At 35.6% G+C, this 72,089-nt stretch overlaps 3 protein-coding genes across 9 annotated transcripts in view; 1 reads left to right on the top strand and 2 right to left on the bottom strand.

The window, feature by feature from the left end:
* Positions 1–8,438: 8,438 nt before the first annotated feature.
* Positions 8,439–30,087, bottom strand: LOC120332281 (protein spire homolog 1-like). 3 transcript variants are annotated; one of them, XM_039399489.2, is made up of 15 exons: positions 29,735–30,087; positions 24,693–24,905; positions 22,003–22,128; positions 19,557–19,652; positions 19,321–19,470; positions 18,116–18,208; positions 17,427–17,631; positions 14,825–14,928; positions 14,598–14,748; positions 13,288–13,392; positions 12,839–13,203; positions 12,611–12,748; positions 11,797–11,895; positions 11,387–11,508; positions 8,439–9,576 (listed from the first exon to the last, which is right to left on the bottom strand). In XM_039399489.2, the coding sequence occupies exons 1-15, from the start codon at positions 29,939–29,941 to the stop codon at positions 9,141–9,143; spliced, it is 2,610 nt and encodes an 869-aa protein (XP_039255423.2). In that variant the 5' UTR covers positions 29,942–30,087; the 3' UTR covers positions 8,439–9,140. The 3 variants fall into 3 exon arrangements, with proteins under 3 accessions (XP_039255423.2, XP_039255426.2, XP_039255424.2); XM_039399492.2 differs by lacking the exon at positions 29,735–30,087 and adding an exon at positions 24,976–25,122; XM_039399490.2 differs by lacking the exons at positions 24,693–24,905; positions 29,735–30,087 and adding an exon at positions 22,795–23,228.
* An 8,729-nt stretch (positions 30,088–38,816) lies between these two features.
* LOC120332503 (uncharacterized) lies at positions 38,817–56,626 on the top strand. 3 transcript variants are annotated; one of them, XM_078119479.1, is made up of 6 exons: positions 38,817–39,026; positions 48,808–48,896; positions 49,394–50,660; positions 54,572–54,660; positions 55,159–55,384; positions 55,602–56,626. In XM_078119479.1, the coding sequence occupies exons 4-6, from the start codon at positions 54,577–54,579 to the stop codon at positions 56,216–56,218; spliced, it is 927 nt and encodes a 308-aa protein (XP_077975605.1). In that variant the 5' UTR covers positions 38,817–39,026; positions 48,808–48,896; positions 49,394–50,660; positions 54,572–54,576; the 3' UTR covers positions 56,219–56,626. The 3 variants fall into 3 exon arrangements, with proteins under 3 accessions (XP_077975605.1, XP_039255694.2, XP_039255693.2); XM_039399760.2 differs by lacking the exon at positions 38,817–39,026 and adding an exon at positions 44,383–44,895; XM_039399759.2 differs by lacking the exons at positions 38,817–39,026; positions 48,808–48,896; positions 49,394–50,660 and having other exon boundaries at positions 53,976–54,660.
* Positions 56,627–66,694: 10,068 nt separating this feature from the next.
* LOC120333247 (sodium/hydrogen exchanger 9B2-like) overlaps positions 66,695–72,089 on the bottom strand; it is an 11,951-nt gene continuing 6,556 nt past the window's right edge. For all 3 annotated transcript variants that reach the window (XM_039400616.2, XM_039400615.2, XM_039400614.2), the window contains exons 9-19: positions 71,065–71,137; positions 70,842–70,947; positions 70,558–70,661; positions 70,298–70,453; positions 69,945–70,053; positions 69,412–69,548; positions 69,168–69,291; positions 68,562–68,665; positions 68,346–68,489; positions 68,034–68,103; positions 66,695–67,205 (exon numbers count right to left, since the gene is read on the bottom strand). In XM_039400616.2, coding sequence (XP_039256550.2) covers positions 67,153–67,205; positions 68,034–68,103; positions 68,346–68,489; positions 68,562–68,665; positions 69,168–69,291; positions 69,412–69,548; positions 69,945–70,053; positions 70,298–70,453; positions 70,558–70,661; positions 70,842–70,947; positions 71,065–71,137 — 1,180 coding nt within the window. In that variant the 3' untranslated portion in view covers positions 66,695–67,152. The remainder of the gene's footprint in view (positions 67,206–68,033; positions 68,104–68,345; positions 68,490–68,561; positions 68,666–69,167; positions 69,292–69,411; positions 69,549–69,944; positions 70,054–70,297; positions 70,454–70,557; positions 70,662–70,841; positions 70,948–71,064; positions 71,138–72,089) is intronic.

Consider the following 72,089-nt stretch of genomic DNA (forward strand, 5'->3'; position numbering starts at 1 on the left):
TGCATTTTTTATTTGTTGAAAAATAAACTACTGACTGACTGATTTTACGGCCTTTTTGTTTCTGTTGCTGAATTCCTGCAGACTTGCGATCCTAGTCGCGAGAAATATATCATAATGGAAAAAATGACATAGCTTATTCGACAGGAATATTCCATAAATTTAATGAACTGAATTTTTCTTTTCATGAGGATGAAATCAACCCGATAAAAATGGAATCGACAATGTCTTGGTTTAATATAGTAGGCTCGTGAGGTATCAGCGAGATTTAACTTGACGAGGATTTTCCTATTTTCAAACTTGCAACAACTTGATACTGGTGGTCGAGACATATGCAATGTTTATGCATACGCGTAGATCAAGAATATTCTAGAATAACACATTGACATGGAAATTCGTTTCTACGAAGTATTTCATCGGGAGTTGAGGGTCGTTTGCTAGTCAAAAATTCGCCAAGGGAGATGGCTGAAAAAAGTTTGAGAAACACTGGTATAAATGTATATATTATAAAAAAAGAAATTTATTCTCCCGTAAAAATAACAGAGGTTTTGGAAAGGAAATCTAAATCTATCTAATGACTTTAATTGGCTGTCATACTTTTCAAATAATTATTATTCGACTATTTAAACTATACTGAGATCTTTTCGACAAAAAGTTTTTCTGAAAACCATTGTGCTAGATAACGATCCAATCCAATCACACAAGATTTTCGGGCACAAGTTAATCAATACTTATATTTTATTACTGACAACGCGGAATTTATGCAGGACAAAGGAAAGTGTTTTGGGGGTGATTTTGACCATCCGTTACAGCAGATTCAGGTTCTTTGTTCACGTTCTTTGTTTGTTCTTAATTTTATTCCCACATTTATCAATTTCTTGTTTAGATTTGCCAGATTCTTGCTCAGATTCATCACTTTGCCCTTTCAGCGGTGTTTGCATTGAAACATTACCTAAAAAAGGCACAAAAAACTTCTTCAATTTTTTAACTACCTTTTCCTCCTGTTTGCGTTTTTTTCAGCCCCACTGGAGGTACGTTTCGTGGTTCGAATGTTTATAAACTTTCACTTCAGTAGGCTACGACAGTAAAGCAAATATTAAATATAGCCCTCAAGGTAAATTAAGGTAGCCCACAATTAGTTCAGTCATTATAGTATTAATTTAACAGTTTCATATAAGTTGAATGAAGCGTCACTGTCAATTGCGCTTAGTGACATAACAGATGGCATTAATCGTTTACTATTCACGAATACAACTTTTCGCTCATTTTGCGTTCCCGTACAAACCGCGCCCATGCCATATATATATATATATATCCTAGCTCTATTTGTATAAAATAAAACAATTGACTAACGCTTTTATTCGCATTCCAACGCAGTATGAGAACAATAGACTTGAACTACCAACGTTTATGAGGCATATTATCATCTTTCGGATTTTCAAAGTTGCTATTTTTTTTTCAGTTTTTCGCATTTTTATCCGCGTAACTTATACAACAAAGCACATCTGCTTTTCCTGAGGCCGGCGCTGTTGTGACAAAACAATGGCTAACCTTGCAAGAAGTTAGCTTCCGCCCTATAAAGTTAGGGTTTGGCTTCTAATTTCAACCGATCAGTACGATGGGGTTCGACGCTTGCAGAAAAGCGCAGGGGTTCGGTTGGCTCACAAAGGTTAAGAACCACTGGGTTAATGAAAAGAGGGGTAACTGTAGTTTTTATGCAGCGACTAAAAAATTCCCTAGTGAAACACACATTACATTACCACTAAAAGGGTTTGAAAATCATTTGTCAAATGTCTCACTGCACCTACCTGTGAAACACATTCGGACACACAACTGGGCAGTCTATTAAATTCAACGAAGTATGCCTATGAAATACGAGAAGAATCAACATCCTCATCTAAAGAACTGTGGAACTTAGAAGTGAACTGTAGAAATTGGCAATTTAATACTTTTGAAATCAATGTTAAACCAAAGTATTTCAGGTGTTTTTTCAAAAAATTCTCTAAACAAATTTTATGCAGTGGCAGCATAAAACCACTTTGGGGACATTCGTATCTGGAGATTCTGCATTGTAGACTTACTTGTTAAATATTTTAGATTCCTGTTATTAAATCTGAAATAACTTCTTTGTTAAAAAAAGCCTTAAACCTCAAATACGGTTATTCAACGGCTGTTCAAAAAGTACAAATAACAACGGTGTGATTTTTCAATCACCTACATGTTCACTGCCACCACTAAAACGGAACCAACATTTATATATTAACAAGTATAATTTCCAATTCCAGCCAAAGCAAAATATTTTTTGAATCTGAATCACTCGGAAAAATATTTTTGAATCTAGAATAATATGTTCCATATTTGGCTATGGGCCAGAAGATACTTAATATTACACAAAACACGCATCTATGGGCCTCTATAGGAACTTAATGGATCAAACTCTGTCAAATTATGCCTAGTGGAGCATGTCTCACTGAACCCCGTTCCATTGTTCCCGAAGTAGGCAGAAACATCAAGTTAGCAAGTGGAAATTACCACAAGGATGGGATGAGGAACAACGGCCTTTAATCTGACAGATTGGCCAAAACTCCTTGGAGAGTATAGCAAATGCTCGGAAGCTTCATAAATGGCGTCAAGAGTTTTTGACATTATTGAAGTTCAGATGCAACACATCGCCTCGGACTGGACTTTCCTGCAACCATTGTGGAACAACTTCTAACATTTTTTCTCATATATGAGTCATGTTTTTTTTCCTACGCGCCCAAGAACGAAAACCTCACCATTGACACAGTATAGATCATAGGAGATTGATATCGGAGCGAAGTTACGGGCGATTACTGATGTTCCAACGGCTACTGCGACAATGAATCATTAAAGTGTAGGATTGCATGTTAGCAAATAGTGATTGGAGCGATAATTAAAGCATTGAATTAAAATAAGATCAGGGAACAGCAAACTAGTGAATTAAGAACTTAACTTAAGTTCTTGTAAACAACTTCAAATAATAAATTTTTTCGTGTCTTGTATTATACTGACACTAAACGAGTGAGAACTCACAGCCAACCGAGTTCAACGACTGAAAGCTTTTTTGAGTGAACAAGTTTCGAAGATGAGCACAGTGACGCAACATTTTTCGATGGAAAGGAGTTTGCAGTTTGGAAGCCATTCATTTTGGATGTTCTTTCTGAATTTGGTTTAGGTTTAAAACAACCACAGAAGCACCAGGTCGAATATGACAGCAGTGCTCCGTGAATAGACCTATCGACAGTGGCGTGTCTATAGGGTATATATAGACCTACCATACGTCCCTGTTTAGCCGGGACAATCCGGATTTTAGCATGTTTTTCCGCCGTCCCGGCGATAAACTTAAATGTCCCGGTTTTGCAGTATGACAGTCATAAATAATTTTTCTATTTGATAATATCACAAAATTGTTTTTTTTTTACGGAGGCAGCCGATTTACCATTGATTAGCGTCTCACTTCACTAGTTCAGATAGACAAAAAAATTGTTATGTCATGAATCATGATTAAGGATGTCAGGTATGAGTACTTACAAGTATTCGATTCGTATCCGATTCCTAAATTTTCGATTCCGATTCTCGATTCCGAATCTCAATTCCTCGACATTTCTTACCGAAAAAACATACCCACCTGAGCAATAACGTATGAAATCAAACAAGAGCACGATGTTCAAATTCTGGACGGACAATAAGGCCGAAACTAAGTAGTATATGGGTATCCAATCTGTCACAGGAAACAAAATCGCACAAAAAAAAACGAATCCCTCAGAACCCACAGAGATTTTTAAAATAAATAAACGTTAAAGCCTCCTAGCAGAATATATATATATATATTTTATATACAGTGAAGTTTGCGGCATCGTAGCAACTCAACATAGCAGTGAGGCAGTTTATACATATGTGAAGGAATTGCCACAAAACGTTACACATTGTTTGCAATCCAAGTTTCGAACTCGAGAATCGATTTCAGTGCATCAGAATCGATTCTGTAATCGAATTCGCTATCCCTAATCATGATATGGGGTATGAACCATGTGTTAATTTAACACCCAACTGTACTGTCGTTGAATCATCAAAATGCCGGAAACAAAGTGCAAGTTTTCTAATGAGTCGAACGATTTTTAATATTAGAAACAAAGACCAATAGAGGATATATTAATAGGATTTACAGCTAATTTTAATGCCCACACTAGTATAAAAAATGTTTAAACTATTACCAAGCCTCTGGAATCGAACCAAGGTTGGCTTGTCCAATCCGTGCCTTCCCGGTTTTCTGCTATATATATATATATATATATATATGACTCGGCGCTATGTCGAGGTCGTCCTGAATGAATCATGATAATTTCGGGCAAAGCTCTGCAATGTAGTATTCCTTGTCGCAAAGGGTCACGCAAATATTCAGCTTAAAACTCCTTGTTTTGTCGTAACAACCTAAGATATTTGTAAGCCATGATGTAGATATCATAGATAAGTACACCCAAGTATACGGCATCTACGAAGATTTGAGTTTTCGATAAAATGTACTGGAATCTAAGGCGGAACACCGACAGATCCACTATAATTTATATCTGCGCAAAGCTATACACATAGCAACGCTAATTTATTAGTTGTTGAACGTGTAAGTTTGAATATCTGAGATGAACTATAGTTAATTTTGCATAACTAGTAGGCAAGTTGATAAAAAAAGTCTCATAATATGCAACTTTTTCAGAGGACCTTTGCCGAACCCCTGGAACAGCTCCACCCAGGTTAAAACCACTGCTTAGCCCCACAATGTCAAAAGAATGTGCAGATTAGGTAGCTCAAAAAATGTAAAAAAAAGTGTCCCAACCTTCCCATACTAAGAAAAAGGAAGCTATATGGGTTCTATTTTAGTGACGACGACGAGAACGTGATTAATGGATATACATATGATGAAAAGTATCAACAGTTTGAAAAATTGCAAAATTTTTGCGGATCATCAACTACTTAGCTATGCTTCATTTTGCCATTCATGATTTCCAAATATTGTTGTTTTGAATGTGTTCTTTAAACTAAGCTCGAGTTCTAAGCGAACAGTGCGCGCACGGAAAGCGTTGAAAGACCATAAGATGCTATTTCTAAACCAACCTTACAAAAAATGTTTCATTTTTGGAACTTTGCCGATAAAAGAAATTTTTATAAATTACTATCGAGATATTTTGGGATAAATTTGAAAGTTTGTTATGAGTTGGCGTGTACAAACAGGTTTATATAATATATCGTTTTATTTTGAAATATTCAAGCAGCTGCCCTTGAAAAGAACTAAGTAGAATTGTTTTTTGATCAATACAATCAGATTAAAAGTTTTCCATAACGAAATTGAACGCCCCGAGATATTTTATTCATATATATATATATATATATACCTAGTTTTCAAGGCATAGCTTAAAACTGCCAACTAAAATAGGACGAGTAAACTTTTGCAAGCATGCTTGGGCATCCGTTTGAGTCAGGCTTGTTCATCAGAATGGAATTAGGCCTACCACGCAAAACGTTTTGGGATAACACACATTTGTGTTTCCGATGGGACATGTTAGACTCGAAATTTTTGAGACACCCATTTGAATGAACATAGGTCCCCACTGCTAAAAGCTGGTGCAAAAATTGTTTTTGTCGTACCTGTGGCATCTGCTGCAGTAGAGCGTTTATTCAGTGCGACTGGTTCAGCACAAAAATCAGCTCTCGCACTATATCCGGAATGCGGTCTGCAGTTCAATGTTTGAATCCGCCTTTCGATGAGTTACAACGTCCACGCAAACGGACAACGGCCGTGTAAAGCGACGCGAGCTAAGAGGTTAAATTGGTTTTGGGGGGTTGAAACTAAAATTTCACGATTTCATTTTTTTTTCTTTGGCCTTTCCAACAAGACAAACCAGCGTCAAATATTTTTTTTTAGTTTCAGTCCACTGTAAAATATTCATAACGTTGGCGAGTGGATGCGCCTTCCCAATTTAGCCGAGGGATGGTCTGAAAATATTTGTTTGCTATGAGGAACAATGAACCGGGGTTCAGTGGGATATGCCCTACTGGGCACAATTCGGCAGTGTTTGATACAATAAGTGCTTAGAGGCCAAGAGATGCGGTATATTTTGTGTAATATTATGGTATCTTTCGGTCCATGGCCCAATATGGAATATATTCGAGAATCAAAAATATTTCCAGATTCAGATTCGAAAAAGGAAATATATATTTTAATTTGTTTACGAATATTTTTTGTAAAATATCTACATATTTTGGTTAACAAAAATCTTCAATCAGGTCCCCCTATTTATTAGATGATAATGCTGATTATTCGCTTATTTTTAGGACCATACTTCGTTGAATTTTGACAGAATACCCAACTGTGCCGCAAGTTCTGTCCGAATGTGCCCCACAAGTGGGGTACAGTGGGACACTTGACAAACGTTTTTCAAAGCAATCTTGTGGTAAAATGTGTGTTGCGAGAGGATTTCTTAGTCCCTAAATGAAAACTACATTTACCCCTCTCTCCATTAATCTCGCAAAGTAAAGTGATTGTGCAGAATGAACGGCTGAAAGTTTGATAAAGAAAAAAGTGTCCCAACCTTCCCCTACATCAGATTTGCGTGTAAAATGAAAATAAAGAGAATGGTTCAGGACTCGCCCGGAGTAATAGAATTAGTAACAGTTAATGAGCAGAAAATTCATATTTTTGCGAGTAAATCAGAAACAGAAATAAAAGTGAATTGCCGTAGTTATTGAACACGGAATGGCGCTATGGACCACTTTTCTCTTTACTTACTGGACCAATTACTTCCAGTGTAATTAAAGATTTTATTTTTCAATAGCAGTCTATTACTTTTCTCTATTACTGAATGTTCTATGAATGCCGCGAGATCTGATATTCCATCCAAAATTTTGCTGTAATATTTTTTACTCGTGGGAATACGGTTTTAAAAACTGGATAATGTAGCATAGATCATCTTCACAGGAGCTGATACAGGCATTAGTAAGTTGAGCTGGCCGCTGGCTACTCAGGAAACCGTATAATTTTGGGGGAATTATGATAAAACATTTCGTTACGAAATTCATGTCCATATATATAAGCATAGCTCTGTTGCTAGTCATATATATGCTATTTATTTTCAAAGCCAACCAAATCAATGAACTTGTCGTTTTGCATGTCTCTTTGTACATGTAGTCCTATTCACTAGACGCTAAATCTTAATTTTTATTGAATCGTATTTCACTGAGAATCCCACCGGATAGAACAGGGATAAAATGGTATGAGATGGGACAGAAAAATTATCATACCTATTATGCGTTAACCCTTTCATCCAAATGAAATGTATATTTGATTAAATATACTGAGATCGTTTCGTCGTCCGCGACATGCGACAGACTGTTGCTGTTAAAGTCATCAAGGCCAGGAATGCGAATAAAGCAAAGGCATCAGCTGATTAAAAAAGAAAGCAGAAATAAGCGTTCTTCAACAGTTAAAAACCTTAAAAGCAATGCACTTTTTGCTATTTTGAGGTAATTCTATGAATAACTTATACTTAATGTGTCCAAGGTATAAGGGTATTATCATGCTTTCACGTATTTTAAAAGCTGGATAGTTATCGTTACTTTGATTTCGCACCATGTACGACTTCATTAAAACCACCGTAGACCCCGATCGGGTCACTTAAAAAACTTCCTATCCAGTCGTGGTCATTCTCTTATCTACGTTTATTTATTCCCTACCGCAGTTTGACGTGCGCGTTTAGTGGACTCGGCACGATGTATATATTGCATACTGTACGTAATTCATATTTGGTGAAGACCGCAATGGTCAAATATATGGGCACGAAGTTCCGCTGACGTGTGCGACTTACAAAGTCCGTCGTTTTCTCATTTAATACTGAATTAGAAAGTGTGTCAGAACGCCGCAGTCAATTTCGTCGGGATCGGTATAACCAAACATCGCTCCAGTTACGGCCTTGGCAATTTGCATATATTTTATTCCATCATCCGACGATTTTTTTCGGCAAAGCAAACTTGATTCTGTATCCCTATATAATTATCTGCTTGCTGTGCTTTATTCAATATCTAACAATGGTCACTCCCCGCCTCAGATGTTTTTTTTTTATCATAAAGAGTTAATTGAAAGGTGGGAATCGCAGTGACTCACCATCGGTTAAAACATTGATTCTACCGTGGCAACAACTTTGATTTTAAAAATGCCTCTTTGGGCAAATTTACAAATGAACAGTTCAACACCCAACAATATGCCAAAATTCAACTTAGTTGGTAATTTGCGGCCTCGGTTCGGGTTAGTTTGGTCGTCTCCGCACCGATTTAGCCTTCGCGGCCTCAGCTCAAAAGATCTTGCGAATGCGAATTTTTTATTAAACATGATGCGATCTAGTTGAAATAACAGGCAAGGGACAGTAAAAGTGTGTTGCATTGTTTAAGCTTTCATTTTTATGTTATTGAAAGACTCAAATTCCAGTCCAAACAAACATGTCACCCATCATTCACGAATCTCTTAAAATCAGAACATAACGTATGTCTACAGTAGATTCAACAAACGAAACGAAAGCAAAAATAAAACAAGGAAATCGAATTGAAAAATAATTAACAGAACAATGCAGCAGCAGGCTACCAGCTGATTACGTTAGCATATATACTTTCTCGTGGAATTAGTCTTATATATATTCATATTTGGAGGGTCAAAATTAAAATAAATACGAATATGAATTATAAATCCCATAGGATAGTAATGACATATATACAGAAACAATAAAATGTATCCTAAGTTTAATTGCGTCGCAATTCAGACCAGCTAAGCTGCGCGTATACTCAGTTGACAAAATGAAGTTGGAGTGGAACGGCCTTATCCAGATTTCAGAAGATTTTGATATTTTAATTTTTAACCGAGGGAAAATAGTACAGTACGCTCGAATGAAATTCATGGAAAGAGGAAAACACTAAATGGTAAAATGTCGTATATATATGATTGACTAAATACACCAGTATAAGAAAAATAGAGACAGAAAGACGAATAATATCATTATAGTCACATGGACACATCCGGACTGACCGATGGCAGCCTTAAAGCCATTTTAAACTATTTTCAGCCGACACTTCAATGAAATAACTTAATCATCAGCATTGATTTCCCTGATGTTGTCAACACCATTGTTCAGTCTTCTGAAATTTTGCGTGCTTAATGACGACCCCATCGGCCTCTGAAGGTATGAAGTCCTCATGGTCACTGAAGATGTTGATCTCTTGAGGAAACGGTTGGCTGAAGGGCGCGCAAACATGTATCGCTCAAAATTATTGGAAGCACAAGCTCCGTTATTTGAGTTATCCAACCACGTCGGTCTCGGTGTGCGGTGATTCGTTGCAATTCGAGTTGTATGAACAATTCTTGATATTAGTTCACAACAAGATTCGCAAACGTCCATTTTTCGTGATTTGAATCCCAAACCCCACGAAGACTCCTGTTGTTGCAAGGTGGCGCGCTTTTGGTTAGAATCATAAACGCCATTTTTCTCTCGAAGGACATTTGATGATGTACTTGATGAAATCCTAACATCCAAAATAAGTTTATAATAAGACCGAGAAACAGTAAATTTCATTCAACATTTCAATTAAACAAATCTACATTCATAAGCAATATAAAAATTGGCCCAATTTATTGTATATATATTCTTAAAACTGAAAAAAATAGGAATAGATAGGATATGGAAATGAAGATAAGCAAGTTTTATTTGTTTTCCTACAATTTTCAGTGTTAACCAAATCTCATATTTTGTTCGAGTAAAATAACTATTTTTCAAATAAAACCATTCAAACCATTTTCAAAATAAAGAATTTCCTTTATCGAATGTATCTAATTTATATACATATTACATGTGCCTAGCATGATTAGAATATTCATCAAGACGATGTATCGAAATCAGAACATATACAGAATAAACTCTACGTGCGAAATTAATTCGTTCCGGAAGCCACTACGTAGGTAGAAAATTCCGTAAGTAGGGACGCATTTTACCTTTAAATGGCCTAATCCGTTCTAAGCCCCCACAAAACTCGGACATAATACGTATTTGTATAAATTATGATAATGGTTAAAACCCGTAACAAATACATGTGAGAATTAGATTACTACATAATAAATAGAGAAGGTACACATGGGAGACGAAGAACAGATAAAATACCGAATTAAAACTACGAACGGTATGTTTCTTTACCTTTGGCGTTCGCCGACTAGGCTAGGCTAAGCGAAGACCGTGGAGAGTGGGAGGCGAGAGAAGGCGTTAAACGTTGACAGCTGAGAGAGAACGTAATGTACGGAAATGAGCACACGCACATGAAATTCAAAATTAGAATTTAATCTTTTTTGTTTTGCTTTTCCGTTTTCTTTTGCTCACGAAACAATTCGTTGATTCAGAAAAACGGAAATATTGTTACGCGCGATCATCGTCATAATCAAATGAGTGAACCCAATTCCAAATTTACATCCGCCAAATGAGTTTTATTTTTCGAGTCGGCGCTGATTTAAATATCTCATGTCGGCTGTCACATTTTTATTTTTGATTATAAAAAAATACCGTCAACTGAACGATAGTGTCATCAATGACGCCGGGATAACGATAAAATCCGCGATAGATACTAAATAATATTTGAGAGCCATTTTATACGCTCCTAATTGCAAAAAATGAAAAAATTTCCGTTGTGTTCGGTTCTCAATCGAAACTGAGAACGAAAACAATTAATTACGACACAAATCACACAATTTGCTTTTAAATTTATTGCCGAGGCCGCACAGATTATCTCGACTAAATTGAAATATGCGATAATAATTATAAAATATCAAAAACATCTTTGACGTGTTATAAGCACTTCAAGTCGACGCTAATTGAAAACCTTTCATGCCGACTGCAATTTATTTCCGAGCCGCACACGACCGCCTTCGATTACGATAAAAAATGAAATTATTGTAAAATGTTTTAACTCAAAACGTGGACGGCGGCGCTAGGATATGTGTGCCATATCCGGTATTCTTATAAACACGAAAAACGATATTCGAATATTAAATTCGAATTGGACATCCCTGCTACTTCAAGCACTGCATTAAATTAACGTAAAATAAACAAATATCACTACACGCGTTTTTTGTTTCCGGTTTTCGTATGTAGAAAATCCTACGTTAGTCGAAGCAATATTTTTACGAAAAAAAGCCTTTCGTAGGTAGAGTTTCTACTATATATATATATATATTCTTTCGTGGCTACCAGAGCTGAAGGTGGATGATATAGGAACTATGTGCGATTATAATGATAGCACCACTGATTTTTGCTAGTTATAATAAATAACATGCGATAAACAAAAATACCTTGTAGCTTGTGGTTTGGTGTTCTCCGTATTGAATGCGGCTTTGAAAGGGCCTAGCGGATTAACTGGTGGACTCAAGGTGTACACGGGTGTATGTAAATACTCATCCGTTGGTGTGCGAACCTAGAAATATGGATATTTTCATATGAGGAGAGGCAACAATATAGTGAGAATTTTCAAATCTTGAATGGTATAATAATAATTCATGGAGATGTAGTTAACGAACGGGGACGCGGCAACGCACTTTATTTTTATTTAGCAAATTCGGTCAAAGTCCCCAGTACAACCTCGCAAATAGTAAACTGATATTTTCATTGAGATTCTTTTGCAGGATACAACATTAGTCGATCGAAATTATGAACAAATTTTAGAAACTACATCGACTTGATCGATACAGACAAAAATATTCACCTTCCGCATACACTTCGAACAAATCTTTCGTTTGCATATTTGACAAGAGAAGGACCACCAGAACAAAGAAAATTTTCGAATACGACAATTGAAACACACCTGTTACAAACAAAAAAATGAGTAAAACACTGAAAACTCCTTCAAAAATAATGTTTCTCCCAACGTTTCACTAATGATGCCCATGCAAGTTTGAAATTACTTAAAACGGTTTTATTGCAATTATTAATAACAAAACATTGAATGTTTCAATTCCTATCATCTTCATTCGCTGATATCAGAGTAATATTTTTGCACATATTAGAGGCGGGATGAGATATACCTTGCTGGTTGTGCAGTACAAAACTATGAAGTCTTAAGTTTCAAATAGTCTGCTAATACCACATAAAACACCACAACACTCGGGATGAAAGGTTGGTTTGATCCTGACGGAAGGCGCATTCGATTGGACTCGAAGATCACCACTTGCATAAAGTACTGTAGTTTCAAGGCGTATATGTAGTGATCTACCAGACGGCAAGTGAACAAACAAATGCTATTTGTAAACCGTCTATACTAAATATTCTCATTAGAAACACACAGACTTGCTAATTAATAAAATTCTTTAACCATTATTATCACCATGCCAACGTCAATGAGTCAAGCATGAGCCATAAATGAAATTCAACTCGAACAGTTTCATTTGGACCGTAAATTAACAACTGCCCTGTGCACGAGGAAGAATCTCACCCCGAAGCCCGAACATTACAATTTCTTCACTTAGACAATTTGTACAAATAGGTGTAATTATAATATATTTAATAAAGTTACAGCTTACTTTTCCAAATTTCAAATTGCAATACAATTCCGCCTGGCCTTGATATTTTTCTAATTCCGCTCGCGTTAAAACCTCACGTATATGCATCAATTCTTCGACAGTTAAACCAACACATTCCACAGGGTAGCTGAGTTTCTCCTGCAAAAGAAACGAAGATGCGATAGTTGATGCCTAAATTGGATGTTTGCTAAAATATGTACAAATATTCGAACAAATCTCGAAACTTACATGCATCATCATTGGTCCATGTGGACGTCTGTCCGAAGAAGTACGTTGTAATCCACGCATACCCTGTGTGGTGAACTCCCAGCTGCCTCTTTTTTCTCTTTTCGCTAGAGGAGAACTTGAGCCCGCTGGGGGTGGTAGTGGGAACAAATGATCATCACGTTCCTCGAAGATAACTTTTTGTGACGGACCTGTTAATCTTTCGCGCCATGCCACGCGACGGTCGTCCAAAGCGCCAGTACGCGGGGCACACATACTGGTGGCACGACGGACGCCATTTCTTGAAGAGTATTTGTGATAATGTGCTGGATCTACTGATGAACCGGGAGTGGTGCTCAAAATCGGACTCGGCAGATCTACTGATAAAACTGAAAAAAAAATATATATATTTACAGTTAGTTATAATTTGTGGTAGAGCGATATTTTAACATAGAGCAAATGTGATAAGTCACCTTTTTTCCGTCTCACAGTGGTAGTGTTGCGTTGGAATTTGCCGTGATTTTCCAAATTTGTTGCTTCTGGTTCTTCTAAAACTCCGGACGACACGCCAGAAGTACCTTCAAAAAAATATTCAATTGATTCCAAATAGGAAAATTAACAAATAAAAATAAGGTGCAGTTTTCAACCCACAACATTCCTGTTAAATGAACATTAAAGTATTGCCAAGTATTGGTAGATTTCTTCATATTACAGCCCACTTAGATAAGATTATAAATTTAATCAATCGACAGAAAACAAAGATAAAGGATTTTAAAAAATGTCTGACATTGGCAATGAAAGTTGATTAATAATACAAATCAATAGATTTATTGATATTTTCACAAGGGATTAACAACAGGACTAAGAGCGCAAAGTCGAACGAAATTACTCGAGATAAAGACGCCGGCAAACTTCGCTGGCTGGACATATAAATCTCGTAGACAAACCTAAGTAATTTTTTTTATACCAGAAGAATCACATGTAACAATTCATAAACATCTTCTTTTGAATTAGGGCAAGTGGTTCAAAACAGTTCAAAGAAATGAGACAAAATTCACAATCACGATAAAGGATAACGGCTTTTATTGAAGATTTCTTAATACAGTGGTAATCACTCATATCGTGGTATATTTATTGATGGCGAGATCAATTGGACAAAAGTTCATCATTCAAATGCCAAATGTAATTATATTGATTTTAGGGAGGACGACGTATAACATATCTAGTTAAAAATTAAGTTTTGACTTGCAAAAAAGCATAAATTCTCGACACACAATTTTATCTATGAGTTATACGTGGCAAAACACTTCGAAAAATTTTTCCAGTATCATATTAGACGCGCGACAAAATCGTTAACGTCGCTGTGTCATGTTTGAATTGCCATATATTTCGCAAACGTTGTAATTTATGTGGGATTCCCAGGACAGTTTTATTGGTGACAGGTACACATGGACTTGAGACTCGCGTCATTTGATCATAAATCGTAACTAATTTAACTGGCATGCCCATACTTGCGTATAACTAAACTCTCCTTTAAATACGAGATCTTGCTGACTTCAACAGTCATGGGCATGGGTAGATTAGATACATTTTTTATTGTTTTGAATGTATGATTATAGTTTCTGCCTCAGGGGCGCCGGAGTGAATATGGAAACCATTCATTCTACTACAGTTAACTTGGATTCATTTATTCACTGAAGAACCAAATTTTCGTAATTGTGTGAACTATATTTGTTTGTAACCCAGCAGGCCAGAACTTCGAAAAGTTTTGAATCAATCTTACCAGAAGATCGCAGAGAGCACGGTCTTGACTTCGGATGATGTCTTTCAAAAAGTGATGTGATTGAATCATCATTGAAGGTAGTACTCATATCATCTGTCGCAATTGAATCGATTGCAAAGCTACTGCTGTCGTCTTCTGAAGTTGGGGTTGTCTGAAAGTATAAGATGATGTTGATGGCTCATGCATTCAATGATACCATAAAATGAGAACAACAAAATAGGCATTACCTCATCATCTGTTGTGGTTGTGGATACGTTATTTCTTAATATTTCCTCCAGCGTTGGTGCTGCGAGTCGTCTTTTGATGATGTCCGATTTTACTTTTCTGCTACCTAGAACGAAAATAATCACGGTTTATAGAAAATGTTCCCCAAATTATGCCTAACAGGCAATTGAAAGTCGGAATCAGATTTAATAGTTTATATAAAATTACTGTTTTTACATAAAAAATTATCGTCTTCAGCAGCAATGTTATGCACAATGAAACATAATTGGTATAGGGCACATAGAGACTATCCAAATAGGGACATGGTACTTGAACTGTGATATTATTATAAAATGCTTGTTGCATTCCTGAGTGACCTTTTACGTAAAAGCAACGCAAGTGAAACATTTATGGGATGTAATTATAACGCCGCGTGTAGACTTGACTTCCAAGGGTGCCACTTTACGCACCATACAATTTGTTATTGTCAGTTCATTGAATCGGGGTACAATCAGTCAAATTTGGACAGGCATAAATACACTTGTATAAACGCGAATTATGTCTGCCATTTGGAGAAAAAAATTGGCAGTTTCGAAAAACTAGCCGAAGATAACTAGCAATTTAAAAATCGACGTCTCTGTCAGGTTGTCGAGAGCTTCTACGAGAGTTCAACTTAATCGCATTTCATTTAGGGATCTTTTTATCAAAAAAGGTTCGTCCATGTAATTTAACAAACTTATGAACATTCAAATTATTTGCAACTTTATGAAAAAAAAACTACATGTTCAGTCAATCGAGAAAAAAATTTGGATTCTCGCATGGGGAAAAGACATAGAAGATAAAAAATCAGCAACAAATGTCAGGTTAACGTTTTTAATTTATTAAATGTTATTAGAAGTAATCTGCATATAATGAATACTTTCTATATCTACACTAAAAGACTTAAAATTAAATAAGACTATACCCTATATGGCCTGAAGTTGTCAACAATTGATTCAATCGGAGCACGCAGTGCTGCCTCAGATAATTTATAAACGAGTAGAAGAATGAATTCTCTAAACCAGCGGTCCCGAAAGAAGTGCACTAGTGCGTCGCAGCGATTTGCTATAAGTGCGCCCCGAAAATTAACAGACTTGTGTATTATTGATTATTTTACGTTGTATTAATTATAAATGTTTTATTGTTCCATTATTTAAATGCTGTGTATATGAATCAATTCATTTTACCTTTCTTTTTCGTTTACTTCCTGTTATGTAGCGTGTGCCTGTATTGTAACAATACACTAGTTCTGCAATTTCGCGAACTGCAGTTTCTTTATCTGCGATTTGTTTACGATTTCAAAGGAAAATTAGAGATGAGGAAGAAGTTGACATTTCCTATATTTTTTGGGCCTATATGTTTACAAGCTTCAAAAAGTATAAAGCACACATTAACGATCATGAAATGGAGGCAGCAATTTTTTTCGTGTATGTGCGCCGTGAATTTTTTTTTGACAATTCGGCGCGACACAAAGAGTTTAGGAACAGCTGTTCTAAACGTATTTTTGTGGTTGAAGCTATACTATCTGTTCCGTCATGACACCAAGGAGCGATATTAAATTAAAAATGCCTGAATTGAAGGTCCACTTATGACCTGGGATTTATACACGAATTAAATCACACTTCTAAACTGTTGTGCGAGTGTATGTCTAAGAGGCACGATAATGTACGCATGTTTATATTACGTAGTATTTAGTTTTAAAGATATTCAATACCAATCAAACTAGTTATCGCTGCGGAAACCAAATAAAACCAAACCGCCACCGGTTACTATTGAAGGTCATTTTACGACTTTAGATGAAAGGCGGCATCAATTACGGAATAAAAAGGAAGTGCAGTCTCTAATGGACTGACGGAGCAAAACTCTAAACGGTAAACGATATGCTAATGAGTTGAGTGACAATCAAACTGAAATTTCTTATCAAATAATCAATAACATTTTCGCCTTAACACGTATCTTACGAAAGTCACAACCGACAATGCCAGTTTTTAATATTCGACGAAAAATCGGACTGCTCCAATCTGACTCACTTGCTAAAGTGACGTTGGCGACTTGTGTGATTGGTGTAAACCCGAAACGCAAGCGAGATCAAGCGCTAAATAATTTATACCCGCCTAACTATCATGATGAAATCAGATGCAACAAGTCTGGGTAATAAAATTTAAGCTTCAAAAAGGCAGAAGCTTAGTTGGTTCTTGCTTTGCCATCCGTTATGATCAGCATCCGCTGTTCACGCGATGACAGAACCCCCAAATATATATTTTTTCACTATTTTCCTTTTTTATGATTATGTGCGGTCATCATTATCTATCTTTTGGAGCAGAAATTTAGTCTTTAGAGCAATATAAGGCGAAGCACAATTATGTATATTTATATTTTTGACGTGATATATACAGTACACCAAGCATACGCAATCAGCGTATCATGAATCACATTCCAAAATTTTGAGCCCCCTTAGGAATGTCACGCCTGGGCACGTTTGAAATCGACCGCGCCCACTAACCGCAGCTGGACTTGCCAAGTTATAAATTTCGAGCCCTCGTGTTTAAGTGATTCGAGGGTCTTGAAATCGAAAAAAAAACTTACTATCAAATTCGCACGATTTCGAAGTCACCATAGATGTGTGTTGAAATTCGGGTTCCATCATGGCTGCAAGGGACTTGTGGATAGGCGAGTCACGAGGAATTCCAACCCGTCGAAGAGGCGAAACAGGACCCTGAATTTCTTCCATCAGTCGTTCATGTAAGGACTTTGAACGAGGAGGCGCAGGACCAAGTTTCCGTTCCTCAATCTGAAAATGAAATAAAAAGCACTCATGTAGGAGAGATTTTCATGAATAGCTTTCTTATTTTGGAAAATATTACGAAATTCTAATCGTAAGTAATCGAATTCAACGTTCAAACCAGCTGAAAAGCAGCCAAATGCTATTCTTATGAGTTATTTACACTTGGGTTACGAAAAGCAGCTAATTATTACTTTTTAATGCTAGATAAACGCGATACGAATGAACATTTTCCCAAAAAGAAAAAGGGAATTCAAGTATTAGTCGGGTTTATTAAGTATTCAAGTCGATTCTCGCTATTCAAATTCATGAAATGAAAGCTATAACATGAGTACTTCATTCGGTCTTGTTATAGGTAAGGTATTACCTTGCCAACTCGGAAATGTAAATTTCAAATACACACAGATTTGAGGCAAACTAAAATTTCTTCAGGAATTCTCTTGAAAGTTTAAATGTAAAATAAAACTCGGTGAAATAAATCAAAATGGCTTACCGGATTGAGCGTTGGCCCTGATTTGATATAATCCAAAATAATATCGTGGGCGTTGCTCTTTACTTTAGAAGATATTTCTCCGTCAATAGAGATCTAAAAAATATCATTTTCAAATTAAATCGAAATCAATATTTGTCAATGAAAAAAAAACTAATATTTTCCATCAAATATATACTAACATTGTATATGGTTTTTATTCAGACTGCTACTACTGTTACTAATTACTTGATTTTACATTGGAAAAAATATTCAAGCGCCATGCCGCATACTATTTCTGTAAAGTTTCGTCTGACCCAAGTGTGCTGACTGAGCAGCAACAGCAAGCCTCTTGGATTAAATAGGACAGTCATCGAACCTGAACCTAAACTCAGGTTGTGTACCAGGTTAGGGTTCAGGTTGTGCGACGTCTTGGTGCGCATACTTCAGGAGTACCCAGTCATCTTTATACCTTGCGTTATAAGCATACGGATGCACTACAGAGCAAGGAAAGGTAGTTAGTCTCGTGTAACCTCAACTGATATACTTTTTATACATTACTCATTTTTTCAATTGGTTTCTCAATAAACGAATAAGTAATTTTTTCCCTGTAGGGTTTTAAATAAAGTTACTCTAATAGACTACACAGAATCACCATAACCCACAACAGACTATATGAATTCATCCACAATAAACTTTATCATCTACGGTGAGAATTTGTTTTCAACAAATCGATGCGGACTTCTCTTTCAAGCTCGCTCCTTTCACGCAAATTAAACGTTCGTACCCGGTGAAAACTGTCCTGATATGAAGTCTTACCGGGAAGTACGAGTTGGCAAAAGTCGGGTCGGTGAAATAAGATTATAAAATATTCATGATACGTCTTGACGTCAATATCTATTACGCATCTCGGGACCTTTACCCAATGATCAAAATTTTCTCGATTAAATTAGGAAGAAAATGGAACACTTGGTACTTATGACGTTATTTCCAATAAGCTTTATATCTGAAGAGTAAACAACGAAACTTGTTTTGGATTCGGCTATTTCGCGATCATAAATTAAGAATATGCATTTGAAAACTAAAAAATAAAACTAAGAAAACAACACCGTTTCTGTACCACAATTCAAGCAGTGTCACATTGTTCAGCGTAAGAGAAGCAAACAAGTTCAAATTGAGCACTCGTAAAAGCTATTTCAAGCTACAAAATGCAGCGAAACCGTTAGTACCTTTTTTAAAGTATATTTTCTTTGCCTTATATCTTTCATAAGAATTTCGTAGGGTGTTAGTTCGTATTCGATGTTTCTCTCGTGACCTTCGACCTTTCGTAGTTTTACACCGAACCGTAGATCACTGACGACTTGAGTCCATATATGTGCCTACAAAATTGTGAAATTGAAAACTTGAAATTAAAGAAGAATCGGAAATTTGGAGTTTTAAAATTTTGTTTTTCAAACATACGAACCCATTCGGTTGAATTTAACTTGAGAATATCCTCGGCTTCATCACATTCGTCCGAGTTTCCATTGTTGTTGTTTGCATTTGACAGATTTCTTAAAGTCTAGAAATAGAAAGAGTGTATATAAATGGTAACAATAAAATAACGAAATATCGAATTTCAATATCGTCAGAAAAATATTTATTTTAAGTGAGAAGTGAGAGGCGCTGATCCGTAGATTTTCTTTTCTGACGTGTTTCATTTCATGGTGAATCAGAATCCAAAATTAAAATCGATTCAACGATAGACACGAAAAGAGTATTCGGTTTTAATATTTGTATTCTATTACTTCGGGTTCCTCATCATTTATTGATTACCGTAAGTGACAAAGATACAGGTGAATGGCACGACGAAAATATTAGATGTATTTGGCGTGTACTGGTTCAGTCATTAATCAGAGGATAGTCTAACATTTCATTGCCCTTCATGAGGAAGAGTAATTTTATTAAAAAAACAGAAATGACAATTTTAATTAGGGGTGTCAAAATGGGCTAAGATTGTCGGGGAATATAGGGTTAAGCGTAGATATATTTGAAATAAAGACGTCAACGGATACATCCTGTTTTTAAAAATATTTACAATAAAATATTACAGTCGAATCACTTTATCAGTTACCATTTAATCAAGTTCACCCAAGCGACAATAATAATAGATGGGTAATTTGTCACACCCACCGCAACCGTGATATAGTATATAATTTAATAGCGTCCAGGTTGCTGGTTGATTCCCGAGTGACTGTTGATAACATCGGCTTCTCAACCACGATCGCCCACAAACGCTGAGGGGCAACGTCCCGAAAATAATTATTCAATCTACGATTACACATTTTGTCCTCGGAAGAGAACAATTCTTTAATGTGCATTACGCCGACAAGACACTTATCCACCGAAGTTTCGCGTAAATATTCATTCTTTGGTAAGACTATGTCATTGATAATGAAATTAGCAATTCGTGTGTAATAGAGACTTTATCTCGGAGGCTCACCGAAAATTGCTTTGTAGAGTCGTCAGAGCGAAACGAGGCTTTATACGGTGGTTAAACTTGAACTAGTTCCATGAATCTCAGATTTTTTTTATTATAGGTTTCATTTAGCGACAATCATCGAAATTTAAATTGATATAAAATCTTCGGCTGTACATTTTATATTAGCGAAAAGAGTTGTTTTAAAATACTACTTCATAGTATACAGTATACACTATACAGTGCTTTTTGTGAGACTGTATCCGCAAAGCTACCATACATACCATGATACCAGTTATAATTCGACGAAATATGACTATCATTAATCGATCGATCACATGAACCAACGTTTAGTTAGCAGTCACTTTGATGTGCTGGAGTACACTACGTTGTGAGAATAAGCACACTTGATCCTCAACTGCTCGATGTTATGCCACCTCCAATGTACACCATATATTAATTATGGAATGTTGTCTTTTTGCTCAATAACAAGTTAGCTTATAATTACCCGGCGGATGATGGATGTAAGAACGAGATTTTGTTTGAATATGCCACGAAGTTTTGATCTCGCACAAAAGGCATATAGAAAAATATAACAAAAAGTGATATACCTTGCAATACATCGACGCCGCTGTCAAGATATAATTTTCAATATGCGTTTGCGAGCATTTATAATTTTACGTTGTCGGGGATGCCCACAATGGTTTTGCGGGAATTACGGTACACAATAATAACATAAAATAATAAGTTTAATTGATTGCAGAATGCAGATACTGAGACATATATAACTTGGTCATATATGTAAATTATGGGTTAACATGTGTAAATTAACATGTGAATTAAACAACAGTTATGGTTTTAAAAGTGCTTATTATCGCGAGATCTGTAATTAAATAAGATTATATTATTTTTGAAGCGTGACTTCCGGGTCAACAAGAATTTATTTAATTGTGCATCATGACTAACATTTCCGAGAAGTTGTTTTAGTCGGATGTTGGGGCACAAAAAGAATTTTTTTCTATGCGATCAAATAATTTATTTTTATTGTTTTTTCAGTAAAAATTAACTATTTTGAAAAAATAAAATTATTTTAACTTTTATGAACACCTGCAATAATGACTAGCAATATTGAGCATAAATGCATGCAAATTGCTCATTATTTTCCGTTACGGGGCTAATAAAGATAGCTTTGAATGCGACTGCTATGCAGAGTCGACTGCAGAATATTTTTGTACATCAGTCACAAATAGTTAGCACAATGCAAGTCGAATTTTTTCATTTTGAAATCCTGGCTCACTCATTCATAAAGTACGACAAGCGCACATCACAGCCGTAATAAAATTAGAAATTGTTACAATAAATTTCCTCATGACATGATAGTGTTCTGATCGCAAACGTTAAATTATTGTAACATTTCAATAGACTTCATTATCTTAAAAAAACGACCACTCACTTCATCAATTGAAGACAATTGACTCAAAAACCTTTTCAAATCCAGCGATTCACTAATGAGAGCTCGACATACAGCAAGATAATGATCATCAGCTTGAGATGGTTGCTCGAGGTGTTCTGCACATATCTGAATAGAAAGTAACATTTTCAATGATAAAATATTTCGATAGTACAAGTATGAGCCATGAAAGCAATTGGTTTATGGGTATTTCATTGGACGTTTGAAACCACAGAAAAAACTGCTTCGTTTCCATAGCTACACAATATTGCCCACATGCCAAACAATTGCGTTTTAGCAATTCTATCTCCAAACACACAAATGAATAATAGTTGTTTGAGTAATTGGCCATTCTGTCTCGTTGAATAAATTTTAGTGAAAGTGTTTTCTTTATGCTTTGAAATTCATGAACCGGATGTTTACTACACCGCGGGAGATCATAAAGTACCATCAGCAAGCGATGTGGAAACTCTTATTTCCATACAAGTTCTTGATGGGGTCTTCACACTAGATTTTCGACATCTTTAACTTAGTCGTATACAAAAACACGAAAGACAAACCTATATAGGTATTTGTTTATTTTTATATAGTGTTACATCTTGTATAGTAAATTTAGAGAAAAAGCCTCCTCAACATTCAACGTTTTATAGTCTTATGTGATGTACGTATGTACGCTGGTGAACAATAAAAAGAAACCCGAGGTAGTTGAAAAGACAAAACAAAAATGTAAATTCTATAATATAAGGATTCCTACTCGTATAGTTTAGGTAATACAACTATATGCCATCGCCGTACCAGTAAAGGAACGCTGATAGTTGAGTGGCGTTCATAAAATCGATCTAGTCTGTCATTTAACTCCGCTACAGCAAGAACCGTGATAATCCCAATAGAAAATGCTAAAAATAATTTCCCAACTGCTTCTACAACAAGCCAAAGACAGAAAATTCCAACAACACCGACGACACAGTAGGATAAGATCCGCGTGGAATTGACAGATATTTGAAGAAAGGTTCGAAGTCGTTTGCTTGCTTTCAGTCGTTTCGTTCTAGTTGACAACAGTAAGAAATTTAGCCTCCGTTTAAGCCAACTCAAGTGCTCTATTATTTTGCGTAGGTTCTCCTTGTGGTAAAGTTTGATTTCTTTACTTGTCACCATTGCGCCAGACTACTCGCTACCTATTTGTTATCAAAATCATACCAATATTTTGGTGACGCATAATAAAGGTAAAATACAACACCTATTCTTCTGCAAAGCAAAACGTTTAGAAAGATCAGAAATTCTAGCTGACATAACGTTAGCCTTAGATTCTTAGAACATCATTCTACAACAATTGTGACGTCACCGTCACTTACGGAAAACATCGCTGCCTGCACTACAGCCTATTCTCTATTTACTGTGCTGGTGCCGTAAACGTACGGAATGCAATCGACCCAATTTCTTCTGCCAGGACCGCGATATCACAGCAAAAATCGATCTTTTTGTGCGCGAGGCAATTAATTCATACATAATATTATGCAAGCTAAACAGTGATCAACGCAAGCCAGCTCTCAAGTGTGACAAGGAAGTGCATTCAACGACTGCAACAGTGTAAAACTTCGACAACGCTTTCAGAATATCATCATTTCACAAATACAAATTTCGAACCAATAAGTAAGTTTCGAAGATTTCACCTACAAAATCAGCACGCGTATACAACAAATGAGCAAATCTATTAGTCAACGATAACATGATTAAGACTGTAAACCTCAACCTGAATCGCTAATGTTATCAAAGCAAAAATTTGTAGTGGCATACACACACATATGTACACTGACCAAAAGAAACAAAGACTAGAAGAAATGTGAATGTAGCAAATTAACATAATCTTGTATTTTATTTAAAGCATATATATTTGTAGATATATAAAATAAGGTATCAGGCGCATCTATCCATAGTTCACCATCCAATACAAGTTTAATTTTATTCTTAAGTTGCAGCAGTTTGGCAGTTAATTGAAAAAGCAGGTTGTGATTAAATTATAATAGATTTGGCCACCATTGGGGAAGGGTTCTGGACCAAAAAAGATAACTATTGGACCGTGTCTCGACACTTCATGAATATTGCATGATCTTTAATTTCTTTAAAAATGAAGAAAATTTTACAGTAAAAAGCAACCTGTACTATACAATATAATAGATAACTTGCAATGAACCCTTGAGACAGGCGCAGAATTTAAACTACAGCAGATATAATGGAAAATGAAGCCAAAAAGCTGTTTCGCGTTTACTTAAATTTGATACTTGTTTCAAATCTGTCAGAAGTCGTGATTTTATATGGCGATATAGAACGTACAGAAAATTATATATACAGTATAATTGAAACATGTAATTCCAAAATCAAACTATTGAAAGGGTAGTGTCTTAGTAAGCTAGGGTTGTTGAAAATCTTATTTTATCCTGTTATAAATGCGCATCATTTGCATTATACTAAATTATCCTTTGTCAGAGTGTTGTATTATTTTAAATCGTTTACAATACTGTACTAAAGCTATAGATAAGTAACGTAATTCCGCGAAGTGATTCTCCACTCTTGCCTGGAGCATTTCATAAACAAATTATCAGCAGAGCAATAATTAAAATGAAAAGTGGGAAAAATAAATGTCGATTTCTACCGTTCCACAAAGTAAAGGTAAAATTGATGTCAAATCCACCAACCTTTTTTACAACATCCCATGTACATGGACCGTGATCCAATGATCGATGCTCTCCTTCATATCCTTCATCGACTTCCTCGGAAAGAACGCCTTCGTAGGTATATACCATTCTTTTAACAAGCCTTTCCAACTCGCATGAAAGAGGGTGTTCTTCATCTTCGGTGGTTCCGTATTGCAGAGCATCGAACACAACTCCTCCGAATGATTCAACCATCTGAAAAAAAAAAAAAAATAATATAGTCTAGTACAGATCCTATGGTCGCAACGTGTAGACAAATACACACCCAAAAAGTGTTTTCCTCTCGAAAGATAATAGATTGACAACACAAAAAAGAAACCCAACTTGAAAGCATAGTGCAATATGTTAGGCGCCAATATGTCATTGTAATTGAACACAACATCATGCTTGTAGAGGTTGAATTGTTATAACATTTTCCCCTCTTGTACTTGAGCACTAATCGTCATTCATATTTTATAAACAAATTTCAGTCGCTGTCACTCACAAAAAAAGATTAAAATTCATGGTCGCACATTTTCAAACATGTGTATTTAGACATTTGCATTATTAAAATTTAAAACGCAGTAAATTGCGGAGCTTCGTGTATTTTTCGAGTAAATTCTCGACTCGAACTATTTGATTCAACGTTTGCCGCCTGCATACCATATCTGATTTACGATAAAACAATATGGCCGACAGTGAAGTGTACACGGTGAAAAGTCAGAAAACTTGCTGGGTATATCATGCTACTGCTCAGCTGATCGATAGAACATCATTTACTGTTGATATTGGTGGCCGATTTTGAATAATAATAGTCGCTACCTATACAAAGGGAAATCGAAGACCAGTAATTTTAATAACTACCCAGCTGATTTATCAGCTTTGAGAATCGATTTCACATTATGTTCTACGGATCTGCATCTGACGCCGGTATTGATTAGGGCAGTTGGTACTTGCCCCCAACTAATAAAAATCATTGAAAAGAACTGTCGCTCTGTTTTTTTTTTTGCAATATCTGCCTCATAATTAACATCGCTTAATAAAATATTTTTTGAGTGATGTATTGCAACTTTGCTTGGAACTTGTGAAGAATTTATTCGAATTTAGGATGGACATCTCATGTGACCTCGGCATGACCTAAAATACTTGGAAATTAGGATTCCACATTTTTCATGAAGACTCATGAATTATTGAGACTGTGGTCAGACGGGGGCTTATATTTTTATTTGAAAGTGTATCCTTTGGTTCTGGGTCATCAGAGAAACAGGCACAGCTTTTTATTAATGTGGACTTGTTGATCATATTTGATTTAACCCGGAAACTTTATTATTTTATTTTCCGGCAAAGGCTTAATTAGTAACTGGATTATCGCATCGCATAGTCAATACTTGCGACTTGCGAGGTGGCTTCGGCAGGTGTTCTGCTGGTATGCGTATTGCGTAGACAAGTCTATGGTTTGGCAGTCACATGCGACTTTTTGTACAAATCGCATTTTTTCGAAAAACAACTAAGAACGCTAATAGAGTGTGAAGTCGATGACGCAAATCGATATCCCTAACACTTCGTTTCTTCGTTCAAAGTCGATAAAATATGCAATCAAAGAAATTCCATAGTTAAACCAAACAACGCCTGATGTGAAAACATACAAACAAGGCAGTGATAATAGCAAGGTTAAATCCGAGTACTTCGAATAAAAATACGAACACATGATGCATTTGACGCAGGGCAGAAGAACAGGCAAATTATGGGCCTTGATAACCCACCAGACAAAGTTAGTAATCAGAGTGGTGGCCAATTAAACACATTATTAGAAACTGAGGAGGAAATTAGCCATGCGATGGAATAAAAGAAAGCAATTAGAAGCGCATCGATATTTATTATCGAGTTAATCCCGAGGCAAAATCTGTTTGCACTTATGGTATATAATCTCGTGATATTTCATGGCGCAATTCGTTACATGCTGATACGAACATGGTCCACTGTATGTGATAAACATTGTATATCATGACTGGCTAAGGAGAAGAGCACGGAGATGGCGAATTTGAGTTGATTAAAATGAAATATTAAAAAAATTAACAATTCTAATTTGATAATGGCTCCTGTACTGTGAAAATGACTATAACATCAACGGCTCACATTGATAAAGATAAGAGAAAATAAAAGGTGGCCATCACAGAAATTATGATTGGGGAAATTTGCATCCAAAATAAAACCCGGGTTCAGTCTCACAAGAAGCAAATTCCGAATACATGGCTAATCTAAAATATTGATGAAATATTGAGTGCCTTTCTTCGCTGCTTGAGTTTTCTTTCTCATTTTTAGGATAATCCTTCACGATACCCAAATTGATCCGAAGCGCACTTTTTCAGCAAATTTCTTGTAAAATAAAATCAGTAAAGATGGAGTCATTGCATCTTGATTGAGTTGATTAGTGCGACCATTTACATCGCACTGTGGTTGAGCCTATCGTGGAATTATCAGGCGAGAAGTCAACCAAAAGGAGACGAACTGCGATCACAATCGTATGGAGTAGTTCAATCAATCATTAATTTTTAAAGCAAAATCAAGTTACAATCACTTTAATTGAAATCTCTCTAAATTTTAGTGGTAATCCACGAATCATGACGTGACGAGAATAACAATTTTCAGCTTTGGGCGTTTAACAAAACAGCCACAAAGGGGTGAGGTAATGTTTGCTTAAAGACGGCAGGTGAGTTTGCGCAATAATTGCTCAAATTCCAGACTTGCGTAAGATTCAATGGCACTGAACATTGAAAGTAATTTACTTTGATGATGAATTACCTACCCCCTACCGGTCATAGGATATATATTTAATTGTTAGAGCCGCCGATTCTATAAACCTGTTTTTAGTAGACTACTGACAACGTTCGATGATAAGTTTTTCATAGCGAGCAATGATCATTATATGTACCATATGATGATGACATCATACCTATCATTAAGCCTAGCGGGCATTCAGGACCTGTCATACTCATATTAAGACATGTCGTTGATTTTGTCCAGTCGACGAATACTGGATTTCGATTTTCAACCATTAAATAAATTCGCGTACAAATTCTTATTGTGGTTATTTAATCACACGCAAATATATAAAGCATGCCCGTTGATGTTATTGTTTGAATATGGTTTACGACCACAAGCAGTTTCCCGCGCTGCCTATGTTTTTAAACGCCAACCAATCCGAACGACTGATGAATTGATGATTAGAGCATGAGGGTATGTTATCATAACAATAGTAATTAAATTGAACGACTGTCATGATAACACAAATAAAGGCGTTTAGTGGGAAACTGATTGTTGTCACAAATCAAGTGTAAATTTGAAGAATCAACTCAAATACACACATAGCTGTATTGTTGTATGTGGATCCGTATCGGGTTTATCGTAAGATCTGGCTTTAGATTAATCACTATACAGGTGGAATAAAATTAACAGAAAAGGGCGCTTATGAAATTGATGAACGCCAATTAAAGTTATTTGGATATTCAAGGTTTTGCGCCTGATGATAAAAAATAAATAAGTATTCGTGTCCGAGGCTGAGCGTAGGTTAATTTCGCGGGGTGGCAACCCTAGGTATCTAAGGAATGTTTCAGTCCCAACTTCTACTGATACAAGGTCAGGGACCGGGATACATCGACTAGAATTAAATCTTTATTTAAATCATTCTTTTAGGCAGCAAATAAATTGTGGGAAATCCCGTCTACCGTTTGTTTATATCAAATGAGAGTTCAAATCGAGTCACGAACAAATTGGCTGTTCAATTATATAGTTCACCAGTGTTAATGTAAAATCTTTAACTGACACCGTTGTCACTCGAAATTGATCCCGAAAATTGAGTAATTCAAAATCATGTAGAGAAATAAAGTGTACCAGTTGGTTTATCTTTCTATGGCCCGAAGATAACCCCTTTTATAATATAATTTGTCTATACAAGAAAATTAGTAGGTGTAGTAATAACCTCGGGCAAAGGGCATGGGCGTACATGTATTAGTCTTTACACTCATACTCACAGCTACGAAAGCGGCAATTTTCACTTTCTACTGTACAATTAGCGCTAGAACATTAAAATATAAGAATAAGTGATGCAGCCGTATTTACCAAAACCTCGACCATACTGTGCAGTCACACTCACAGACATGATTTTCCAGAACTTGCACATGTACTTACTAAGATCCAATATGGTACAACGTTGGATAATTATTGACGATTGAATAGATTTAGGTTTAATCCCTGATACACAATTGTATATATTTTAGCACGGTTACATGACGATCAATCCGAGTTGCTTCATGAACGCATATCCGATTATAAATCACCAATCATCAAACACATTTTTTTGTCGAATAAATCATTAGCATGGCGATAATCCGTTAATAATATATATTATAGTCTGATGAAAAATCTGAAGAAGCGGTAAATCCTAGTCCATTACAACGCGCAAGCAATGGAAAATGCAGTTTGGAAATAATATTTCAGCTCAAGTTTAGGCAGATTCGATTCCATCATAACATCACAAATAACCTTTAAAACAGAAAAATCAATGATGTCGTAATGGGCTTCATCTTGTTCTGATAATTACAAGACCTCATTTCAACACGGTCACATTCGGGCTAAAATTAGAATGCGTTCTGTATCTTTCGAGTCATACAAAAGTATTCTAAAGACAGAGATGCTGAGAACGCCGTGTTTGTTTTCATTTATCGCCTCCAATAGAAATGTACGATAATTAGTAAAAAAATGGTTACGTACGATCATATTATTTCTGATAACAGGTATTGTTAAATTGGTAAGTCATCAGTTTCACAAAAGTATAATAATATCTTGTAGACGAGTAACATGATTGCGTTTCTCATAATCTGATATCTAAGGTCACCAAAAAAAGGTTTTAATCTAGCCTAAAGCTAAAAAAGGGATTTCCACGAATAAGTTTCGAAATCCTTATAAACAATATAAATAGAGAATTCCTATGATTGATTTCGAAAAGTAAATACTTAAGTATCCACCAACATGAATATCTTACATACCTCCCGTTCGCTTTTAGTTCTTTCAGTGCTTCTAATTGATATTTCTCCGTCGATATTGATATATATTGATTCCAACGTATTAGCTAATGGATAATCCTCAACGTGTGGTAGTTCTTCGAATTGTTTGGCATATTGATGAGAGATTGCCCACGACTGCTCTTCGTTTATCGGACAATTAAATCCACGTACAATTGCTTGCAAATCCATCCCGATATTTTCAGTAAATCCAAGGTAACCGACCAGCGGTACAGGTAGGTCGGTAACTAGACTATGTACAGTGGCCTTAGCTTCTAAGTAATTGAAGAGGTCTTAGGCTCTAATTATACATCTGTAGATATTAAACACCTGATAGAATTGACAGTGGGAAATGAATAAAACCTATAGTGACGTTACCGTACCTTATTTTATCCGCCGGACCTTCAACTCAAGTCCTAAATGCTAACCTGGTACAGAAAATACAGCACTTGCTGACTAGATTAGCTTCGTTCATTACTCTATATTAGTGGCAAAGCCAAACAACATGATTTCCGTGCTTGAAAGCGAAGCATTCTTCGTAAAAACGAACATCTATTTAGACCGCACGAACCTGCCCGCGAAGCGTCGTATCTCGTCTGAAGCAGCTTTTTTAAATTATAATCGCAATTCGATTGTCGATACGCTCGAGCTGTTTTTACAGCTGCTCTGTGGGTCAGTAGCGACACCTGGAGGATATGATTTGCGCACGCCTAGAATTATCATGAATGTTTCCTCGAGAACCGGGTGGGTTTCTTGTTTAATTCCGTAACAATTACAAATCAGCAATAAGGTATCAATGACGCAATAATAGGATTTTCTGCCGCTGCTCAGATAGATATTCAAGCGTTGTTGTAAAGTAAACGTTGCCTCTTTTCGGTAGTTTTGCGTGTTCGTCAATTTTTAGTTGCGTTCCCAAAAATAGTTATGGATCAAATAACTTAATTGTCATTAGTTCATCCAGTTACATTCACCGAAAATTGATCCCGGAAACTCTGCCAAAGACTAGTCTAAAACTAACTATCAGTACCTATAAGCGGCACGTGGTTTGTTGTTTATTTATTGGACACGTTTAGTGGCCATAACGATCGTTTCAATATTATGTTGTTGTTGTTGTTGTTGTTCTTGTTGGACACGTTTAGTGGCCATAACGATCGTTTCAATATTATGTTGTTGTTGTTGTTCTTGTTCTTTGACACGTTTTTAAAAAATCGCTTTTTTCTTCAAATACTGGACCAATTGCTTTGAAATTTTCAGTGGTTAAAGATTAATTTCTTCGCTAGAAGGCTATTACTTTTATTTATTTCAAAATTTTGCGTGAATTCTATGAAATTTGATATTTCGTCTAAAATTTTGCTGTATTATTTTTTATCCATGGGAACACGGATTTTAGTCAGTGTCATGACTGGCTGTACGTTTTGATTCTGCAAAATTCTTGCTACTGGAAATTCAGAACTTTTTTGAGGGTACCGGTAGCGTCAAAGGAACCGGTAAAGACTGATTCGCTTTGGTCTAACGTGTCCATATATTTGTGCGTAGCTCTTTTGTTCTTTGACACGTTTTTAAAAAGTCGCTTTTCTCTTCGAATACTGGACCAATTGCTTTGAAATTTTCAGTGGTTAAAGATAAAATTTTTCTCCAGAAGGCTATTACTTTTTTTTTTCGCTATGACGTCATCAAAATTACGTGTCCATATATTTGAGCATAGCTCTCTTGTAATAAAAATGATAGTTTTGAACACGGGGCAGTTTCTAAGCAACAACACTCCAAAACTCTATCAAATCAGCACTAAAAATATTTTACAATGATAAAGTATAGGGAGAATCTTTCAGGGGTCAAGACTCGGGGAAACGTCCATAATTGTACTTATTGTTTGCCATCGTAAACTTGATTTAAACTTGATATTGCAAATAGTCAAACTGGGGTAACGCAATGACAAAAATACTCAGCGCCTTACTCTCGGAGTTATTTTCTACACTTTGCTTTCTAATGTAGTCGTTTTTGTCGAATATTTTCCAAAATAAATATTTTTTGAGATTGGGCAGCGAAGACTGCATGGGTCGTTTTGAATAGTTGAAATCGAAGATAAAGGTTTCTTTGGATTATTGACTCAATGTCAGTTCATTATACAACTGAAAATGTTGTGGCGTTAAATTGGCATTATTGCGGTATATTGTAATGGCATATTTATTAGGCAATCGGTCATATATATGAATTATTTATACCTAATTAATTAATCTTTCCTTGTCCGTTCATGATTATAATTATGTCGCGTTAGACATGCCCCTAGGCGGCAGTTGGAATAACACTTTTGCAGCTTTGTTGAAGCACAGATATCGTGGCAAGAATACGCTTAAATATCTGCAATAGTTCTTTGCCAGAAACCTATGACAGAGATTTCTTTATAGTAGCCTATATATATACGTTTTATTTCAGATATATATTATAATTAAATCAGCACCTTATTATTGATGGAATAAAGGGAGAATGGCAAGAATATTGTCACGATTCACGAAGTTGATATGAGAATTGGAATGGATATTGCACAAAATTAAATTAAATTTATCATGTGGACTAACTTCGACTCCTGTATTAGCCATTAGGATTTCTGAACACTGGGAGTCCTGCCATATTCCAAAATTGAAATATTGGTCATTGAGCTACTATATATATTTTTATATATATTCTACTATTTTTATAAGTTGTTGTGACACCTTCACCCCGAGCAAGGCTTTCTCTAAGACAGTGCAAAATTCTGGGGAGGAGCTGCTATTTTTGGGAGACCTCGATGGTTCGGTTTAGCCTTGCTCATCTAATTCAATTTCACGTCCTGGATGAGGAGTTAGACACGGAGTTTGAACTAAAGTTTAAAAACGTTATATTATAGCAACTGTGTCGGTTTCACCAGCACCACATGTATTGATCCAAAAGCGAGACGTCAATTTGTGTATATATATTATAATATATACAATTATTTATATAAAATTTTTCAACAACAGCACACATTTTAATTTATAGAAATATGATTAGACAGTGCAAAACGAAATACACGGTATGAACGACGGGAACAGCACTGCAGGAGATGGCACAGCAGAGCGGAATTACATTACATTAACTAGCTTCATGATGAGATTTTTGGATGAGGATACGACGCTGTACTTTTCAATCAAAATTGTTTTATTTATTGAAATCGCTATTGGATACATTGTCAATATACTGCTGGTTACTTTGCTTTTATATAGCAGAAGAACAATGCTTGAAATTTCTGTCAATATACTTCTCATGAGCATGGCTGTTGTTGATATCGCCCTCCTTACCGTATTGATGGTGACAGAAGGTATTTACTTTCGACGGAGAGGATTCAGTTATGAAAACGACATCGTTTCAATGGAGATCAAGCTCACGGCCATAGCCGCGGGCGTGATTTTCTCCTCTCTTACGGTGTCAGCACTGTCAGTATTGAAATTTGTAGCAGTATTCATGCCAATAGAAGCAAAGACAAAAATAACTAAACAGATTGGATGCTACATTGTTGCGGCGGCTTGTCTGATAACTGCTGCTGTTACGTCGCCGCTGATCGTAATGAAGGCTGAATCTAATAACTTGAGGATGAACGATGCAACCACTAAAGAAAAATCAAGCGCGGCAGAAACCGCAATATTTTACTCCATGCTAATACAGTCTATTGCACCAGGCCTTGCAGGAATTACAATGGTGACGACATATATTCCAATTATCTATCGCTTGTGTCACAGCAATATTGTGAAGACAAAGTTATATCAAAAAGCGGCGCGCCATTTGTCTGTCATTGTTATTGTCTTCGTTTTCTATCTAGGATTTTCTGCATCTGCAGATATTATATGGTATAATCTGGCAACATCCCATACATCATTGCTCCCTCCCGTATCTTCAAACGTTAAAAAAATGATTAAATATGTTATAATTGTGTCTCCAGCTTCGTCGGTATTTCATGTTATTCTAAATCCCATTTTGCACGCTCTTATAACAGAAAATTACATGGAACTCTACGAGCCTTTATTTTGTAAATGGCGTGTTTTATACAATTTAACTTCAATGCGACCCGAAGAAACCATAAACGCAACAGCTAAGAATGTTGGCGTATATATTGATTCGATCATGTAGCTTTGCAAAAACATGAACGCGTGAATTATACTTCATAAAGAAGCAACATCAATCAGGGCTTTTTCCACTTTTCAGCTATACCTTGTTTAGGTTCACTATCATTGTTGTCGTTTTTGAGGGTTTCAGACACATGACTTATTTAAACGATGCCAAACAGGAATAAGCCGGCGGATCGCCCTTAAAGTGCTCTCTAATAAAACAGCTAATGGTATATGCTAAAAATTGCTGGAATATTTTATTAGAACAAATTTGTTAAAAACATATCTTAATTGAGGCATTTCTACACGGGAATTTTTATTTGTGCTAACCTCAGCGGAAATGTTGTCGAGTACTTGAAACATAAGGAACGCATATTATAACTGATGGTGTTATTTTTAATTTGTTTTTCAAACAGACACTTCAACTATACCTCAATATTTAGATTTTGTGAAAACGCTTCCGAAAGATCGAGAGCTTTTCTTGGTAGACGCCTTTGTGTTTTTTACCGAAATAAAATAATAATAATATATTACAAACCGAATAGTGAATGCAACCTAATAGCAGTTATTATATGTTTTTGATTACAAGAATTCTACATTTTTCGTCTGTTTGTATATATTTTTTCTTTTTGCAACGCTAATACTTTTTTATTTTTTCTGAGAGTGTCAATAAATCTTACAATGACAGACTACTCAGCTAAATCAAAACTTTGACGCATTTTTAAAAATCATATTAGATTCATCCCATGAACTAAACTAATATCACCGATAAAATGCAAAAACATCCATTTCGAAAATGATAGGATTTCAGATATTTATTATGTGTGCAAAAAAAGAAAATTATAAAAATCACAAGGCATCGAAGTCATACTATATATGAAAGCTTGTTGAATTTCCTCAAATTAAAAATCTATGATAATCATTGACTTTAAATCTTGCTTGAAAGATGAGGCCAGGAGTTTGAAATATCAAGTATATACTTTTGCTAATTATGGGAATAATGGGACTCCAAACAATCAGAGTCGTCAAGGTCTCAATGCTTCAAGACGCGCAACTCTAACAAAAACTTTCATATATGACATAAAATCTCAAGTCCTGTTTTGATGAAGACGAAATCGACGCACTGTAACGCAGATTTGCATCCAAATGCAACAAATGAACGAATGAGACTGTAATGACTGCTTTAAAAATCAGATGTGCTACTGGTGTGAGTAGGTATGTGTCCTGTTGATTTAGAAAATTAAGTTAGAATGAAAAGTTTTCAAAACTTGTTCAATGGAGAAACAAACATATTTATAATGTATTATTTTTAGTATAATAATATCATTGTAGGCTGCGACCTATACTTGTATTTGTGATATATATCCTTCATTTATTTTCAATAACAATTTGATAGTACACTTTGCGTTCGCGTGGTTTAACTTAAAACTTGGCCCGTTTATTCAACATAATATTCTTGATTCGATGAAGATAAAAATGGAAGATTTATCAACGCAATAAAGACTTCGTACCCTTCTACTATATTAAGTAAAATAGGTCGTGCTGTGGTGTGCGATCCGTCTTTGATATGATCATTGGCTATACGTTAGCAGCGAGTTTGCAACTGGCCAGACAGCAACAATTGCCTCTCATGTTTTTTGCTATATGGTTGAAGGCGTCACGGCGAAATGGAACCGGTTAATTGGTAATGGGTGACTTTTTCATCCCTCACGCGATGCACTTCTGATATATTTAAACAGACAACAATTTTTTCAGCATATTCCAATACGGGAGCATCTATTGATGATGATACCCTATGGAGGGTAACACATGAGCTTGTGGTGGAAACGGGGTTTTATTCTATATTGCATAGCCAGTAATATGGGTCCCCCTAATCGGGCTATGTGGCAATCTGCGGGTGTGTCATGCTACAGGTAGGATTTTCAATGGGTAGTGCTGTACTGGAAATGAAATCCTTTTACTTTTTAAATATAGGACTATCTAACAGCAGAAATAAACTGTCTATGTTTTCAGGACGGCAGTAAACTGAAAAATTAGACATTCACACGACGGGAACTTCCATTTGCATTTCGCGGTAGGGCTGGGCATTTCGAATCGAATGGTAAATTATTCGAATCGATTCAGAGCCAAATTTCGAATCGCTTCCATCTTTTTTTTTCACCAATGGTCGAGGTGAATTTCTCAATTTTTTTTATTGGAGCCATATTTTTTCAACGCAATTCTGATACAGTATAATATATGACTCTTTTCTGTAGTGAGTTATTGACGAAAACGTGTTTTTTATTGTGTGTGAACGCTCAGTAATCTGCCTGAGTGATGTATTTTATGTTTTCAGGAATTTATGTGTGTTGAGAACCTAATACAGTAAGAATGTTACATACAATTTTATTTTCCCTAAGTATTCGAGATTCGATTCAAAAAAAAATATTCGATTCGATTCTGAAATCATCAGTTATTCGAAAATGCCCAGCCCTATTTCACGGCCGAGGTTCCTTATCTAATAAAAAAATGTATGCACTTACAACAGCTTCGGTGAGTAAACCCGTTGGAAATTTCATCTAAACACAATATATGAATAGCTTTATGATTGCCTCATTGAAACGGCTATAGTCTACTCAACTTTTTAATCTATATTTGCACTGGAATCTTTGCAGTTAGATTCGTGCTTTGTGAAAAAGCTGGTCGAACATCAAGGCACAAAAGAGATGGAGCTCACGAAGACCACGTGTTTTCTTCTCCATATGAGGAAATGCGCGTTAATATGGCTTGACAGGTAGAATATTTTTGAGATTTCTCTCTTAAACTATTCGATTATTTTATGCTGTCATAATGTTTTTAGCTGTAGTTGATGATATTCATAATTGTTAATTGCAATAACTGTTTTGTTATAAATAAGTGATGACCCACGCTATCGCTTCATCCCTGAAATCACCCGAAAAGAGACCGGTTCTTTATAAATTATGCGGGCACAACAGCATTCTTTCTTGAGATTGTGAATAATAACTGGTTTGAGCTTATAAATTGTCGTCACTCAGGCACCACACTTTATTCAGATTCGAATAGCAAGTTGAAGAAGAATACTGATGTTAATGAAAATACTTGTTTTGAAAGAATGAAAATTCGAGCGACTCAGTTTCTGCTTCACATCACTGACATAAGTGGTAGCATCACATTGTACATCTTTGAAACTGAATACAGGGCATCAATTATTTCAATATATGCGTGTTGTTAATACATTTGATACTGGATTGATTATCTTTGTTCTAATGTATCGAGTAGAATAGTATCCTAGTTTTTCAATATTTGTCTTGAATAATGAGAATGTCTATAGAAAAAAAAAGCTTAGGGCGAAACACGGTCCCACATCCAGTTACCAATGCGGATTTGGATCAAATTTCGTTGGCCAGCTCAAAATGTTTAAGATGTATCGTGATGGTTAGTGGAAATATTAACGGATGAGCCATTACGGAAACCACTCTGCGCCGAGGAGACAAGCAATCATGTTTTATCACTTTTCAAGGTCTTGTTTGTGCTTCAAAACATCGCTTTTCCTGATGACACTTTTAAACCTGTGTTGAGAGAAATTAAGTGGTCCACAATTGTTTAGTTATCACTTCACCAAGAGTTGGTTGTTAGCGTTAATTATTATATAATAGGTAAAATTTGTATTGAACATGTAGGTTTCAATAAAAATGTTGGCTTTTCTAAGACAATCACATATTAAGGAATAAAATGATATAACACCAGGCATAAACGCAATTATTTTTATTCAGGGTAGAAGGTTCGGTATTCCTTCCGTCTCCAATTCATTTCAGAAATGCTCTGAAGCACGTGATAGTGTAAGGGTTTCCCAAACTTTTTCAGCTTCCGCCACACTAACACCAAGATTAAAAAGTCGCGGCACACTTATTACAAATCCCCTATCTGTAAATATTATGCGTTTATATATGCAGAATCCTGAAAATGTAAATGAGGAAAGTATTTTGTTGTACTATATATATTGTATTTTATATTTTGTACTGATATACTGACAGAAAATTCGCATGGCAAAATTTGTGGTAAAATTAAGAACTCTAAATATTTCATGTAAAAAATGAAAGTGATATTCCCTTCTTTATATTCCCTTAACTGCTGGCACTTTGAAAAAGATTGTTTAGTTATCGTCTAGCGACTTTGCTTTGAACAAATTTGCATTGTTGGCTTGGGGTCGAAAAAGTTTAACGTCTTATATATTCAGATATTAAAAAGAAGTGTGGCATATCACATCACCTATCGGTGGACATAGAATAATAAATCGTTATGCTGGGTGACCCAAAAAACGGAACCCATACAACATGTTCCAAATGAACTGAGTTCCGTTTTTGGGTCACCATATATATGTGTGATACCGAACTACACACATTACTGATTGCAATGTAATAAAGTTCATGTTGCATTTTTAATTATTGTGAGAAATTCTCAGCAATTTTGTGAAAATTCGCGGCACACTCTCAAGACCTTGGTGGCACACAGTTTGGGAAACCCTGTGATAGTGGGACAGTATATATATGGATGTGCTGACGTCGTCCAGCTATGGTGTTGATAATACTTCTCATTTACTGAGCTTCATTAAAAATCATTTACCTTTTGTGAATTATGAAAACGGCGAAGACATATCTCCTAACCTTCTCGATGGTACCGCCACTCCTTTGATAGACGTTATCGGGGGTAACGGATTATATTTTTAATTGGATGGTATCATCGCAGGGAAGTTCTTAATGAATGCCCATTGTGTATGAGTGCTTTCGTCACATCAGACATAAGCATAATAATCCAGAAGACAGTGGCAATACTTTCCACATCGATATCCTATAACTCCAATTAAAATCTGGCACACCGACAACTTTACCGCTTATCTTTGCCAACCAACTCCGTCAATTTCTGATTATTTCGTTGGCTTTTCCCGATGAAGGGTCGCAACATGGAAAAAGTTGTATTTTCTCCGTTACCAGCCCCAGATTTTGTTCCAGATTGCCATTGTATGGCAGCGCATTCTTTAAAGTGATTCATTGAAGCGAGATTTAGGATACATGCACGGCACATAACATCAGTTGCATATTTTAAGCAGTTTGGAAGCAGAACGTCAGCGCGAACCACTAGTATTGAGTGATAAGATTTTGGTTTGTGTTTTTATTACGTTATGTTTTGATAAAAATAAAGCTATCAGTTTATTTTGCATAATATATATATAATTTTGTGGCACGTAGCCTACTCAGTCAGTTACTTAAACCCTTGATTAGTGACAGAAAATTGAATGCATCTTTGCATTTGTGATTTGATCAATTCATTGGTGTCTCTGCTGTCTGAATTTTTATCAATATTGCTATTGTTGTTCAAACTCAGTTAATTGATATATTTCTCTATTGTGTTAAAATATCAATGTGAGCATTTTTCCGAGGTTGTTGCGTATTTCATTTCATTTTAATCACATAGTATTGACTGTGACTTACTATTACTAGATTTTATATAATATAGATCAGGGGTGGCCAACACAGTCGATCGCCACGTCTCGAGCTGTCGATCGCGTCTGATGTTGAGTGAATATTATTGAAATACCCCCAAAAATTGCCTCGAACCAGTTTTACAACAGGAAGTATACAGTACTTTACATGCGCAAAATACACATACAGTATTTGAGTCTGGGCAAGCCCGATAAAGCATATTATTACGTAACAAATGCAAGTATTTTCCGCGGCCATGCAAAATGAAGTGCTGAATATCGCGTGGGTAGACCAGCGTTTCCCAAACTGTGTTCCGCGGAACACTAGTGTTCCGCAAGCATCTTCCATGCGTTCCGTGGAAAAGGGATTAAAATTACTTGTCAAGTTCATTATAAAGTTTACAGCAATCTTTTTGATTTTGGTATAGGAATATAGGCAAACGCTGGTCTAGACTGACAAACGATCCTACAATAACTTCCGCAGTATGCAGAATTTATTTTCTCACTCCAAGAGTAGTGTGATAAATTTTATTCGCAATGGTAGCAGTGGCATCAAATGCCCAATTTGTTCTAATTCTAAGCAAGCGAAGCATCGCGTTTAGGGGAAATTGTAAATTACATACTGAAGTTTGAGCAGCCATGTAACATTCAGGCAGTGGCGTGTAGACGCAATGTGCCGCCTCTGGATATTTGCACAAAATGCCGCCCCGTAACACCGCGAGGATGGAGGAATCTCGTCTATCTACCACAGACAGGTTGTAAAGGTAGCAGTTGATTCGATGATCTCAAGGTCCCTTCCTGTCTCCTCGCGAAAGCAAAATGAATTGAAAACTAATCTAAACTTAACTACCGAGGCTAAATTGACAGAACAATGCAATGAGCATATGTATATATGCTCATTGAACAATGTAATAGCTTACAACAGCGATTCCCAAAGGGTGCGCCGCGGCGCATTAGTTGATAGGTGTTGATAGGTGCGCTGCAAAAATTAACAGAATATTTTAGATATTGTATTTACTATAAATGCTTTTTTGATCCTTATTTTAAATGCTGTGTATATATATCAACGACTAACATATATATATATATCAATAAATTTATTTTCCTTTACTATGCCGTTTACTTCCTGTTACGTGGTGTCTGCCTCTATTGTAACATAACAATCAAGGGAAAAACTACTTGGTGCAATTTTGCGAGCTGCAGTTCATATATCTACTGAACCGAGTTTAGCGAATATGGGTGATTTTTCTAGCAATTTTCAAACGAAAATTGAGCAGAGAGGAGGGAGAAAAGTTGATCTTTTGCCTTTATTCCTCATGCCTTATTAAAAACTTTATAATGCATAAAGTACACATTAGCGATAACAAAATTGAGTTTATTTAAAAAGCTGCATTTTTTTCGTGTAAGTGCGCCGTGAGTTTTTTTCCGTGATAATTGAGCGCCTCGTGAACAAAAAATTTGGGAACCGCTGTCTTACAAGTTCAACAGCATGAGTATCATATTACCGTCAAAGATACCACATAGTGAGTCACAATCTAAAAAAATTGCAATCTAGTTTAGAGCAGGGGTTCCAAAAGTTGATTAACTGCGGGCAAAATTTGAAGCAGATGGATATTTGCGGCCCAGAAAAAGGATGTGACAAATGTGGCGCAACGATACGGCTGGTGAAAAATAGGCTGCAAGCTTGATATTAGTTACACCTTGCATCGCAGTTTGTTTTGTAATAAAATCAATAATTATAATAGTTAGGCGATGGAATACCCGAAGAATGACAAGCACGACTTTCAGCAACTTTGCAACTGATAGCGACTAATGAAGTTACTTGCTCATATGGCATACGGCCTCGTATAAATGGTTACTTATTGCTTGTTCAGTTATAAAAAATCATCCCAATATATATAAATACCAACATAATTTAGTTGTGTATTTTTGTATATACGTGTGATTAGGGTTGGCTCGAAATCAGATGTCGAAACGTGGCTCCAATTTGATACATTGTATTTGCAATACCGCATTCAAGCGATTATCTGTCGGTCTGAACCGAAATTTGGATTTGTAAGGGTTCATAATTGTGCTATTAGAAAGACTGATGCTAGAAAATTTACTTTTTATATTAGGAGAAATGACTTCCGAATTGCAGCATAGATTCGCGGAAAAATTCCTCTTCAACATACGGGCGCTTATTTTTAACGATGTTGTGGGATACAATAGAACTGGCCGATAACGTGGATTCACTTCCATTCCACGTTTTATGATCGTTGTTTGACTTTTGTATGAATTTATTGAAGAATTAAATTTTTAAAAACGCCGCTCACGCTTCAACTGATCATAATTTGAAGAATGCTTCGTCTCATAATGACGCTTAATGTTATATTCCTTCAGAACTCGAATATTTTGTTGGCAAGAAAGACAAATCGCTGAAATTTAATTCTTTCTAATAAATAAATAGGAACACTGCCATTTATCCAAAAAACGTCTGTTCTTAGTGTCTAGTTTTCGTTTTTTTTTAACATCTTTGAGCTTTCTTAGTTTAGGGCTGATAACAAAGATACTGCCGTGTGTAATCCTAATGCCGGTACGTATAGTCGTATACATAAGATACCGGTATAAATAATTGAATTATTACGATTACACGCATGCTCAAACTGTGATAATGATGTAACAATTGGCAGTATCTAGAGCGCAAGGTAAACACTTGTCTTGAAGTGTTAAACGTACTACGCTCTACCGCTTCGTTTAGAACAGGGGTGTGCAAAGTGCGGCCCGCGAGGGAAAATTGTGCGGCCCGCGAAGAAGCGCCAATTTTGAATGGTGTGTGGCCAGCTATTAGTTTTTAATTTAGTTTGATCTGGTTCCCTTTGCGCTGCAAAGCTTATATTCGAGTCCAATTTATTATCTATGTCTATGAATTTACAATGTCCTAACAGCGAAGCGAATAACGCGATTCACAAAGCTGTCAATTGCCGAGCAGCGAACATTTAAATGAAAATACGGAGCAGACGCTAATGAATTTGTTAGAACAGGCAATTGAGGATTAGGCAACTGGAAAGCAGTTTGAAAAAATTCAATATTAAGAGATACAAAAGCTAAATGAGTTTTGGTTTCACTTTCAGCCTATCAGTTGATTTTGTTTAAATCTAATCTAGAATAAGATTTGACAGCAAAGTATTTGGAAATGGATCTTGGCGTATTATATATACCGAAAACATCTCAAACAAGATAACTTTCCACATATATATGAAAAAAGTTATGGCTTCAAATATGGCACTTTTGAGTTACATATTTTTTTACTAAAATGGACGTCATATCGAATTGCTGGCACTTCCATTTAAGCAAATTTGGATAAAAGTAGTCGGGAAAAGAATCCAGCAGCAAATTTCTCACTGAATTCGAATTGGATATGACAATATATTTGAATTATAGTTTTAAGAAATTTATGCGTTTTAACTTTATGATGACGACATGAGTTTAATAACAAAAAGATTTTATTTCGTGCCTGCAACTAATAGAAAGCTCATGTTAAGTGAAGGTGCGGCCCGCGGTTTTACCCAGTTATTGATATTTGGCTCATCTGCGAAAAAGGTTGCACACCCCTGGTTTAGAACGTTTTGTCACATTTTTCCGCCCTCCAGCAACGTGCCGCCCCTGGATTTATCCACAAGATCCGATGATGTTTGAGCAGGCCTCGTTTTCCCAGTTTTGCGTGTTATTCCAGTATTTGTCAGTTTGTAGTTCTGTTTTCAAAAAATAGTTTTATGACCTAATTTGTCATTTTGCTCTCCGAGGAACTTTAGTTTGGTTTAGTAATCGAAATTCTCGCGAACGATGTGATTAACTAGGCTAAAATTATCTATCACAGTAGACTACCACCTGTGTAAGCGGCACGTGGTTGAATAATTTTAGTAAAAACGATGGCTTCAAACATGTGAACCAGTTTATAATCGCCAAAATTTTCTGAGGTATATATATTGCAAGTTTAAGTAGAAACATGTACATTTATCACCTTCTAAAGCGGTACCATGTATTGTATAATATTGAATCGAAAAAATAGTGCTCTCCGCTTAATATTTCCTTTTTTTGGTTTTTGAATTTTTTATGTAGATTCCAACTTGACTGTATTATGTCGGATATACATTCTAGTCCTGCCATTCAATAATCATTCTTACTTGTAAACCCTTGATCAAGCTGAAGTGAAAATCGTGAGAAAAGACATTTGGCATGGCTCACTGAATCAACTGATGGCTCTAAATCAGCATATTGCAAACTGCAAATCTATTATTGTGATAGGAGTTTCATGAGGTTTTTGTACTTGTTAAAATTGTTGGCTTTTTCTGGCTTTTATTTGACTTGATTTGGCTTTTTTTCATCACTGGGATATGGCTGTCACTTTAAATGCTTTATAGCTAGATTCATATGTAAAACTTGGAGTCTGGATATTAGCTATTAAAACGTTTTAAATATTATCCAGTGCAGCACTGGGAAATAAAAAAGCGATGTGTGTAATTGTTAAACGAATAATATTTAGAATCAGATGTATGGCTGATAAAACTTAAATAATATGCCTGATATGAAACCCAAGGGATTTTTATTACAAAACTGCTGGAGAGAGCATTATAATTGTATAAAGTAAATGCCAAAGTTTTCCTATCCTAAGTATCTCACATAACCATCTGAAACAGAGACTACCTCCTAATTTGACTGTTTTGAAATGCGTGTCCTCGATGTCAGTCGGCAACATACGACATACATTCTGTCAGCTGTCATAAAATCCTAAAAAAGCAATTCTAAAAAACATTATCGGCTGGGCAGAAAGTCAGCTACAAAACTTTAATGTCAAGTCTGAAGGTGGAACAATAACACAGAAACAGCCAGCAGTGTAAGTCCGTCATTTAAATGCTGATGTGGAAAAAATTTTTGCTACAAAATGTAACTAAGAAGCAGTCAGCAATGTAATTAAGTTATTTGAATGCTGATGTGGGGAAGCATTTGAGCAACAAACTGTAAAAAAAAAACTAAGAAACAGCAGAAAGACAGATTCACTGAATGCAATACTAGTTATCATTGAATTTAACCCAATTCGAAATAAACCATTTTAGCTGTTGCACGTCGCATAAGGAACCTGTTTCGGTTTCAAATAAATATGTACAGCAGAAACATATTTAAATCCCTCTGAAGCAACTGTAGCAATAACATCAACCTCAAATGATGTTCGAAATCTACTATGATGTAATATAATAAACTTTCTTATTTTGTTTATTTTTATTAAATTTAGTAACTTCATATTTAAATATATTTTTTGGATGTTTTGTTTTACAATCTAGATGTGTTTGGAGGTCAAACTAGATGTTTAATTCGAACAAAAGTGGCAGTCCTGGTGACGCTCCCTAGATCTCGGTTCGACCTTCTTCATATTCTAGGATTGCGGATTTGCACCGCAAAGTTCTAATTGTCTTTTTGATATATTTAGAGTTAATAATATTTACTTAAATTTACTTAACTGTTTCCCAATCAACTGTCAATCGTTTTGTAAGCGGGATCTACACAGTCAAGTATGTATTTGAGTTCGTAGTTGTCGCTTCTCGAAGACGTTTCGAGATCCCCCGCGACTCCTGTCACACGATCATAGTTAGTGTTGACAAATAAATGATGATTGTAGGGCAGGGGTGGGCAACTTCTCTAGTCGGCGGGCCAGATGTGGGAAAAAGAAGTCCTCGGTGGGCCGGATTAATACAAAAAATACTTCGGTATCCAATCTTTGTTAAATGCTCGACACTCTCTGTCAATTTTACGTTTCTTGAGATATTTCATGGTTAATAAAACCTAATATTAATATAAAATCTAAAATATATTTATAATCTGAATATAAATATAACTGATAACAGTAGTGGGGATGTTTACAACGCTCTCTGGGTTTGTTTAACAAGTGTGCTAACGCAATGGACCTTTCTCCGAGCATCGACTTCCTTGTCTACTTCGTGACATTGACCAATCAGCAAAATTCAAAAAGTTACGCAACAGCGGTCCCTTTTCGCATCCGCTCAGACACTTCTCTCACTCAGAGAGATTTTCAGGCGTGGTGGTAAACATTACCTCGTTTTCGCGTTTTTGTAACCTATTCGTTAGTTTTCAGTTGTGTTTCGGAAATTCAAATATAAATCAGATAATTCAATGATCACTCTGTCTTCCTAAGAGTTTTAATTTAATTGCAGTAATAAAAAATTAGTGTAGAAATAACTGTGATAGACTAGGCCAAAATTCTTTACCAGTACTTTTAAAAAAACATATTGTTGTATGCGATGAATCATAATGATGGTTTCAAACACATACTCCATTTTACAAGCGCCAACTCGCGAAACCACTCTTAAAATAAACCCCGATTATTTTGCAATGGTAAAGTATAAGAAGACTTTTTCGGGGGTCAAAGGTCGGGGAAAGGTGCATTGTTTGTTCACTAAGAAAAATTGTTTATTTCCCCAGCTCGCACTGACAGTGCGGTGAGAGTAGAGCGATCGGCAACTTTCAGGAATGATGCGTCGACCACATTACAGAGTGTGGTTGAATACAGTCGGCGGGCCGGTTAAAATCTCGTCGCGGGCCGTATGTTGCCCACCCCTGTTGTAGGGTGTTTGTGTATAATAGCTTTTATTATCGGCCACGACTGGTATTTTAGTGTGTTAGACCGGTGTGTGTTTCTACGAATTTAGTTCTAATTTACATGATTTTGATAAGTTGTTAATTTCAATTGTTGACATGTTTCTTGTCGGCACATTGAGTGTTGTAAATACTGTTTTTTTTTTTTTTACAAAACCTTGAAGTGTCGAAATCAGCTTACAATTAAATTAAACAGATCGACCATTCAAGAATTATACCCTGGTGTGGGCCGCTCCAAATTTGAGGTCTACATTATCTTTGTGTGCCACAAAACCTTAATTTGCCTTAGTCTCAATTTTTCGGATTTACAAAATTGTACCTTTTGAATATATTTAACAAAAATTTAAACCTTATACTAAAGGCCCATAGAATATCAATATTTTGGTACAGCTTGTTTTAACATATCGGCATATGTTTAATGTATTCTTAAGATATGTTTCCAACATCAAATTCCACAGATTGTGAAGACATATTCGCCTGCTTATGTATTATAAAAAGGAGGTCATGTGAGGAATATCAATATTTTTGATATTAGTAACTCGTAATGGAATTTTTAAGAACAAAAGACTTATGTTTGGTTTGTCATCCACCCCAGAAAAGTATCAGAACTTAAACAGAGACTGTGAAAAACTGTCGAGGTGCTGCAAATAGGGATTTGTTCCGAAGAATTGTTTTAAAACAATTGTTTTAAATCCATTTTTTTTGCCTGTTTTGTTCAAAATGGCTGTACTACATGATTTTTTGTAATGAATAGGTTGAAGAAAAATGGATGTAAAAACTTGCCAAGCGCACCTTATTTGCAATAAATCTTTCAAACCGCCACAAATATCGATAAAGGCTCATGCACATCTTCTCAAGCTGTAGTTCAGTGGTTGGCGCAGTAAGACGCAACCGATAAGGCGCTGCTGCGATGAAACCACGTTGCGAAAATTGAAATGCGATAGAATAAATGAGTTTATATAACCTTGAAAAACTCACTTCAACCTCAAAAAACAAAGTATGTTAAGCATAAATTAACCGAACAGTATTAACCGTAACAATGACTTCATTTTATGAGAAAAATGTCAATACATGACCTCGAAATCCATATTATGGGGTCATAACAGATTAGTTGTGACGTCTTTGCATTAGAGGACTCTTACAAATAACATAGGCTAGGTTAGGGTGTCTCATCGTTCATATCAGTAGATTACCGCCGATATAAGCATATTCTTCATTATCGCAACCCACTCGTTTTGCCGAAGGGCTGCACTTGATCGAATTGCTTTTGTAGTAGGCTCGTGAGCTAATTTTCATGATTTTTCTTACTCAAAACGTCTCTCTGATATCTCGGCTAAACATTCCGGGTGAAATCTTATGACTTTGATGGAGATATAAAGTGGCGATAAATGTACGCAATAGTGGTAAAAGTCAATATAAAAAATTTTACTTCCATTTTTGAAATTAAAATTCTGGCTGCGTGTGCAGCTGCCAGAGTGCAACGTTTTGGCGTAGTTTCGCGTCGATGCAAGGGGTATTTCATTGAAAAATACAGAAAAATTTTGATTTAAAACAAGCCCTTGTTTTAAAACACGATGTAATTTTTAGAATTGATAAAAAACAAAACCCTAGCTGCAAACACAGCACACGATTGACAGAATGCGAAGGAGCACGATCAAACATTGTTTCATGCTCTTGATAAATTGGACAAAGCTGTTGTGACACTGAAAGATCATTTTATTTTTTCATGGACTCACAATTCAAGGTCTATGCGAGGCATTTACGCGTATTGCTTAGGAAAATGCCAAATTTGATATGAGTGAGAGGCCTGAACATTCTTTAAAAATGAAAACGAGAGTTGCAAATTTCTCGTAGTTTTCGAGTTATTTGACAAAGTACTCGGATTTCATATTCAATTTATGACGAAAGAGTTTTATTCTTTTATGCCTTGCTGATGATCATGCTAAATTAAACTATTGAAAAATACATTTCCCGATGACACCGTCACATATCTTTCAGATGCAAAGTATATTCAATTGGGTCAGGGTCGTCCAAACTTTTTGGCCGAAGGGCCACATGTAATTTACCAATAATTGCGCGGGCCACTTAACATGGTAGTTAGGTTCTAGTTTTGCTACGGGCTAATGAAATAACAAATATTTACCCTCACACCGAAGTTTCACAATTATCAGAACAATAAAACTGTTGTTTCCCAATATATGGCGCCATCAATGGTTATTCCCGAAAGTTTCGTCAAAGACAAGCCAAGACGCTTAATCATTTTTATAACAGCTCCTAACAAACCAACGTCTCTAGCCGTACCACTAACAGGGAAAATGGCTGCGAGGTATCATAATCATAATTGTTTCCTGTTCAAAGCGAAAGATTATTCGCATCGTTCTTGGATTTCAATTTCCCTCCATAGCTAGGTAACTCGTTAGCTATCGTTTAATCTTACGAAACGCCAGAGTAAAAACAAACTTTCCATGGTCCGTTGGTTTTGAATTGGTGGTCAGTGCACGTGAATTTTATGCGAAGCGATATTTTAAAATTTACGCGCGGGCAGATTGAAGGCATTAGGACTGACGCGCAAATACTGATACTCTCGTTATATAGATATAAGGCAGATAAAAGGTCCGAGTAGCTTATAGTTGCTAATATATAGGAGTTTGTTTATGACTGTTTCACGCATAACTTGATTTCCTATTGGGTTTCTAGAAGGCAGCGAGTATTTAGATTCTTCAGTAAAATTTGGAATTCTCAAATTAGGGAATGTGTTGTACTCGCATTATCGCTTTATTAAGTCAATTATTCATTCATACATTGGACAGATTAAATGAAGAACTTCTTTGCAAAATCGATTTCAAACCTGAGGTTTACTAGTGATGACGCTGAGCCTGCCGACTTCTACTTTTTCGTGGTAAGAAGATATGATATGACGGTTAAAGAGTGTTTCTTGGAAAATATGCGCTTTTTTTTTTCACGTGTAAACAAAACTGTTAAACACGGATTTACCCATTATAAGGAGATAATTTGCCTTAATAATATAGTGTCAATTTTTAGGCGAGTGGATGGAACTCGCTCCAAGTAAGAGCTACACAAGCCGAACAAAAAGTGTATAGACTACATTCAAAAAACGTGATTTTCTGGTTTGACATATCGTATTTTAATTTCACATAAGAAAGGCGAATAGTATACAGGAGATCAATATCAAAATTGCAAACATTGTATTTAATGAGTTTTTTCAATTGTTCGAAAATTTGCATTCACAATTTTGGATGTAGCTCTTCAAAACCATAATGAGTGCAAAATGTCAAATATTTGAAGGAGTTTGCCGGAAATCCTTGTAGATTCACGATTTTCAATTTTCTTCGCATGTTCCATTCCTGTTTTAGCCTCATTATTATTTTTTTTCAGAATTCCAGAGGCAAGTGTGGATTCGTCGTGTACAGGCTGTTATGGATGGTCATAGTGTTGGCGTTCTTTGCCGCAGAACTTGCTTGGGAATACCGCAACAACTCACTTTAAATGCTTTATAGCTAGATTCATATGTAAAACTTGGAGTCTTGATATTAGCTATTAAAACGTTTTAAATATTATCCAGTGCAGCACTGGGAAATAAAAAAGCGATGTGTGTAATTGTTAAACGAATAATATTTAGAATCAGATGTATGGCTGATAAAACTTAAATAATATGCCTGATATGAAACCCAAGGGATTTTTATTACAAAACTGCTGGAGAGAGCATTATAATTGTATAAAGTAAATGCCAAAGTTTTCCTATCCTAAGTATCTCACATAACCATCTGAAACAGAGACTACCTCCTAATTTGACTGTTTTGAAATGCGTGTCCTCGATGTCAGTCGGCAACATACGACATACATTCTGTCAGCTGTCATAAAATCCTAAAAAAGCAATTCTAAAAAACATTATCGGCTGGGCAGAAAGTCAGCTACAAAACTTTAATGTCAAGTCTGAAGGTGGAACAATAACACAGAAACAGCCAGCAGTGTAAGTCCGTCATTTAAATGCTGATGTGGAAAAAATTTTTGCTACAAAATGTAACTAAGAAGCAGTCAGCAATGTAATTAAGTTATTTGAATGCTGATGTGGGGAAGCATTTGAGCAACAAACTGTAAAAAAAAACTAAGAAACAGCAGAAAGACAGATTCACTGAATGCAATACTAGTTATCATTGAATTTAACCCAATTCGAAATAAACCATTTTAGCTGTTGCACGTCGCATAAGGAACCTGTTTCGGTTTCAAATAAATATGTACAGCAGAAACATATTTAAATCCCTCTGAAGCAACTGTAGCAATAACATCAACCTCAAATGATGTTCGAAATCTACTATGATGTAATATAATAAACTTTCTTATTTTGTTTATTTTTATTAAATTTAGTAACTTCATATTTAAATATATTTTTTGGATGTTTTGTTTTACAATCTAGATGTGTTTGGAGGTCAAACTAGATGTTTAATTCGAACAAAAGTGGCAGTCCTGGTGACGCTCCCTAGATCTCGGTTCGACCTTCTTCATATTCTAGGATTGCGGATTTGCACCGCAAAGTTCTAATTGTCTTTTTGATATATTTAGAGTTAATAATATTTACTTAAATTTACTTAACTGTTTCCCAATCAACTGTCAATCGTTTTGTAAGCGGGATCTACACAGTCAAGTATGTATTTGAGTTCGTAGTTGTCGCTTCTCGAAGACGTTTCGAGATCCCCCGCGACTCCTGTCACACGATCATAGTTAGTGTTGACAAATAAATGATGATTGTAGGGCAGGGGTGGGCAACTTCTCTAGTCGGCGGGCCAGATGTGGGAAAAAGAAGTCCTCGGTGGGCCGGATTAATACAAAAAATACTTCGGTATCCAATCTTTGTTAAATGCTCGACACTCTCTGTCAATTTTACGTTTCTTGAGATATTTCATGGTTAATAAAACCTAATATTAATATAAAATCTAAAATATATTTATAATCTGAATATAAATATAACTGATAACAGTAGTGGGGATGTTTACAACGCTCTCTGGGTTTGTTTAACAAGTGTGCTAACGCAATGGACCTTTCTCCGAGCATCGACTTCCTTGTCTACTTCGTGACATTGACCAATCAGCAAAATTCAAAAAGTTACGCAACAGCGGTCCCTTTTCGCATCCGCTCAGACACTTCTCTCACTCAGAGAGATTTTCAGGCGTGGTGGTAAACATTACCTCGTTTTCGCGTTTTTGTAACCTATTCGTTAGTTTTCAGTTGTGTTTCGGAAATTCAAATATAAATCAGATAATTCAATGATCACTCTGTCTTCCTAAGAGTTTTAATTTAATTGCAGTAATAAAAAATTAGTGTAGAAATAACTGTGATAGACTAGGCCAAAATTCTTTACCAGTACTTTTAAAAAAACATATTGTTGTATGCGATGAATCATAATGATGGTTTCAAACACATACTCCATTTTACAAGCGCCAACTCGCGAAACCACTCTTAAAATAAACCCCGATTATTTTGCAATGGTAAAGTATAAGAAGACTTTTTCGGGGGTCAAAGGTCGGGGAAAGGTGCATTGTTTGTTCACTAAGAAAAATTGTTTATTTCCCCAGCTCGCACTGACAGTGCGGTGAGAGTAGAGCGATCGGCAACTTTCAGGAATGATGCGTCGACCACATTACAGAGTGTGGTTGAATACAGTCGGCGGGCCGGTTAAAATCTCGTCGCGGGCCGTATGTTGCCCACCCCTGTTGTAGGGTGTTTGTGTATAATAGCTTTTATTATCGGCCACGACTGGTATTTTAGTGTGTTAGACCGGTGTGTGTTTCTACGAATTTAGTTCTAATTTACATGATTTTGATAAGTTGTTAATTTCAATTGTTGACATGTTTCTTGTCGGCACATTGAGTGTTGTAAATACTGTTTTTTTTTTTTTACAAAACCTTGAAGTGTCGAAATCAGCTTACAATTAAATTAAACAGATCGACCATTCAAGAATTATACCCTGGTGTGGGCCGCTCCAAATTTGAGGTCTACATTATCTTTGTGTGCCACAAAACCTTAATTTGCCTTAGTCTGAATTTTTCGGATTTACAAAATTGTACCTTTTGAATATATTTAACAAAAATTTAAACCTTATACTAAAGGCCCATAGAATATCAATATTTTGGTACAGCTTGTTTTAACATATCGGCATATGTTTAATGTATTCTTAAGATATGTTTCCAACATCAAATTCCACAGATTGTGAAGACATATTCGCCTGCTTATGTATTATAAAAAGGAGGTCATGTGAGGAATATCAATATTTTTGATATTAGTAACTCGTAATGGAATTTTTAAGAACAAAAGACTTATGTTTGGTTTGTCATCCACCCCAGAAAAGTATCAGAACTTAAACAGAGACTGTGAAAAACTGTCGAGGTGCTGCAAATAGGGATTTGTTCCGAAGAATTGTTTTAAAACAATTGTTTTAAATCCATTTTTTTTGCCTGTTTTGTTCAAAATGGCTGTACTACATGATTTTTTGTAATGAATAGGTTGAAGAAAAATGGATGTAAAAACTTGCCAAGCGCACCTTATTTGCAATAAATCTTTCAAACCGCCACAAATATCGATAAAGGCTCATGCACATCTTCTCAAGCTGTAGTTCAGTGGTTGGCGCAGTAAGACGCAACCGATAAGGCGCTGCTGCGATGAAACCACGTTGCGAAAATTGAAATGCGATAGAATAAATGAGTTTATATAACCTTGAAAAACTCACTTCAACCTCAAAAAACAAAGTATGTTAAGCATAAATTAACCGAACAGTATTAACCGTAACAATGACTTCATTTTATGAGAAAAATGTCAATACATGACCTCGAAATCCATATTATGGGGTCATAACAGATTAGTTGTGACGTCTTTGCATTAGAGGACTCTTACAAATAACATAGGCTAGGTTAGGGTGTCTCATCGTTCATATCAGTAGATTACCGCCGATATAAGCATATTCTTCATTATCGCAACCCACTCGTTTTGCCGAAGGGCTGCACTTGATCGAATTGCTTTTGTAGTAGGCTCGTGAGCTAATTTTCATGATTTTTCTTACTCAAAACGTCTCTCTGATATCTCGGCTAAACATTCCGGGTGAAATCTTATGACTTTGATGGAGATATAAAGTGGCGATAAATGTACGCAATAGTGGTAAAAGTCAATATAAAAAATTTTACTTCCATTTTTGAAATTAAAATTCTGGCTGCGTGTGCAGCTGCCAGAGTGCAACGTTTTGGCGTAGTTTCGCGTCGATGCAAGGGGTATTTCATTGAAAAATACAGAAAAATTTTGATTTAAAACAAGCCCTTGTTTTAAAACACGATGTAATTTTTAGAATTGATAAAAAACAAAACCCTAGCTGCAAACACAGCACACGATTGACAGAATGCGAAGGAGCACGATCAAACATTGTTTCATGCTCTTGATAAATTGGACAAAGCTGTTGTGACACTGAAAGATCATTTTATTTTTTCATGGACTCACAATTCAAGGTCTATGCGAGGCATTTACGCGTATTGCTTAGGAAAATGCCAAATTTGATATGAGTGAGAGGCCTGAACATTCTTTAAAAATGAAAACGAGAGTTGCAAATTTCTCGTAGTTTTCGAGTTATTTGACAAAGTACTCGGATTTCATATTCAATTTATGACGAAAGAGTTTTATTCTTTTATGCCTTGCTGATGATCATGCTAAATTAAACTATTGAAAAATACATTTCCCGATGACACCGTCACATATCTTTCAGATGCAAAGTATATTCAATTGGGTCAGGGTCGTCCAAACTTTTTGGCCGAAGGGCCACATGTAATTTACCAATAATTGCGCGGGCCACTTAACATGGTAGTTAGGTTCTAGTTTTGCTACGGGCTAATGAAATAACAAATATTTACCCTCACACCGAAGTTTCACAATTATCAGAACAATAATACTGTTGTTTCCCAATATATGGCGCCATCAATGGTTATTCCCGAAAGTTTCGTCAAAGACAAGCCAAGACGCTTAATCATTTTTATAACAGCTCCTAACAAACCAACGTCTCTAGCCGTACCACTAACAGGGAAAATGGCTGCGAGGTATCATAATCATAATTGTTTCCTGTTCAAAGCGAAAGATTATTCGCATCGTTCTTGGATTTCAATTTCCCTCCATAGCTAGGTAACTCGTTAGCTATCGTTTAATCTTACGAAACGCCAGAGTAAAAACAAACTTTCCATGGTCCGTTGGTTTTGAATTGGTGGTTAGTGCACGTGAATTTTATGCGAAGCGATATTTTAAAATTTACGCGCGGGCAGATTGAAGGCATTAGGACTGACGCGCAAATACTGATACTCTCGTTATATAGATATAAGGCAGATAAAAGGTCCGAGTAGCTTATAGTTGCTAGTATATAGGAGTTTGTTTATGACTGTTTCACGCATAACTTGATTTCCTATTGGGTTTCTAGAAGGCAGCGAGTATTTAGATTCTTCAGTAAAATTTGGAATTCTCAAATTAGGGAATGTGTTGTACTCGCATTATCGCTTTATTAAGTCAATTATTCATTCATACATTGGACAGATTAAATGAAGAACTTCTTTGCAAAATCGATTTCAAACCTGAGGTTTACTAGTGATGACGCTGAGCCTGCCGACTTCTACTTTTTCGTGGTAAGAAGATATGATATGACGGTTAAAGAGTGTTTCTTGGAAAATATGCGCTTTTTTTTTTTCACGTGTAAACAAAACTGTTAAACACGGATTTACCCATTATAAGGAGATAATTTGCCTTAATAATATAGTGTCAATTTTTAGGCGAGTGGATGGAACTCGCTCCAAGTAAGAGCTACACAAGCCGAACAAAAAGTGTATAGACTACATTCAAAAAACGTGATTTTCTGGTTTGACATATCGTATTTTAATTTCACATAAGAAAGGCGAATAGTATACAGGAGATCAATATCAAAATTGCAAACATTGTATTTAATGAGTTTTTTCAATTGTTCGAAAATTTGCATTCACAATTTTGGATGTAGCTCTTCAAAACCATAATGAGTGCAAAATGTCAAATATTTGAAGGAGTTTGCCGGAAATCCTTGTAGATTCACGATTTTCAATTTTCTTCGCATGTTCCATTCCTGTTTTAGCCTCATTATTATTTTTTTTCAGAATTCCAGAGGCAAGTGTGGATTCGTCGTGTACAGGCTGTTATGGATGGTCATAGTGTTGGCGTTCTTTGCCGCAGAACTTGCTTGGGAATACCGCAACAACTTAATTGCTCATTTCCCGTTTTACCTGACTTCATGGTGCGAACTTCTCGTAGTGATATATGTGATTTGGGCATGGGCATTGGCGCTCTACGGCAGACATGATGGTAATTCACATGTGGATTCCGGTAAGTTGGCTTTAACTTCGGAATGACGCAGAGAAGAGTTGTATAAATTTCTGACTGCTGATTTTAATTTTGACAGATTGGATATCTTTATCATGCTCGATTACTTTTCATATTCACCACAGCAAAAATGTGGAATGTTTTCAATTGATTACATTAAAATCGTAACTTTCTCTAATTAAATTGAAAAAATCATAAACTCTGGTTGAATATTTTTCAGAAATTCCGTCAATATCTGGATCTCACTCGAAGGAAGAACAACTCCAGTCATTAAGAGAATTTCAGCCAACCCGCACTTCGTTGCATTCACAGAAAACCAAATTTACCAAACTTTCGGCCATCAGACCTGACCCTCCTAATCGTTTGGGTGAAAATAATATACTCCGATGGTTTCACAAAGTATTTTGGTTTTTATACGAAGTTACCTTTGTTTCATCAATGAGTGTGACATCAATTTATTGGATCTTTTTGCATAGCGGAAATCAGGGCGCAAATATCGTGTTCAATCTTTACCGACACGGTTTAAATTGTATAATATTGACGTCTGATGCGCTTGTAACTCGTTATCCTGCTCATTTTGCACATTGGCTATATAGTTATTGTTTGGGAGTCTTCTATGTCTTTTTCACTTTCGTTATGTATAAAATTTCCAAACATATTGACCCGCATAATTCAATAATACCTCAAAAGATATATTGGTTTTTAGATTGGGATTCTGGTTCCTTTGCCCCCGTTTATCTTTGCATTGGTATGCTTCCTGTAACATGTCTGATTCAGGGTCTAATAATATTGTTACATTCCATACGATTGAAAGTGTTTTCCTTATGCAAGCCCTAATAGGCGTTGAATAATCGTTTCGCACACTCGAGTTTGTACCAAAATAACTTTGTTTACGTTACAACATTTTTGGACACGGAGTGGTCATATTGATCGTTTTGTTATTATGTTGTTGTTATTAGTATTTTTCTTTCTGTCAATATGGGAAAACAGCTTTCCCTCTTTTTGTTCTTTCCATGCTTACTTCGATAAACAAATGCAATAAGCGCCAATAAAATTCACGATTAGGGCACAATTATGAATGTCATTGATTATATTTTGTTGTATTGTGATATTTGATCTTTGACGATGATGATATTCAAGTTTGTGACGTTTCGTTTGTCTTTACTAACGTTTGTGCTACATTATGGCACATAGTCTTTGTTTGTGCAAATTGTGATTTTCATTATAATTGGTTTTGCTGCTGAACATTAAGCTTGTAAGTTGTATACAATCAGGTCAATATCATCATGAAACGATCCTTAGAGAATTTCACGTGTCTGAAGTTCTTGGGAAACTTTAGGCGTAAAATCCATAGTACATTCACAATAAATGGTTGAGAGCTCGCGGCAAACTGAGTTTGACGGCTGGCAAAATCCGTAAATTCAAATAAATTCAGTTTCTAATATTATCTGAAAACCACACAGCGACGCAGCATTTCGTAGACTGAAATCATACCATGTGTTATCAAAACCTCATTTAAATTGACATCGGTGGGTAATAAATAAGCCCGTTCAGAAAATGCAGGACGCATCATTTTGATTTGAATCAAGACTGCAGTTGTTTGAAAATAATTTCGCACACAATTCTGCTCTCTAGATGGCGTCGTTAATAAGGAGGAATGCTAGATCTGCCGCTGTTTTGACATTATTGATTATTCTCCAAAAATCATGGAATCTGATCAGCGATACGTGTTTTTGTTAAATTTTCATATAGTGTATTTTCTGCTGCACTTACTAGTTAGAAGTGAGTCGATAGCAGTGGAAAGATATATTTCTTTCTACTGGAGCATATGCCGGAGAAAAATATGGCGCAGAATGTGGATTCAGTTGGTACTGTAGATGTATATGACATACCATATCACTAATGGGATCTCTAAATGAGTCACAACCATCTCTCTTTATTAATGACAGGAGATTGGGCAGAAATTGTGTAGACAAAGGCAGAGACTAAACACAGCTCAAGAATAGAAGGCAAATGTAACGGGTTATTAAAATATCGAATTGAAAATGAGATAATTTTCCAAAAGGTCTGGGAAACCGTCTGTTATTTTTAGTCAGGTATAATGATAGAAATTAAAATTTCCCAATATTACAATTTTGGCAGATGGACCGAAAATGAATTCTGTTAATAAATGAATAAATAGTCTTGATTATGAAGGATATCTGTGAACAAAAAATAGAAATGATGTAGAGCTGAGTAACATTACATGAAGGCATAAAATGAATGTTTCGTGAAATCACAACCACGGCAGTCCACTGCAGACGCTGAGAATGTGATATTAGAGACAAGAGTTGTCTCGCTAATAGCAAGTATGTCAAGCTCGGCCCAAAATGACTTCAATACGCCAAAATTATTTCAAGTCCGCGGACATTTACAAAGCAGATGTGTATGACATATCACACCAGCAAATTTTTAGTTAGAATCGCGAGATTTGAATCACTTATATATTAAAACGGTGCACAGGACCGCGGGACTCTGATTTTGATGACTTGTATAATATACTTTATCAAGATGTGCTTACCGTCTTTTGCCAAAACCGTAGCCTATAGAGTAGATGGGAGTCGGGACCACTACTCATCACTACAATTTTTGGCTTCCTACGTTTTAATTTCCATGAAAACATGTTGCATTGCTAACTTTCATAGCAATAGCAAAAGAAGCACTCTGACCTGACAACAGCGTCGTCAAAAACGCCAGTCTGCGATATCTTTGCATGGTGATATCGAAAAAAACGGTTCCATTACATTTGAACCCACGTACATTTGAACCCACGACAATTGCACCTGTATGCTATTGCACCTATGGAATTTTTTTTTGTTTCACGGATAGTTAAACCCATACTAACCCTAACCCATGGGTTTTAACACCCGCATATAGATTGAACCCGTGGATATTCGCATGGGTTCAAATGTACATGGGTTCAAATGTACGGTCACCAAAAAAAACATTTGTTTTATACAAGTAACAATGCTCAAGTACATGGCCACGAAGATCAAATCTCAAAACAGTCCTCCTATGAATCAAAATGAAGCAGAAAAATTTACAAGTGAAATACTGGAGCCGTAGGCCTTCGTAGAATTTAAAAAAAATTGTAATCACATTATAGCGACTTTTCTCATCCTCAAGTATTGAAATTGATTTATGTAGTAGTTAGGCTACAGTGCATCTAATATATAGCAACCAAGAACCAACTTTTTTCAAGTTTTAAAAGTTATATGCACAATAATATGTTTCTTTAAGTGCTCTTGTTTTGTACAATAATGAACAAAATTGTCCAATTCCTACTTTTGGAAATCGGAAACGCATAATACTTCAAATTCATTACCAAGATAATATACACGTCAACCTCTAACTAAAATTCCGCAGCCGTGAAGTTATGAATCGATGAAAAAAAGACTGATACTGATGGTATCTTTCTATAATAATGATATAATTACACAAGGATTAACACACAAGGAACTTCAATATAGCGTAGGAAAACATCGCAGCAAAAACATTTCTCAATTGCATCATTTTACGTCCCTGTTCTAACACAAGTAGGTGGTTCGTGATATATGTGAACAAAGTTTCTGGGAGTCTTGATGAAACTAGTTTACAACGTCACAGCTCTTTCAAAAATGTTTCGTTATTATCTGCAATCGTCCAAAATAATAATTGTGTGAAAATTTAAAAAATCATTTTACGAAAATTTTTGTGAAAGCCATTAATTAACGAGCATCAGCCTTCTTCATATACTTGGTATATCTTCTTATTCTGAAATTTAGGAGAAGCTATAGGTAAGTGGAAAGTATCTCGTTTCCGGTAACGCACGCTTAGTAACTATTTACGTGAACTACATATACATCAAAGCGATTTAGTTAGTCGCCACAAATACTGAAAAATGGAAATCGATTCACCAATATACTCATTAGTCTTGCTTAGTTGAAACAATCATATATATTCTGTACATTTCTAAACCACGCACAGATTCGATAATATCATGCTATGTTTTTGTAGTATGAACGATGACTTACAATAAAATTTTCATTTCCTGAAAAACGAATAAATTGATGATAATGGTACAGTATTTGTATGTTTGTTGTATTGCTTTGGCACAACAGGATTACAGCATGTAAAAAAATCCACGAAAAACAAAATACCTACCCTAGAGGAGAAGATAAATCCTATTAAAAACCTGAGTAGCATTTTGCTTCTCATTTTTATTTCACTTCTTATAATTTTTTTTGGGCTTTGAAAAAGAGTTTTTGTCCATACACAATGGTGCTTCGTCATTATCAAAGATAATTAGTTTTATCCACTGTTTTTGTCTGGGAAGTAGTTAACGTGGACACATAAAATTCCCATCCAAATAAGTTATTTAAAAAGGGGTTGCGGATATCAGTATTCATCTAGAACAATTATTCACATCGAGGAAATGTGAACAAGTGATTTTATCTTGTAGCCTCCTTACTATATTCATGTATTCATGTTTATTTAAATACCTCTTATATATTTTTAAATATAGTGTTTACTGTTTAAAGTCAATGCTTCAAACTTACATATTTTATGATGAAGTTGTAAACGTTTTTTTGAGCTATTTACTGTCTGCGGTTCTGAAGTGGATATTTGAATACTACGAAGTACGAACTCACACACTCCAAATAAAATTTTAATATGAAATAGTATTTGCATGAAGTTATTTACGACCGGTCGTAAAAACAATATTGTACAATGTACATGAAACAAATTTCAAATTCATTGTACAAGAATCTAAAATATGTGGCTCATAGGATTCTCACCCCTTCACGCATATTTATTAGTTTGTTTGAATAAGTCAATAATGCTGGGTCTTTGGGCTGTAAAACATTCTTTGGAATGTGCTACAAACAGACCTTCGCAAATAGCAGATCGCGGGCATATAGTAAACAACGGTATTTTATTTCCCATATTCATATTTTAGTCAATGACAATTCAATGATAAGAGAATGAGTGACAAGTAACAGATTTTGACTAGTCATATTATACTAGTCAGTTGCTTAGCCTGAAATTCGGAACAAATACGTGAATAGATGTTGCCAAATTGACTTGAGTCCATTATCAAGATACTACGTTGGCTTGCATGGATGCTCTGTGAATTTTGTAGCACAAACATCATTGAAAGAATATGAGAATAAGTAGGCTATACAATCATTTTTTTTATTCATTTATTTTTGAGTGTCGTGAAATGGACGAGAAAAATATATTTTCAGCTTCTTGAGAAGAGTTACCAACATGCTAATAATCAACCGACTAAACTTCCACGCTGATATAAATACAAATAAACTGACTGGTAGTTTTTCCACTTTCGATGACAATATTATACCGATATGGATAAATAACTGGATGAGGTTTTACATGAAATAAAAAATTATTTTTATTATATGCTTTCTCGTATGGTTCTTGTAAGTGAATGCAGAAGAGATGAAATTAGTGTCAGAATAGGGAATTTAATGATGGAAACACGTTTTTGCGATTCGTAACTGCATGGCCTACAGGAAAATGGGCATATTTGGGATTACATACTCTGATTACATATTCGAAGTAAATTCTGTGCATTGAATAATGAAAATGCTATTTTTGATGAATATAACATGTTTCGTAACTTTCAACCTTGTAGAAGTATTTATTGAGACATAGTAAAATAGCTGTGAGATATTCAAGGCAATCCTATGTAATATAGACCGTAATCCACTTACGATTGTTTGAAAAGTGGCCTCGAATCGAGCAAATTCCTTGCAATCGATCAGGAAAATAAATCTTTATCTTTGCCACTTGAAAGAAAAAATTGCTATATAAGTAATAACTATAAAATTACAAAACTCACCGTCAGTCATAAGCTGATTTTGCTCATTTTTTATTTACCCTTTCTCTCTAGCTTTATTTATCAATATGTTGACGTCGTATCATGACGCATTTTCTGGTTGACTAAAACAAACAACATGTGAAAATGCGCTTTAACATAAAAAATTGCTCATTGCACTCACTAGAATAAAGATTAAACGGATTTTTCCCAAATCTTCCTGCTAAAAACCCCTACTGAAAAATAACAAATATGATGCCGACGCGCCTCGACAAGATGATGCACCGCACTGAGATATTGGGTAATTCCACACGTCCCGGTGGTCAGCACTCTGTTATTTGTACTTAGAGCATTAATTTCTAGTAAATACAAACAGAGTCGATCTTAATCTCGACTCGTAAATAGTATGCAGTTAGAAACAGAGGTTGAGCAAAGTATTGCCAACAGCCTACGCAATTTGCAGATGTACCAATGAGACTGTATAAAACTTAAATTATATACAATCATTTTCTGATACATTCATCTTTTGCCAGGTTAAAATTTCTCACTTGTCTCACATACGTGACTTTAATTAAAACAAATCTTCTACCGTTGATCAAGTGTTTGCCATTGAACATACTTTGCTACGTCTGAATCGGTATACCCCTGCTGCACAACAAACACAGTAAATTTTTAAATAAGAAAAAATACGTGCAAAGTATGCCAAATATATATTTGAGGAATATTGACTTCCAGTCATGCATATCCAACAGCGACTTTGATTATTATATTTGATTATGAAACAATTTTTTGTCACTCAGTGGACTGGGTGCTATGGGTCAACTTCCTTGTGAACTCGAACAGTAAAACACAACCGCAGATATACTCGGTGCCGATGGTAAGTAAGTCTAGTCTATTTCATAGGCTGTAGTTCTAGTTTTAGCTTCAAATCTCAGGAGATTCCTTGAATTTCATAGAACCTGAAATTAGCTATCTGAAATATAGGGCGTCGCGATTTATGCTGTTCATTCAAGCTCCGAGATAATACAATATATAAATTCAATAATATTGTTTGCAACGTTGATCAGGTCTCGGACTCTCGGTATGAATTACCGTATGAATTACTCATGCCAAAACGTCGGAAAAGCACGGAAAACTAGCTTAGCGACCCAATTCAATATTTTTCAAATTTGGTAAGACGTAACATAAACCCTTGATTGACCAAACCTGAATATGAATCTATCTACCCAAAATTAGAGAGCTTCAATTTATATTTTTGATTATAAAACGTGACAGACAAAATGACCGCATAAATTTTCATTATTTCTAAACTGGGGACATTCTTCAAGTCAATCATCTCAGAGATACTGCGCGAATACCTGTAAATATATGGTACATTTCAGACGAGACAGTCAGGATTTGCAGAAAATAATCCCGAGAACACTAATCAGATGTAACCTACCTTTATCGTTACTCAGCGTACCAACGTGTGCCCCATGAAAAAAAAAACTTTAACACTGATCGGATCACGATTTTGCTGTTGAGCAAGAGAATTGAATGACTTTCAACAGCAAAAATTTAACAAAAGGACTTGTTTTCCGGGTTACGGGATGATCGGATTTACGTGCTGCACCAACGCTGTACTCATTTGTGCAAATAATCGCGCCTGCCCAGCGTAGAAAACGTTGCGAATTGATTCAATAAAAATGGTTTTTAGGATAATAATCAATTTTTACATGAAATATTTTAGATTTAGATAAAATACTTTTATCAAAAGATTATTCATAAAAATAAAACTGTCGAAAATACTTTTTAATTCATGTCATATCGAATCAAACCAACCTGAATCTAGTTTAAATTAAGTGAAATTTAGCACGTATCTTAATCAAAATTGGTATCTTTAGATCAGTGCATATCAGTTCTACACGATATACTACAAACCTTTACATAACGGCCGATTAATAACGCCGCTGTGCGAAATATACTCTCATGATTAACAAAAGTCCGCAGGAATATAGCAAGGGTATAATCGAGGCAAAACTGAATGGCATTCGCTTTCGTGTAGTGATAAAAAATATGACAAAAATTGTGGAAAGGTGCTGCCTAATATATTGTAACAGCTACATGCGCCAGCGGTATTCGAGAAGATACAAGATACATTTTAGGTTGATAAGCGCAAATTATTGAAAACATACTCAGAAACATGTTTCTTGCTTTTACGTTTTGACCTATTACTCCGATTCATCGAATACGGCTAATGCCGAACTTGTTCCTCCCCTACTATTTATCATCTAGTTGAACGTGATAAGAGTTCCTCGTGATAAAACTGTGTAAATGTAATATATCCATTCAACCTAAATAAAAACTGCAAACTTACTTGATTAAACTTTAAAAATTGCTTTGCGACTAGATGCATTCATTGGCCACAGGTACCAATATCAGTGATTAGTAATTTATTTCTTCACCATGCGGAAAATACACTAGATATACACAAATAAAAGGAAACATAACATATCGCAGGGTGAAGGGAGACGCAACATGCATTGTACTTGAGATGGGGGTTAACAGAGACACTATTGCACACACAAAGACATCCAATTTAGCCTAAATAACCTCTATAATTCTAACCTTTATAATAAGTCGTTCAATATCTATAATACTTAAAATAGCACTCTCGGACAATGCCAAAACCACTCATCATACAGAAACCAAGGGAATCCAGAAGTGAACATGCAGTTTGATTTCATCACTTGATGAGTGCGTGAGTTGTTTACATTTTAATTGTTTACATATCATTTACCGTTAAACTCTAATCACTCTAATTAATTTATTACTTCTTTAATTGCCAAGTCACTGTCTTTGTAAACTTCATTTTCAGTGCGTGCAAAAAGATGTATAAACTGTAAACTGTGCTGTATAGCGTAAATAGGTTATACATGTGGTCGGCAATTACAGCTAATGGGAAATATACGAGTCAGTATTAAACATATTTCATGAACATCGTGACCTGATAAGCGATGGGAATTTACATAAACATTGATCCTCCGAGTCAAAGACATATCAAGTAAGCTTGTCTAAATACAATATTTTGTTTGCACTAAGTGCATAAATATGTGTATTTTAGCAGTTAGGTAGAAATGCATTTAAATGAAGATTCATCGGCACAATCTGCACCTTATTTAGGATATGTTTTGCTTTTCGCAAATTGCTGTTTATATAGGAAATGAATTTCGTTGACAATACCTGGTAAGAATTGACAATTGTCTTACATTTGTAAATAACCTACGACAAGTAGCAAATTGTTTATTCCATCTGCCTTTGACGTGAATTTTTCGTTCTTATTTTCCTAATATTTTATTACTTTGTTGCCGGTCTGTATGTAGGTATTTACCGTACCGGTTCGCGGCGTAATCGTTTTGCGGTTTGCGCACAAATCGTTATGAGAACATGAGGCAGGCCGCAAAACAGAGATCCATGCCATTCGAGTCGCTGAAGACATTCTTTACACAGGAGATTCCGCATGGACCACTCTGACAACATATGTACTAACTCGAGTAGTTCACGTACTGTTAAATTGAATTAACGTCAATTCTATTATCAACTTTTATCACAGAAATATCAGTAGATTTTCGCATCAATTAGTTACTTGGATCTAAAGATCATGATGGTGGGTCAATTTGTTCGCCATCCCCAGCGTATAATATCATTAGCTCGCGAATATACATTTTACGCCTGTTTATACAGAAAGCCTTTCGACCCTGCGTCCGGCAAGCATCAAAAGTTATTCAGAAATGATTTAGTTAGAAATAAGCCAACTTATTTTGTGAAATTGTAAGATAATCAACGTGATTTTTCAATATTTATGATTTCTACTTAATACCAAATAAAATTAAATTTTGTGACTTCGATATACGATAGTTGTTATTTTTTATCGTTGATAATTCTAATTGGTATTGGTTTCGATGTCACTGCATACTGAGACTATATAGACAATTCAAAAGTATTTATGGTTTAAATCAGCGGCTCCCTAAGAATATGCCGCGACGCACTATATTGCGCTCCGAAAATTAACAGAATTGATTTCAACGTAATTAATAATTAATAATAATTAATATATGATTGAAATTATGATTACATATTGTATTTATTATAAATCTTTCATTGTGTCATATTTTAAATGCTGTGTCTATGAATCAATAAATTCATTTTACCTTTCTATGTCGTTTACTTTCTGTTACATGGATTCTGCCTCTATTGTTACGTAACACCAGAGACGCCACTTGCTGCAATTTTGCAACTACAGTTTATTATTTGCTGAAGAGTTAATATTGCCTTTATTCGTTAGCAGCAAGTTATTTTTTCGTGTAAGGGCGCCGTGAGTTTTTTCCCTGATAATTTGGCGCCGTACAAACATGAAATTTGGGAATCGTTGGCTTATAGTATTCCCGATACAAACTAACTTTTAACTCCAAGTTAGCGTTTAAAACTTAGTCTGTAGCATTCCACATGGAATTATACGAGCTTGATTAGAACAAATAGTAACAGTAATCAAGTACAGAAAGACGGCAATCCGCCATTTTATATCAAATACGTGTACTTGCAAGGAAGATTTTGCGCTTCTAATATTTAAGATCATCTCAACGGTATTAGATCAAATATCAATACGAGAATATCGGTCAGAGACCGAAGACTTATCGATCGAAAGTTAGGGGATCCCCCAAAACAGCGCTCTTACTCCATAGTGAAACCTTGTGTCCCATCACTAATTAATCAATAACTCGCTAATTATACGGCATAATTCGCTCAAAATCAATAGGTCCTTCTGGTCCGAGATATGATGAATGCACATGCAATCGTGAGATATCGCGTGCATCTAACAGACATACATACATACAGACAGACAGACAAATACCTATCAACATACTTACAGATTAAAATCGATAAGTAATAATTTAGTTTGACCCAAGGCACAGTTCTGATTGCCTTACAAGTATTTCTTTCGTATGTATATAAGGTTTATTAATTTGCTTCGTTCCCTAAATTGTCTCACGAAGGGTGACAGATTACATACTAACAGTAAGATAAACGAAAAGGGTCAATGACCAAGTTCTCACCGTGGTAAAAATTCACCCGTTTTGTTTCAAAATATGTATTGCCGTCTATGTTGAATTGCAAACAGGAAAAATCGTCATCAAATTTTGCTGGCGTTGAAGACCATATGCGAATTATCGGATGTCGTTTGGCGTTATATCTATAAAGATGTCGACGAGAAACACATCAGGACACCAAGACAATCAAATCAATGACCGGGTCTCTCCAGCTTTGGTTTCTACTGCCGTTCTTTGTATATAGATCAGCAATCTCATAAAAATGCTGAGTTCGAAGCGATACCCAACTTAATGAGAATACAAATATTTACATTGAGCCTGGGAAACTGAGGAAACTATGACGATTAATTAAAGCGATAGACGACGTCATCAGCTTTTAAAGTTTTTGTATTAATTGAAATTTACGTTAGTTGTAATATGTTATAACACAAATAAACAATGCAAAAACAAAATACAAGAAATTATTGCTACAGTGCATGAAATGAAAAAGAAAACGTGATGAATTTTGAATAAAATAAATACTCTTTCGTTATATCTCTGCGAATGTGACTACAGATTATATTTTTCTTGTCGGCATGGCATTCAATTCTGTCTAATTACTCTTTAGCCCCAGAGTTTATTTTTTAAAACAGTGTCCAAATCCGACATAACCTATGCCTATAGGGGCGTATCACAAAGTACCGCCGATAGTACCGTCTTATTGTATTTCTTTTTTTAGATTCAACTGAGTATATTGTTTTTAAATGTTCGAAGTTTTTGTGATTGGTAAGTTCTTCAATAAAAAAAAATCTTCTTCATTCATTCCAGCGTATACCTTCTATATTTTGCTATAGTTTTGTTTCGCCGTCATTTTCGTCTTCATAATTCAAGTTCGTTTTTCCTGTGAATATTAAGATATTAAAATCATTATAGCTGGCGATAATTTTAGCTGGCGATACGGTTTCTATGGGATCTAATCATCCTTTTTGTCCTCTTTTGTGGAGATGGGCCCGTATGCACTTAATGAAAAGATACTTCAGCAAGATCGAAGTTACCACTAACACAAATATATTTCTATATTATGCTGAAACATCAATTTGAATTATGCATGTCTAAAGACGAAACGTTAGAAGATATTTTGAGCTAGTGTGCAGCACGACAATTGAATCACTTGGAACGATTATTTTAGTCTTGGATTTTTTTAACGATTTGTTGGGAATTGATTTTGAAATTTGGGTCGACAATCACTACATGTCTGATCGGACATATTGCACTATGACTATATGACAAACACATCTCCTCGTGACAGCATGCTTCGTCATAGTTTAATAGAATGAACTGATATATTGAAGAATAACATGCGAATTTCTATGATGCCAATGAGAAAATTCAGCCTAATAATATGGAACGCCACTTTATTATATATTTAGTCCTTACATATCTAGTCTAGTCAGTACAACATTCTAGATACATACAATATCCTCAAAGCTAAAAGAAGAAAAAATCGGCTAGAAATGACGTATCCCAGGATTGCCATAGATGCCATTTCTTACTTACATGGCTTGAAGCTATTGGTTTTCAAAATCAGTTTAACGGCCAAGCATCGAAATAGTATAGTGAATTGCTATCTCATTTATTGACACATATAATGAAGAAACTCTCGTTGTTGAATATTGTTAGAACAATTTTCGGCGTATATTATACAATAGAAATGTTATTCAATATTTACCTGAAAGTCCATTCTCAATTGAATAAACACCATCATCCCACACTCCGGTATCAGAATGATCGCTGGCATCCTTAACATAGAAAGCCGGATTTTTTAAAAATGAATAATTACGCAACGTAATGCTTTGTTAAGTTTATACCATACCAGAAAAACAAAAGAATCAACATGAAGATGACGATTATGTTATTAAAAAAATCACTTGTTTGTTTATTAAATATACTTGTTTCAAACAACTATGTTTTTGAGAATTTAATTATGTCAACTTTGTCAACAAAATTATCCGCTGCTGTTGTGGTAGTTTTCTTATCATACCTCGTGAAGTTCGCCATTTTGCTCTTCGTCAGCTTTCTGTGCATGTGTTGGCGATCTTTTTAGCAGCCTTGGACCCGCAACCCCAATGAGAAATACTCCTACAGGAGCTGTAATGAGGATTAATAGAACCGAAACTTGCAGAATCTGAGAATATTAGATTAGCACAGTTGATATTTGATCATAGATCATTATAAAATCGTTTGGGTATCCACTTACTATCAACGCATACTCTTCGTCCTTTTTGCATTTTTCGTATGTGAAGGCTTCTGTTGTGTTTTCAACAATGCAATCATCTATGGCTTTAAACACGTGCCTTGTAACTGCAGCAAAATAAATTTAAAGGTTTGAGGAAAAATATTATCAAAAATGAGTCAAAACAAAAACTCTGATATGCAAGAATATATACTTTTCGAAGGCAAATTATTATCAATTGAAACGATTCTAGCAGATTATTAAGAATGTCATCTCTCAGACAGACAACAAGAGCACATCTGTAATAACTTGAGCGACATTCTTTCAACTTTTAGAATTTTAACAAAAATGCATCTAATATACGTAGGGGTCGTAGACCGTTCGGGTTGGGGGATTTGAAAGAGATGGAACAGGATATTCATCTCAGTGTTAAACCGCAAGAACCTGAAAAGAAGACTTCGTTTCTAAATTTTACTTCTGGTTCCACCATCTGTGTCATACTATATCCAGGGGACGATTTTGTTTCACATACAGCGCAAAGTTACCACCACAACACCATCCTCATTAATGATACTGCCGTTTATTTCAATTTGATGGAGATCTTAATAAAAGTTTGATCACCAAGCAAACCTGCATTTGTCACGTTTGCGATTGCGCTTTTCGTTGCTTCCGTTGGATGTTCACAATACGATTTGGACAAGATATCTCCACATTCCAAATGGACTTTATTCAAGGCTGTACCTCCAATTGCTGCCTGAAATAAAATAAAAAGAAAATTTCAAATAATATATATATATATATATATATATATATATATGTCACATTATCTTCGTTCCGATGTGCATTTTTCGTTAGTGAAAAATGCTACGCGTACCTGAACGGTCGCTTTCGGAATCCATGAAATCGCCGTCATAAATTTCTCTTTGTGACTCCACCCCAGAAACGAAACAGCATTGCCAGCGACGGTCAGTCGGATAGCGAGACAGATCAGCATACACCCAAGGGATAAAGCTGCAGAATCATTTGAAAACATTTTTTCAATAAAGTGCACTGACGCATTGGTGACAATATAATTTATTTGAGGTTGGCAATTGTTTTTTCAACTGGCCAAAGATTACGATTTTGGGTAGTTGAATACTTTGATGACACCATATTATGATATACCTTTATGACCACTTCCACAAAGCTATTGATATAGTATTGCGTTTGAATATATTTTTTCATTCTATTCGTGTAAATATTTTGTAAATTAAAAAGCCAATATATTGTCACTAAATTGGACGTGCTAGAATACTTGAGTGATGAAAGTTAATGAACATATGCCTTTCGTTTATTATGTTATCCTGTTGTGCACTCAGTCTTACCAAAGTCGCTAAGAAATCTACGAACAATGAGTATACTTCTCACCTACGGTGTGTCCATCCATTTTTGAAAAATCCACTGTGGCTCCTGTCAATCCGAATAATAACGGTTGGAAGAAAAACCAGATTCCTTTAAAGTGTTGAGCAACTGCTTCCTGCAAAACGGTAGGAAATCATATTTAGCGAGCGTGAATGTTGATACAAAGTTCTAGCCAAGCTGATGAAAAAGTACGTAAGTTCTTTATACTACAGTTTGAAAAAAATCGTCGACTGAATCGCGCTTCAATATGGAATCATTATGAGTTGAAGGAGTTGGTTTTGAGTAAATGAGAAAAGAAATACTCAACTATAATTTGTTTATTTAAAATACATTCCAACAATAAAGTATATAAACCCCACCGCCTGATTGTGCTGCCATCCAATTGCAGCTATGAACGAACACAGTAATGTTCCGAGAGTGCCGGCACCGGCGAGTTCAATCGGTCCATCGGTTACGAATATGAAGAAAAATGACAAAGCAATCAACAGGAATGTACGATCACGAACGACGTTGTGCTTTTAATAAAAAAAGATAATCAATTCGAAGTATTTATTTTTCTACGTCATGATAATCGGGCCAACGCACACATTGTTTAAGAGAATAGTATAATTGTGTGTACCTGGCGTCTATCAGGAACCTTCTGAAGAAAGAAGCCACCAACAAAACCCAAAACTATTCCAAGAACAATTTCTGCTACAGCTATTCCAATATTGTATCCGATAGCTGTAAAAATTAATAATGAAACCTATAAAATCACATTGAAGAATAAAATCCTAAATTAAATTTACACTATATAGCGACCATTTCATATCCGACTTCATTTGTAAACAAGATTAATCTCTGGCGGTTTTTTAACTACCTAGTTTACTCCAGGATATTTAATAATTGAGAACTGGTATTTACATGATCCTCCGAATGTAATTGTGAGCAAGATATTGAAAACATTAATTGCAACGATGTCGTCTATCGACGCAGCTGCGATCAGTAAAGACGGTACTCCATGGTCGACCTTAAATGAAATGAAAAAGGGTTATTGATTTAATTTGGATACTGTCATCAATATATATTGCAAATCCGATTTAATGAAGTCTTTATTACTGTAAACAAAATGTTGAAAACGAGTTACCCCATATCCTTCTTCTTGAAACTTTATCATAGATGGGACAACGCATGCTGGAGCGACGGCACCACAAACGAAGCTGAAAAATAAAATATTGCTTGAATTTGTTAATAATAAATTTATATTTTATTCGTAATTAATCAAAATGAGGTTTAATATCCATTCTTTTATGAATACTAACAATATATATGTGAGTAATGAATTTTATATATGTGACAAAATTATAAATATAACTTATGTTATAAACCTGGGAAAGGTCCGGAACAAATCCGAGCATATGAACTAGGATTGAAATAGAACAATGTTTTATTGTTATTAATTGTTTTTGTTCAAGTTGCATTCTCTTTTTTACCAAGAATTGCGTACTGCATCAACTTAATTGTGAGCTAAATCGAATTGTTTGACCACACCCCCTATATATTTGTTACGGTAATTTATGAATAAATGATATTACGTAATAAATCTTTCGAAAGCAGAAGTTTCCAAATATAGTATTATGACCACGTGCACCATTGTTTTGTACTCAACATCACTATTTTTGGCTATTTTTACACAATTCAAACATAACAATGATATTTATTACAATATCATAATTGTCCGAATCAGTACCTAAAACGCTTGGCCGAATTTGGCTCGTGAATTGGACAGCACTATTTTATTTAAAGTACTTATTGACAATTGAATTGCTTTTTGAGGTCAACAAATTTGATGTACAGATATGCACTCGTATGTGTTGAATTTTTTTTGTTCGCTTGCTCGTGACGATTAAGCTGTGATGGAGCATTTTACACAAACCATTAACTGAGAGCAGGTTTTTCATGTCTGTTTCTGGCGGTTTAAATCACATACGCACTCTCGTCCAGTTACCAGTCCAAATTCCAGTTCTGTCTTCAGGTTGGCTAATTTTATAGTTAACTAAAAAAGCGTTGCAGTTGAAGAGACGTGAACAGTGGAGGTAGTGGTAACTGACAGTTTAGCAATTCTCTCGCACATAATACCCACCTGGGCTGCGGTAAAATCCGAAACTTGTA

The sequence above is a fragment of the Styela clava genome, chromosome 13 (genome assembly GCF_964204865.1).
Source record: "Styela clava chromosome 13, kaStyClav1.hap1.2, whole genome shotgun sequence".
NCBI lineage: Eukaryota > Metazoa > Chordata > Ascidiacea > Stolidobranchia > Styelidae > Styela > Styela clava.

Excerpts from the sequence above, each read along its gene's own strand:
- LOC120332281 (XM_039399489.2), bottom strand. The coding sequence starts at position 29,941 with ATGGATTTGCAAGCAATTGTACGTGGATTTAATTGTCCGATAAACGAA. Across the intron at positions 18,209-19,320 it reads GAAAATATACTTTAAAAAAG|ATCTCTATTGACGGAGAAAT; the intron begins GTACTAACGGTT and ends GATATTTTTTAG. Across the intron at positions 13,393-14,597 it reads GTGCTCTCTGCGATCTTCTG|GTACTTCTGGCGTGTCGTCC; the intron begins GTAAGATTGATT and ends ATTTTTTTGAAG.
- LOC120332503 (XM_078119479.1), top strand. The coding sequence starts at position 54,577 with ATGAAGAACTTCTTTGCAAAATCGATTTCAAACCTGAGGTTTACTAGT. Across the intron at positions 54,661-55,158 it reads CCGACTTCTACTTTTTCGTG|AATTCCAGAGGCAAGTGTGG; the intron begins GTAAGAAGATAT and ends ATTTTTTTTCAG. Across the intron at positions 55,385-55,601 it reads TAATTCACATGTGGATTCCG|AAATTCCGTCAATATCTGGA; the intron begins GTAAGTTGGCTT and ends AATATTTTTCAG.